We start from the raw sequence: 57,763 nt of genomic DNA, 5'->3' as shown, positions 1-57,763 counted from the left end.
GTTCTCTGGCAGACATCAGTGCTGTTTGCTGCTTAGCCATCAGGTGAGAGTGATTCTAAGCTCAAATCACGCCATCTGTCATTTTGACACAAGCACCACTTGTTTAAAAATTACCTGGATTTTGTTCTCTGCAGTACTTAGCTACTCTGACTCTCTGATCTCATACTTGTTTTGCTGAACAAACAGGAAGGCTGCAAAAAGCAAGCACTTTAAAAAACATGAATGGGTGTAGAAAGTGCATCTGTATCCTGCTAAATAAGTAACAGAGATATCGTTGTATTTTCAGCAAATCAATGCAACAACAGATAGATAAGAAACCTTTGACCTAGATGTATTTTGAGATGTATAGACATGGTTGCTATCATGAATAGACATCAAACAAATAGACAAAACTAAAACAATGTGATTTTTTTTTATAGAGAAGAGTCACTTTAGCTCGATTAATAGTTAAGTGACTTAACTAATGTACAGTCGTGTGGAAAAAGTACCTTTTTATTTTAAAGGTTTTATGTATCAGGAATAAAATAAAAACATCTGGTCATCTCACCCTTTTGAAATTAGTACAATTTAACATCAGATGAGTGAAACATTAACAAACTAAGCCTAAATGCAGAAAAGTAAGCACATCCCATGACCCAGCTTGTAGAATCACCTTTAGCAGCAATAACTTGAAGTAATTGTTTTCTGATTTTATCAGTGTCTCTATTTGATGTGGAGGAATTGCGGCCCACTCTTCTTTGTAATGTTGCTTCACTTCAGTCAGGTTAACGGCTGGACGTTGACTGGGCCATTCCAACGCTTTGATTCTTTTCTTTCTCAGCCATTCTGTTGTAGATCTGCTCCTTTGCTTTTTACCAAAGTCCTGTAGCATGATGGCTGATGGATTTAGCTGATACGTATCCTCGTCTCATAAGGAAGTAGTAAGGTTGTACTTTTTTTCTGCACGTTGGTTCAGTTTTTGTTAAATAACATTGTGTAATATGTTGTTTATCTGAGGTTGTATTTTCCTTATTTTAAAGTAGAAGTAAGAACTTCTACAATTATGTTTGATATGTAAAACTTTAGAACCAAAAGGTGTTTTTTAGAACATTTTTTAATCCTAGAATAATTTATTTGCAGAGGTTTGAGATTAAAACAAACAAACAGCCATCCTGATGTCAAAAGCACTGAGGGATCACATTCATAATTTCATGTAAATGCAGTGATCTTTACCTCATCCTAAGAACTGAGTAAGTCCTTTCCCAGTTGAAATGCCAGCCAGACTTGGTAATATGTGGATCAGCTCCTTTCAGATTTGCCTTGAGCATTTTTGATCCCCCACCAACAGATGAGATACAGATGGAAGCAAAACTGAATGCACATGATCTTCGAACAACCTTCACATTGCTTCCGCAGCGTTGCGCCTTCTATCCTCCAAATCCGATCAAACGACTCAGTTGGGGAAAAAAAATCCCTAGGGTCTCACAACAGCCGCTGACTGGGAAGTAAGGCCAGTTTTATTTATAAAGCCCCAAATCACAAACTTGCCTCAGAAGGCTTTTCACAGCAGCCGGCGTCCTCTATTCTTAACTCCATCAAAGAAAATAAATAACTATTGACCTTGCCTGGGATAATTTATGCTAATGTGGGGTAATCATTACACTTTTAGGTGATGGCTTTGTGAAATGCACATTAGTTGAGACTTCAGCTCTCATACGGAGAAAGTGAAATGACACTGACTTTGCCTGTGAATAATAAATGTTTATTTCAACCTAGCTGAAAAAAAAAAAATGTTGTGAAGTAGTATGTGGGGAGAGGCTGTCTCACTCCTCCACTGTTGGCCCAGAGTCTCACAGGATGTAACGCTTCAGCTTGAATCGCATCCAGGTGAGAGTGAAAGGTTGGTGACGAGTTGCTGGATATGCTAATGTATGCCAAGCTGCTTAGACACATCTTATCAAACTGTCACTTTAGAGACACATGGGGACACACAGTACACTGTAATAGTAATTAAATACCAAATATAAACAAAGACAATGTCTGCAGCTTTCTGCCACTATAGTACTTTTTTTCTTCTTAAAGAAAAGTTACTGGGCATTTCCATAAATCACATTTAATGCATAGTTAGAGAAATGTAAAAACATCTGCAAATTTGGAAATTTTCCTTCATTTAAAATGATACATTGTATCAGAACATTTTACCTTTCTCAACAAAGAGGAAACGTTATCATCTGTGGTCTTATAAAAACCTCATAACAGCAAATTGTTATGTGTGAGAAAGCATTGCAACTCCAAGAGCAGAGGCAAGGCAAGATACCTGGCAGAGCGTGCTAGTGTTTGTATGTATGTGGGCGTTTGAAGGAGATCAGGTTTGTTACAGGCAATCAAATACATCTGTGTTTTAAGAAGATGCACAATTGCATAACAGTTATAAGGATCCTATGTAACCAGATTAAGGTCTGACCATATTCATATTCATCTAGGTGAGATTGTGCCAGAACTACTAAATAATTATAGTCTACAGGGTGGGCCATTTATATGGATACACCGTAATAACATGGGAAAGTTACGTTGAAACCAAGCACACCATTGTTTTTCTTGTGACATTACCAATAAGTTTGATGTGTCACATGGCCCTCTTCCTATTGAAAAAACAAAAGTTGTATCCAAGAAGGCCGACTTCTAAATGACCACCATGGTCACCACCCATCTTGAGGAGTTTGCCCCCTCACATATACTAATGTGCCACAAACAGGACTTTAATATCACCAACCAGTCCCATGTTATTACGGTGCATCCATATAAATGGCCCACCCTGTATTTATATACTGTGTAAAAAAACAACAGAAAAAACCCAAAATGCTTTAATTATTTTATTGATCGACTGTTTTGATTTATTCCAGGTCTGCACTGGGGCGATTGTGGCTCAAGAGTTGGGAGTTCGCCTTGTAATCGGAAGGTTGCCGGTTCGAGCCCTGGACAGTCTCGGTCCTTGTGTCCTTACCTACTGCCACTGGTGGTGGTCAGAGGGCCCGGTGGCGCCAGCCGGCAGCCTCGCCTCTGTCAGTGCACCCCAGGGTGGCTGTGGCTACAATGCAGCTTACCATCACCAGTGTGTGAATGGGTGGATGTCTGTATATGTAAAGCGCTTTGGGGTCCTTAGGGACTAGAAAAGTGCTATACAAACACAGGCCATTTGCACTGGTGTATGCTGCCACTCGCTCTACTTCATAGTATAAAAGTTGGCAGTGCCACTGACTGACTGAATCTTGTTTTTCCTTCAGGGCTTATGTAGTCCTGCGAGCAACATTTAGCACTACAAACCTGAATACTCCACTCACTGCCCCCAGTGTTCTCATACATGCATAACTGTAGCTCATACACCGAAGAATCCTGAAAAACACGGGAGCCCCAAGGCTCGAAACATTCATTCATATACATTCTCAAATAGTAAGTACACCGTGCTTGTTAGTTGGTTAGCATCATGCAAACTAATACTTTACACTGTTGCTCATGTTTGGCAAGAAAACTGTTTGTGCATTACGTATTTTGTTTTGATTAGATTTGATTTATTTTCAGGGTATTATTTTCTGCTACTGCTATGATATAGCATACAGTAGTATTTCTGTTCCACTCCATCACCTGTCCACAGGCTTAATCATTTGGAAACATAATGAGGTTTTACTCCCCAGATTGAAAAAAAGTGTCTGTTGGTTACAGTGATGTTGTCAGCACCATGTCTTGAGTCATGGGCTTGGCTGTGCAGTAGGGAGTTCAAATGAATGAATTTGTTGTGGCACACCACAATAGAAGGAGCCTAATGGAGATGCATTGGTTTGCCGGAGGTTCATGTTAATGGGTTTTCTGACTTGAGATTAGGGTGTTACTGGAATCGATACTGGGATTTTGCTCACACGTTTCAACTTGCAGTCACTTTCAAAACAGGAAAAAAAAGTGCCTCTTTCTATCAGATCACCAGCCTGCTTTCGCTCCATATCACACTGTATTTGTTTAGCTCTGATGAAAAGAGACACTAATATGGTGCAAGTATCAGAGCATGACATGAGTTATGCTGTTTTTGCATCATCTGTAATTGACTCTAGCATGAGAATGATTTATGTCTTGAATAGGATATTTAGGATAATATTTTATGCCCTATCCAGTGGCTATGCAAGTAAATGAATGACAGCCGTCATCATTTTGAGATATTACAGAGATCTAATGTACTGGCATTGTGTGATTTCATGTTTCATATATTTCATAGCTTCCATATAGCAAGCTCGGTTCCATATGTGATCTACTCTGTGGAAGTATGGTTCAACTTATGCAACACCAACACTAATCCACTGTATATGCTACACACAAAAGGTCTAAGAATTATAAATGGAATGGATTATTATAAACCAACAAAGTGAATATTCAATAAACTACACGTCTTAAAATGTTACAATTTAGTTGAGCATGTTTGTTTTGATGACATCTAGTCAGAAAAATCTTTTATTTAAAATATGCAGTGTCTTAAGCTTCAGCCTACAGTTTTTAAGTCAATAATTTACATTCTTCCCATTGAATTTAATTCTTTATTGTCAACATTTATTTATTTAACTTCTTTTTTTGTTATTTTGAGAAAGAAAATTTAAATATTGCCCAAAGTAAAATATCATTTCAAATTTGATTGGTAACACGCAGACTGAACGGGCTATGGGCTTGTGCAGACAGATTCTTCCTTATTGGTCCTTGTCAAGTTTCAGACAGAAAAGTCAAGTGTAAGGCATAGCAACAAAAAAGCCCAGAGTAGTAACAAATTGACAGACTAAGGTAATCTAAAACGACCAATGTGGCAGCATCAAACTGGCAGAACAAACTGGAAAACAGAACTATTGTCATGGTTCTGAGTTTTGACCAAATGTTTTGAGTAGGACTAATGACTGACTTTGGGTTTATGAAGTTATTATGTTCCAGTTTGTTAGGGTTTCATCTTTGTATTCACTCTGCTGTTTGTATCCCCAGTTCTTAGTTTGATATCTAGCCTTCAGGTTTCTGTTATCATTCCTTCCTCTCTGTTCCCCATCCTCTTGTGTCTAGTTTCCTGTGTTAGTTATATGTGTCCCCCTGTGAAGTCAGTCTTGTCTCCATGTTTATTTTCCCCCATTGTGTCTCTGTGTGTCTATCTGGTCTCTCCCCCTCTCTCTGTATTTAGTCAGTATTACAGAGTGTTTAATGTACTTTCTGTTTTAATCTGATAGTCACTTGTTCTGTGTGCATCCTGTTCAGTTTTGGTTCCCTTGTCTCGTCAGTTAGATTATATCCAGCTGTGTTCCCAAGGTGTTTCCTCTCTGCCCTGATTCCCTCTTGTGTATATTGTCTGAGCCTCCTTCTGTCAGTAGAGGACAGTAGTGATCTCCCTCATTCCTTGTGTCGTATTTCCCCAGTTTAGAGTCCTAGTGCCTTACTAGCTTAGTTATGTAAATCTTTAAATACTGCAATAAAGCTGTTTGTGGGTTTAGTCCTGCTCGAGAGTCGTGCATTTTGGGCCCTAAACCTGTCTGCCTCACACAGCCACATGACAACTATGGAAACACTAATTACAGAACAGGACACAGATGAGGGCAGAGCACAGCAGGAAACAATTAAGAGCAAGTGAAAACAATCAGAGGAACATAAAGTAAAAGCACAAGAGGCACATTAAGATAGGTATTTACCAAGATAAAGGAGGGAGATGAAAGCAAAAAACATTTAGATAACAAACAAGACAAATGAAACAAAAGAAAAAACTGGGACAACAAAAATATCAAAATCAAAATGAGAACCAAAACTAAAAAACAACCAATCTTTGAGACCGTCAAATCGCCAAGTTTTAAGCTATTTCTGTTGTAAAATTTGTTCTTAAACATGGAAACTGTGGGATTTGCCTTTGGACCCATCGTTAAGTGGCTTTTTGAAGAACTGCAGTTTTTAGTACTTGGCTTTATTTTTTCAGTTCTGAAGGTTGTTACTTGTTTCTCACACACAAACACCCCACAAACATGCACTCTAATGATGCTGTTCATTACAGATGGTTATCAATCCAGCTAATATCCTCTGATGAGGAGCGCACAGTGCAGCTTGATTAAACAAGATGATAAGCCCTGTAAGCAGAATCGCTCTTAATGGAATAGTGTTAACAACCCTGCAAAAATTGACACATTGTAGATAACTGATGATGTGCACCATCAATAAAATTCCTTTTGGTAATTTAACATCAAGTCATAGTCATAATTGAAAGCTCTCTCACTGAGTCATTTAGTGTTCCTGCTGTTTGTTAAGACACAGAAGTAGAAAAAAATAATAATCCACTTCTGCATTAAGCTTTCCTTTTCCACCTCGAGTCACTTGGGATGGTAAATAGTGTTCCAAGTGTGACAGGGAACAGAGAGTCTTAATGCAATCCTGGGGGCTCCACCACCCCCTGACGCTGCCACAGCCTCAGTGAAAATGCTTCATTACTGCTACTCCATGATGGGAGCTCGGCATCACCAGTCACCCAAAAGGCAGAAGCCCTTTTCTTTTGATTTAACATTGCTATTGAGTGGATAGCTGGGTCTCTGCCTCTCTCACCCACTGTTCTATGACACAGGAGGACAGATAGAAAGAGAAATATCCGTCTCTGCCTGCCATTGGTCTCACAGAAAACATCATTCGAAAGAGACGAGGATTTATGAGGGAGTTGCCCTTTGAACAAGATTAATGCGGGCCTGCCCACCTGTGCCCTGAGTCAAATCTCTTTGACATATTAAGCTTATTACTGTTATTATGTTTTAGCACCACTTTCATTTTTTTGAGGAAAGTTGACAGAGAACAGACACATGCAGTATTAACACAGCCTACAATACCCCTTGTAGTTCTTGGTGGTAGAAAATGTAGTGAGGCTGTACTAAAACACAGCGTGTTGGATAGTGTTATAAAATAATGTTGCTTGCTTAAAGTAAACCTCCTACCAGACATATCTGGAACTATCATAGTGTCTATACTAAGTGTGTGTGTGTGTGTGTGTGTGTGTGTGATGTATTTGGTTCATTGTTGGTTCATTGTTGAACCACACCAGTCCCACGTTCATATTTTGCATTTACGTGTCACAGAAAGGTGCGAAAGCTCCCACTTCATTATACCTTCCCAACTGTGGTAAATAATGGAAACACAGATGCAGACTATTTTCTTTTGTGTCTCACAAAAACTCAAGATGTCTGCCACTTAAATGCTTCGAGCTCTAATCTGAGGTACCATCGATTGCCAATGTCTGAGGCCAGGAACTCTAATGAACTTATCCATAACTCTAATGAAACTATCCTTTACAGCAGAGCTAATCCTTGGTCTTCTTTTTCTCCTCCCCATGAGGGATGGTTTAATCACAGTCTTTGATAGTTTTAGCAGGTGCACTTGAAGACGCTTTGAATTTATTGACATTTTCAAAACCAGCTGACCTTAAAGTGATGATCGGCATGCATCAAGGCAAGCTTAAAGTGCTTTTTAGACATTATAGATTAGCACAGGGGTGTCAAACTCAAATACACAGTGGGCCAAATTTCAAAACTGGAACAAAGTCGTGGGCTAACATTAATATTTATTGAAAAAAAAAAAATCTTCCTCCAGATATAAGAATGAATCTCTTCTTATGGACTCAAACACATTTTGCTGAAAAACTGAATATGGAACAAGCAAAGCTTAATACTAAACAATATATATATTAGCTATATAATACCAGTAGGCCAGCTCTAATAGTAATTTGGTATGGCTTCGCGGGCCAAATGTAATTAGGCTGCGGGCCAAATTTGGCCCGCGGGCCAGAGTTTGACACCTATGGATTAGCACATTTTTTAAGTCTGCTTTCTGTGTATCAGAATCACCTTGGTACATTGCAACTGATTGTCTCACTTTTCAATACATTTTAAATCATTCTAGGTGAGTAAAACGTCCAAGGTACATAAAAATAGACCCAATGCATGCCAGTGAAACCAAAAAACTGGATCCCCTTAGTGTATGAATGTATGAATTCAGGCTTCATGTGTCAACCACAGTAGTATATGCAATGAGATTTGCATTCACTTACATCTTTTACGCATAGTCATGTTTATAGACAGGGGGGTTGGACCCCCTTTTTGCTTTGTTGGTCCATATTGCCATCACAAAGTTGCAGCAAATGTGTTGTCCCATTACACCATTTCCCAAAGGTCTTGGACTGGGATCTTGTGACTGTGTACGCCATTTGAGTACAGTGAAATCACTGATATGTATGAGAAATATTTTTGACACGAATCATCATTGTGCTGGAAGCAGCCATCATAAAATGGGTGCACTGGGGTCATAAAGAGATGGACATAGTCAGCAACATTACTCAAGTAGATATGTCTGTGTAGGTTCTCAGTCATTCAGGCCATGGTACTCTGAGGAGCTTGGAATAGAAAGCAACTGGATTTCTTTGAGTTTCACGAAAAACTTCATAAAACTCAAAGTCCAGCTTTCTTTCCAAGCTGGTCAGAATGGTTTGCTCAGTTGATAAGAGATTCAAAGTCTGCCAAGAAAATATCCCCCACACCATTACAACATCACCTCTACCAGCCTTTACTGTTACAAGGCAGGATTGATGATGCGTTTGTGTTGCTCTACCTAAATTATGACTCTACCATCTAAATGTTGTAGCAGAAACTGAGACTCATGGGACCAGGCAATGTTTTTTGCAATTTTCTATTGTCAGATGTGCAAACTGTATCCTTACTTTAACTGTATCATTGGTGTAGTCTCCAGCTGTTGCTTCAAGGTTTGATGTGTTTAGAGATACTCCTCTGCATACCTTGGTTGCAAGAAGTGGTTACTCAAGAAACTGTTGCTTTCCTTTCAGCTCAAAGCAATATGGCCATTCCTTCTGACCTCTGACCTCATCAACAAACCATTTTCACCCAGAGAGCTGCTGCTTGCTCGATATTTTTTCGTTTGTAAACCCCGGAGATGACTGTGCATGAAAATCCCAGAAGATCAGCAGTTTCTGAAATACTCAGACCAGTATGTTCAAAGTTACTTAGATAAACTTTCCTCCCCACTCTGATGCTCAGTTTGAACTTCAGCAGGTTTTGTCCAAATTTACATGTCTAAATGAGGTATACATATAACAAAATCACTGGTGTGTGTGTGTGTGTATGTGTGTGTGTGTGTGTGTGTGGTGGTGGAGACAGTCAAACATAGGTGAGATTTATGATATACCTAAATTAATGGAAGGAAAGAGACACAGACATGAATCCTGAAAACTAACAGCAAACAAAACAAGCCCAAGTGGAAGCAGAAAGCAAATGGATAAACTGGAAGCAAAGTGACACAATAAAACCAACAAAATACAGAATATAACTTAATTGAGATTAAATGTAAGTGTCAGATTTCTGTGCTCTGTCACTACACCATCGTGAGCGAGTATCAGCCTGCAGAACATAAGGCCTGTCACCATGGAGACTGACATGTTTTACTCCCGTCGCCTGATGTATCCATTGGCAGACACAGTTGAGTCTCACTGACATGGTTGCTGGCCAAAATAAAAGTTGAAAACACTCCAGGGGCTAATGCAGGATCCATTAAAAGGAGAGTGAGACACATAGAGAGACAGATGGGCAGGCTGACCGAAAATGACAAGATGACTGTGATGAGAAACAAAAAGGGCCAAAGTAAAGGAAGGAAAAGGATTAACACTGGATGTCCATTTCTCTGAGTTGTGATGAATTTCTGACGCGTGTTTGGAAATTGATCGATGCTGATATCTGTCATCTCAAGCTCACGCTGAAACTGACAAGTGACCCCGGGACACTGTTTTCTCTGTGTAGCAATTCCTACATGTGTCATCACAGTTATGATTCATGACACCTGTAAGGTCGTTTCAGTGATAGTGGTTTAATGACAAGTTTTCTTAGAGTAAACTTCCAATCAGTGGAAAGTGCCATTACAAATAAAGCTTGTGTATTTGCAACAAATACTCAGTAATGCAATCATTAATTATTTATAATTGTTATCTAATATACAGAATTATGAAATAGCTTAGATATCATAGTGAGCACTTTTATCTTTAACCTCTTAAGCCCCAACGCCCCCTGATACGGGGGCAAAAAGCAGGAGATCGGGTAGGCTTGGGGCTTAAGAGGTTAACACTAAGTGTAAAAAATAAAAAAAATCTAGTCTTTTTTTGTGTAAAATATTTCCTGCACAGCCTTTACTTACACAGTACTTTTATTTTGTTACTTTTTTCTTTTACATAATTATATTTTTAAAAAGCACCTCTTCTTTCTGTAACTGGTCAAGGAAGAGTTAATGTCACATCTGACAACAATCACGTCGATATTATGTGAATTATTTTCATGCATGTGCACCAAATTTGTTTAGTTTTAGGAATTCATTTGTTCATTTTGTCAAGGCACTGAACACTACATACTTTGCCCAGCAGATGGCTCCCTATTTATTTTTTTCAAACGCTGGTATCCAGGAAAATGAAGATTTGAAGTAGACACATTACATCCTGTATACAAAAGAGTCAGAGTAACAAGTGTTTCCAATAAATTCCCTTTGGTTTTCTGCAGTTCAAATATGAATATGACAAAGTGTAACAAACACAAGAATGATGTTTAAACTTTCAAAGAGGGTAAGTAGAATATTCTTATAATTATATTAATATTATTATTATTAGTATACCCATATACTGAGACTTAAGTTTGACACTAAATTAAACATTTTTGCATGAAAAAAGTCTAAAGTGAGATTCCCCCCTGTTCATTTCTCAAGATCCAGGCTTCTCCTCAAAGTACAGTCTTCAGTTAATGTTTGTGATTCTAAAATCTTTTTTTTTAGATTAATTATACATTAAGATTACTGTGTAAGTACAGCATAGCTATATAAAGTATATGTTATTTTCATCCCTGTTGCCTAAAGTGAGATTTTCCCTCTTCATTTCTCAAGATCCAGGCTTCTCCTCAAAGTGCAGTGTGTACTTTATGTTGTGAGGCCCACCCCTGTAGAAGCCAGGGTCACACCCTTCAAATAGAAGCAGCTTGGGGAGCAGCCAAGGAAGGATCATGTCACAAAGTCTTCTAATACTTGAAGAATCTTGTCTACACTTTTACAATGTAGCTTTCCTAGTTTTATCACAGGTTTCCAGTACTAAACTCTTTACAAACAAAGTAAACATAAACAAAAGGTGCTTTTTGCATTTTTAAAAGCTCTGAAAGCTTTTTTTTTCTTTTAAATAGAGGAACATTTTGACCGGTAAGAACACACAATAGCAATGCATAGTTGTGATTTCTTTTCTAAGTATCACCACTATTTAGTTTTTCTAAAGCTAATATTGACCTTTAAGTCTTTCAGACTGTCAGCAAATAAGAAACACTCCCATATCCTGTTATGAGCACCTTATGATGACTCATGTTTCACCCGATGCGCCAAAAAAAACATGTTTATGTTTAAGTGACAGAGTCCTCTTGCAGATGTGCAAAGGAGAACGCCAGGTGACATTCAAGAGCCACAAAGCAAGTAAGTGTGGAGAGCCTGTAGGGAGCAGAAGTCTAAAAAGTGACACCAGTGTTTGTTTGTTTGTTTGTTTGTTTTTATTTCAAAACAAGGCCAGATGATAGGCATGTCTGTTTTGAGGCTTGAACTATCAAAATAAGACGAGCATGTTTGAGTTATTGCATTTTAGTCTTCAGACATTCTTTTACAGGAAATTGAAAAACATGAAAAAAATGAAACAGCGTGTTTGTATGCTGCAGAAGCCTGAGTGCAACAGAAAACTAGCCTTTTCTCATAATTTGCACTGTGGTCTGTTCAAAGATAGCTGTTAAAAATAACTGTTCAAAAATCAAACGTAAGTCTAAATAACTGGCTAAGGTGGTCTGGCAGCAACATAGCTAGCGCCGAGAATAGCACAGACGGGAACTCCAAAAGTCTGTTTGCTCAAATCTTAACCATGAGTTATAGCTACGATTACGTACTTTGTAAGTCACTGGAAGATTAAATATTTTCCCTAATGAAGTGATTTTCTACCACAGTTTACTTCTCATTCTCTTTTTCTGTAAACTATGATCATACACAGCCCGGCATGCAAACTTTCGCCATAGTCAGTTGACGCAAACACATTTGAAGTACCATAAATGGTAGATTTCCTGGATTTTAAATGTTTAAATCTTCTTAATGGTTTTTTTTTTTCAAACAATCAAACCATGAGCTGAAAACAGAAGTAAATTTCAGACGGCAGACATTCAGACTGTGGCTGCCCACTTACTGCTGACTCAAGGTCTTGCAAAATAATTGTGATGGTTGGTTTGTGATTGTTTTTTTTTTATTGATTTCAACATTTTGCAATGCCTTTATTAAATCAAAATATTAAATGTAACAGGGACATGTGTGACCAACTTATTTCACAAGTTGTGGATTTCCAGCAGTATAAACAGCATTGTTCTGTGGTTTGTATATTATCTGCCAGGAACATTTGAGCAGCACTGGTTGAATTTTTGATGTTTGAAGAAATGGGTTTGTGTTCCAAGGTTTAGTGCTCATCAAAGTTGCATTAGTGGTTTCAGACAGGCCTGTGGCCACTCCTTCCACTTTTTGTAAGCGCTTACTCGCTCTCATGGCAAAAGCCCAGAGTGTACGAGGCAGCTGTGAAAACGATAAATACCCGGAGCTGCTCCCTGTTGTCTCGAATCTGTGTGGAGTTATGGAAGAGGAGATGGGGTTGGGACACTGAGTAATGGAGCTCATGGCCTGGAAAAATTTCTTTTGAGACAGGCAGAAGGAGACAGGAAATGAGCTGAGTATTTTCGAGGAGTAGCGTGAGCGTCGCCGCCCCCTCGTCCAGACATTCGTTATGTACTTCACTGCACACACTGAGACATAACTAACAACAGCAGACAGCAATGTAGCCTGTTACTCAAGGACCTTTAAGTTTGCAAGTCTATAAAACTTCAGTTAATAAACTGGGGGAGACAATTCATTGGGTTTATTTCTATACAGGTTTTTTTTTTTCTTAAAGGCTGTTAAAGTTAATAGACTTTATTTTATGTTGTGCTATTTAAAAGCATGGGATTTCTTAGGTCCTTAGGAGATTTCACGTTACTGGGAATAGTGGGTGCGTTAGTGGAAGATGCTTTGCATGAGGTACAAGGCCCCCGCTGTCAGTAGAGAAGGCTGATTCACCACAGCACTCCAAGGTCTATATGTGCAGTAAATGTACCATTTATGAGCTATATTCTGAGGTTTTGTCACTTCCTGAGTGCTTTTGCACTTGCTGTAGTCGGCGCAGGTGTGTTGTAGCAAAGCTAAACAGAAGTGTCTCTTTCAGGCTCGATGAGTTACCATTGTTGATTAACTGATAACTTGGGGCTGGATGTTTCCACAGAAGTGCAGCACGAAATTTAGCGTTAATGAAGAACCGGCTGATTTATTGTTTAATTTTTCTTGTACAGGGAAAACCTTTTCAGGACTCATAAACCTGTAGCTGCCTGATCACTGTTGATTAGAATATCTGAACTTAATAAGCACATATGCATGTGTATAAGACAAAGCTCCTTTTTAATACTTGTTATATGCGACTGTAATTATTTTATTTTATTTTTCTAATTACATTCAAGCACTGATCATTATCCACTAGTGTTTTACCTCTTTTGTAGTTAATTATATGGCTTCCTGGAGGCAGCCAGTGTGCCCACTTGGGAGTATAGTATATGGTGGCACCTTTCTATGTAATAGAAGAGAGCTGGACAAGTGGATGTTTTTATTTTATTAACTGATTTGCATTGCCCTTATATTTATCTAATTATTAAAATTGCTTGTAACAACACTTGTACAGGATGTGTTTGACTGCAGTGCTTATTTATTTCACAATATAGTAACCCCTCTTTTAACTAGTGGTAGAGAAATGGTTTAGAATCTCAAGAATCTTAGAGATATCAGAGCCAAACTTCACAGTTTATCCTTCCACCATCCCATAATATACTGTGGAAAGAAACCACAACAACATTCTCTACTTCAGATTTCGAGCATCAAAAGTCACGGTTACATCAGTATTTTCATTGGCAGCGCTTTACTATTGTTACAGAGTCATTGAGATAACCATTGAAAGCATGGCATGAGCTATTTCTAGATGAAAATAGAAGCGGTGCAATTCATCTTCTAAAATACAACTCTATAAACAAAGTCTGTTTTGGAGATTTTTCAGGAAGCAAGACACAACTTTGCAATGTGTGCAATTACTTTCACCTCCACTAACAATAATGGGAAGTCTCTGTAACTTTAGATCTCACAAACAAAGTTGTAGCAATATTTCCATCACTTAGTTTCCCTCTCTCTACAGCAGGAAACCTCACTTGCTTTTTTTTTTTTTTTTTAACTGCTCCTTTTATATTAAGCCCATACTTTAGAGGCAACAGAGCAGAATTTAGATTTACATCAAATGCTATTTACATTGCAGGGCTGTGAGTTTAAGACTTAAAAAAACCCACTTTTATTCAAACATGGAAACTCTGTTCATAAGGGCCCAGATTCTATTCTTAAGTAAATATTACAACCCAAATTCGGATAATTGGGGTATGCATTATTTGCAACAAATGTGTGAGCTAAGCCCTTTTGTTCTTTTGTGTCAGTGGAGCCTATACCCTCTTTAGTAGACACAGAAATGCATCATGCAAGTGCATAAAAAGGCATCAAATAAGATATCTGAAATTTAATAATATTTTTAGAAATGAGGAAATGGTGATTGAAGAAAGAAGGAAGCAACCTATTTACTGCAACACTGACACATCTTGGAGGAAAACCAGACAGCATCTGGGAATCTGCCTACAAATGAATGTTAACTGTGTTACTCTGCCTGCAGGGATCCCACCTGCCAGGGATCAAACTGAGGTCACTCTTCACCAATCTAATTACATACCTATATAACAATAACAGTTCTCTCAAAACAAAACAGAATAGTCCAACAGTTTGCCTGTATCAGCCCTATGACTGACATGATGTGGGGAAGTGAAACGTGTGATTATAGAATACCAGTCTATTCACTAACTTCCTTGTGATCATGCATCCGTTGCGCATTAAGAGCATGACCAAGACACACGAGCTTTGTTTCCACACAGCTTTTAAGCCATTTGTCTCTTCGAATCAGTGATAACTTGAAGATGGCCTTCGGTCTAGTATTCTGTGTTTAGCTAAAATCTTATTACATATCTCTAATTGCCATGATGTGCACCCATATGTTATCTGCAGGTCATATGAAAATCTCAGTCCACAGATAAGTGCTTGCTTAATGGGAGAGCTGTTTAGTCCATTTTGGTGCTTTTTAGTAATATGTCACATAGACACGAGCCTTTTTCGTTTACAGAAAATCTTATTAGTATGAAAGATAAGAGAGACTGTTTAGAGATTAGAAGATTAGTATGGACATCACCCTGAGGAAAAGCATCTGGTATCTGGTGGTAACACATCACGATGACCGCGTTGTTTAATTTGTTTATTTGGATTGTACAACAATTTAGGGCTTTACTGCCATTTGTTTAAAACACAACAACGAGAAGATCAAAGAACCCTGCATAGTGCTTTTCGGTTGATAAAGAGACCAGTCTAGTGGTTTTGTGTCTGCAAATTTTAGGAATTCGCCGAAACAGTGGACATTTAACATGCTGAAGGCTCTTCAGTAGGTAGGACAGAACTGAAAATACAGTCCTTATCAGAAGTTTAAGACAACTTGAAAAACGGCAAAAAGTCATATTTTGCATGATTGGATCTTATCAAGGTTCCAAGTAGAGCTTCAACATGCAAAAAGAAGAAATCGGAGTGAGACAAAACTTTTTTTTGAGCATGCATTTTATGCAAACAATGCTTAAGGCCCAACAGCAGCTGCACTTCCTGAGGGTCCTCAGGAAGTACAAGCTGAACTCCAACCTGCTGCGGACCTTCTACAACTCATCCATTGAGAGCCTGCTAACTTACTGCATCACGGTATGGTACGGCAGCTGCATTAAGGCGGATAGAGCGAGGCTTCAGAGTGTAGTCAAGACAGCACAAAAGATCATCGGCTGCCCTCTCCCCTCCCTGATGGACATTTATTTCTCCTGCTGCCTCAGCAGAGCAGCAAACATCATCAAGGACAGTTCCCACCCTGGTTTCAACATGTTCAGCCTGCTACAGCACAAAACCCCACAGACTCAAAAACAGTTTCTTCCCAAAGAATATACCCACCCTGAACTCACACATGCACCGGTAAGGCCCCCCCATTTCCTCTATGAACCACCACTGTGCAATACCAAATTCTATATGTTCTGTGCACTAACCCAATTGAATATACATAACATTATTTTTTAACACTGGCATGTATATTTGTACATTTTAAGTATTTTTTCTCTGTTAATAGTGCCAATATGTATATGGTGCTGCAGAACATCAACAGAGATTTAAGGCTTATTTCGTACCAAAATACTGTGAGTTGGGATAGAACAAATCTGCATTTTACAATACTCTCCGACTTGTTGAATTTTACCTGTTTTACCTGACTATTAAGTAACATAACATTTAATCTGACATCTTTGTGTAAAATTGCTTTTATCCACCAAATGGAAACCTACTACGCAAAGATAACCATCTGTTCAGGCGATGTTGATTATCCTAATGATATATTGCCATAATGCCCAGTGAAAATGCACTTCTAAAGAAAGTGGCAGCATTATTCACTGCAATAATTATCTTACGGGAAATATTACAAAGTGCCATAAATGGATTCTTTTGTCTCTGCACTTCAGTGGTGTAAGGAACTCTCTTCCCAACAATACTAATGGGACGTGTTTCCATATTATATTCCTCAGAGATATTGCTCCATATTGACATGATAACTCCAGTCCAACTACTGCCCTGCAGCTTTTAGATGCATCCATACTCCAACGCAGCTGAATCAAATGGTTGAATTACCTCTTCAGCATGCCATGAAGTTTGGCAAAGGGCTGGTAACAAACCATTCATTTGATTTAGGTGTGTTGGAACAAGGATGCATCTAAAAGCTGCAGGACAGTAGCTCTCGAGGACTGGAGTTGGACACTCCTGCTCTGTTGGATTGACATCTGGTGACTATAGAGGAAGCAGCAATCTTAAGCTGGGAAAATTGCAGTCATAAAGGCATGGACATGGTCAACAATGAAATTTCGGTAGGCTGTGATGGATTGCAGCAGATGGCCGCCCCTCCCTGAGCCTGGTTCTGCTGGAGCTTTCTTCCTGTTAAAAGGGAGTTTTTCCGTCCTATTGTCGCCAAAGTGTTTGCTCATAGGGGTCATTTGACTGTTGGGTTTTTCTCTGTATGTATTATTGTAGGGTCTACCTTATGCCTTGAGGCGACTGTTGTTGTGATTTGGAGCTATATAAATAAAACTGAATTGAATTGAGTTGAACAGTTTAACTTTTTTCCAGTCTTCTGTGGTATAGTTTACAAAATGTAACTTCAGTTTGCCTGTTTGGAGAAGTCGCAGTTGGTGTGGTTTAGCCCATCTGCTTCAAGTTTTGATGTGTTGTGCCTTCAGAGATGCTCTTCTGCATACACTATTTTGTATAAGAAGTGTTGACTTGAGTTAACTTTGCTTTTTTAACAGCTTAAAGCAGTTAATACGTTCTTATCCTTTCACATCTGGCATCAAAAAAGCATTTTTGCCTGGAAAACTGTAGTTCACTGCATATTTTCTTTTTCTTTTTCAGAGCGTTCTCTGTAAACCCTAGACATGGCTGTGTGGGAAAATCCCAGCAGATCAGCAGTTTCTGAAATATATCAGAACTGCACATCTGGCACCAACAACCATGCCACATTTAAAGTTACTTGAAAGACCCTTTTTCCTCATTCTGATGCTTACTTTGAACTTCAGCAGATTGACTTGACCATTAAATTGCCAAGATGTCACTGGCTGCGTTAAGAACCAGAATTAGCTAGCTAGTGAGTATATACATCAGGTCAGAAAGTATTTAACATGTAAACATGAACTATGTCAAGCCACAACTGTTTAGTTTTGTAAGAACTTACTAAGAGGCGTACATGGGACAAAAAGTGCCTGGTTTTATTCAAATCCATATCACGGAAAACTGCGTAACAGACACACCCGTCCGCCATGTCCATTTCCCGGTTTACCTCTCGAAAGCGTGAAATGGAAACACATGCAGAAGTTACAGTATATGCAGAAGCTGCAGTACCAGCATGAGGAGATAACATATTTAAAGCCTTTTGCGCCCTTTTTGTCTGTTTGCTTCATAGACTTTTGTCCCCTGCAGCCCCTTTTTTCTCTCTTTCTTTCAGTCCCTTTTCTTTTTCTGTTTCTCCACCACCTTCTCCTGTTTTTCACCAAAAACAGGCCTTCAACCCTGTGTCCGCTCTGGTATAATACCCACTCTGACAATAATGTGAATAATGTAATAAACAAAAGAAACAAGATGAACAAGATGAGCCTACAGAGAGTCTACAGTGCTCCTCTTTTTGTTTTTGTCTAATTTTGATATTAGTATGGCTTGTTGCATGTTATTAGTGCATCTTTGAATAAGGTGCAACCCAGACCCAACAGACAGGGAGCATTCAGACTGAATGTGAAATGAGAGAAGTGAGGTTTTTTTTGCCATGCCTTCTTTTTTTTTTTGGTGACATCACTTTAATTACAGTTTCCTTTAGGAGCGTGAGGCAGAGACAGGCAGACTAGAGTGGGGGAGTTAACTGTTAACAGTGCAGCAGGACATCTGAACACACTTAGGAAAATGACTCTTAGACCTACAAGGTATGTATGAATCAAATATACTCTCTATATTTTTAAATCTTTCATGTGAGATATAACCAAAAAAATCCCCTAAGAATGGAGAACAATTTTCCAATTGTTTTATTTTTTAGAATTATTTTGTCAGTAACCATGTGCTCAAGCAGGTTAAATATACTCTGATGTGTGTAAAGCAGGTAATACAACTACTGATAGCTGACAGCTGCTGTTAAAATGAACTTCTTGCCTTTGTTACAGTGAGTGCAAAAAAAACATGTCTTTTTGGGTGTAATGTAGAGTATAGAAGTATAGAGTTACAAATCGATGATGACCAGAAGAAGCATCTTTTTCTCTTTATTTTGTTATTCATTTATTCTTTTTTGTCAAACATTTGATTATTTTAACCAACAGAAGCTTCTGCCCTCCATTGTGCCGTCTGCCACATTGCTGCCAACTGCTCCTTACACCAAAAGAAACAAACTTTGGAGCAACTTTCAGTGATCTTAATTGCTCTTAAACATTCAAACACATGGATGTAAGCATAGGGTACATACAGTATGATTTGAAAGAACAGATTGCCAATTAGGTAACATGATAGGGGAATTAAGCAGAAGCATAAACGACATCATGCTATGCCTGATGCTCATTAGTGGAACAAGGAGGTTCAGTCTCAGACAAGCTTATATAATTTTTGAGTGAAACCTACAGCTGTAATGGGGACATTACTCATTTCAATCACATGCATTTAGAGATGGAAAACGTCTGTTTTAATCTTTTTTTATTGGGGTTTTCATTAGCACCTTAAAACTCTACTGCTGATCAGCTTGCTGCAGATGTGCAAACACCCTTATTGTTCAACAATGTCTTTTATGTTTTAAGCTTATCCTTTGGTTCAATACAAAGGTCATAGCTGCAAAGTACCTTGCTCCACAACCAGAAATGTATTCATCACATTTATTAAAGGCTTTCGTGTTCAGCTCTGTTCTTGTTGAAACAAGAGGCTAAGTCAGTAGGTGGAGATTTCTTCAGCAATCAACTAGTTTGAAAACTGAACCTGGTCGACAGAGAAAGAATGGCAAACAGCACACAATGGATGTACAGTTAGGACATCTGTTCATTAATATACTTATTTACTTCTTTTCTTAGAATAAGATAAGAAGAATGACATCAGTCTCATATCTGTATGGTAAATATTGTATGTAGCAGGGCAACTGTTGGGTTTGCAGAGACGATAGCCAGCTAAGTGCTGGCTAAAGCTCCATATTTATCGCATACTATTTTACATAAACTCAAGGTAAGAACCTAATGTACTGTTGATGTTTAACTGCCTATTTACTTCATGTCTCATTTTGTCTTTACAGCATCCCAGACTACAGCACCACTATATCATATGGAAACAGTAACAACACCAATGAGACTCATTGTCCAGATCACGAACTATGGGAGTGGCTCACTGCACACCAACCAGTGTATATTCTGCTCATCGCCGTGCTGGGAATTATGCTTAACATGTTCATTCTGACTGTCTTCTGCTTCCACAAGAAGGCGTGCACCATAGCTGAAATCTATTTGAGCAACCTGGCTGCTGCTGACCTAGTCCTGGTGTCCTGTTTGCCCTTCTGGGCCGTCAACATGCTCAATGATTTTAAATGGCCTTTTGGTCATTTCATGTGCAAAGTTATCAATGTGGGAATTAACATGAATGCCTACTGCAGCATATACTTTCTTGTTCTGGTTAGCATCGATCGCTATGTGGCGCTGGTACATGCGATGTCACATGGAAGAATGCGTAGTCCAAAATATGCTAAACTAGGGTGTCTGCTGACATGGGGTTTTGGCTTGTTTCTGAGTATACCCGTGTTCATCTTCAGGGAAGTGAGATATTTCCCTGAATATGGTACTGTGTGCTATCTAAACTATCCAAACCACAACGTACACGTTATCTGTGATGGAATATTGATCATTTTTAGCTTTGTTATTCCCATTTCAATTATCTCTTTTTGCACTTTTAATATTATTCAGGCTCTGAAATTGCAAGCAATTGAGAGGTTCAATGCTGAAAACACAGAACGAAAGGCCACCATTTTGGTCCTGGCAGTCCTTGTAGCCTTCCTAATTTGCTGGGTGCCATACCATGTAATCACCATAGTGGATGTGCTTTTACGAGGTGGGATACTGGAAGGATGTCACTTTGAACATGCTGTGGACATCAGCATCCAGATCTTCACCTACTTAGCCTTCTCTAACAGCATTCTTAACCCGATCCTATACGTTATTGTAGGAAAGAACTTCCGGAAAAAAGTCAGAGAACTCTTCCAGCAGTGGGGCCACCAGAGGAAAACCTTATCTGACTCCACACGTTCAAACCTGTCCTCCACATTGAAAACTTCTGTATAAAATGCTGTCTGCAAATTGCTTTTTGCACACAAAAGCACAGAAGGATAGTGGGCAGTCATTTAATGATATTGTCTTAAACTAAATGGTTCAAATGAAATCTAAAATCAAATGAAGTTCGTGAAATCGCAATGGATGTAGCTTTGTAATAATCAGACTTAATCATACATTGTTAAGAAACCTTTTAACGAACTCTTTCTTTAGTATGTTAGCTGATGCACAACGTCTCACTGTTCCGTTTAGAAAAGGTGGTTGTATTACAGATTACTACCAAATGCAAAACCCTGTTGTTTAGCTTGAACTGGAAAAAAAATGAAGACATATTTTATATATTGCAACAACTCACCAGTGTGTGATATTGTTGGATCTTGGCTGTACTGGTTCTGTGATGTAAATATGTGTAAATATGTGTACTGTAAAATAATTTATGTAAATACAACTTTTTTGTTATATAGTTTATTGCTGAAGATGCAAATGATGCCACTATTTGTTTCACTCAGAGCATAACAATGAATAAAATCAACATGTGGTCTTTCGCTTTATGAATCTTTATGATGCATTTGAATGTTAAGTTGAACATCCAAAGGTTCATGTGGAAACAGCGTCTTGCTAAGTGTTTCTGGTGTTTCTGACTCAGAGTTTCCAGACTTAAAAATGTGACTCCTCAACAAGTTTCCAGTTGTGACGCACAAACATGCTTCTTTTTGTTGGCTGTATAGACATAACTTTTTTAAAATTGTATATCTGTCCCCCAAACCACCTTTTAATTGCCAAGTGTTTACTCAAAATGGGTTGTGGGCAAGGGTACACCCATAGGTGTCCTCAAAAAAATCTTGCCAAGCAGGATATCAGGCTTCACCACAATTGCTAGTGCTGAAAATTGTTGTGGAACAAAAGGCATGCAGAAAAAGTTACCTCAAATTGTAGAATGTCTGCCAGAAAATACACAGTTCAACCTCGTTTTATGTGTTTTTGTCTGCTTTTTAAAATGGTTTTAATTTTGTGATTTTTAGTCTTGTCCTTCAAATCTGAAATGTATGTCACTCCCACATTCATGTTCAACGTTCATTTTATTCTGGTTTATGTTGTGCTACTAAATGGGAATATTAATTAAAATTTTGACTATTCTGTAAACATCACAGTGGGGGGTGACAGTCACTGAAGAGGTTTTAGTGCAGATGCCTCATTCATGTTTCCATAAGAGTTCACAGACTGTTTATTAAACATGGACACAGTCAGTATGACTTCACCCTGTTAGTGAAGTTCTGTTATGACACCTGAAATTGAACACTTTCGACACCGTTTTCTTGGTGATTTGAAACCATGCATCATAAACACTGGCTAAAGACTTGTGTCTGTCATGGTGCTGCGTCGTTGACCCAGCGTTTTGTGTTTTATGATTATTTTTCTATGTTCTAGTTATTGTGATTTTGGTATTCTGTGTCCTCCCCTTGTGCCCTGTTCGTGTTCTGGATTTCCTGTTTTATTTTGAGGTCTGTGTGTGTTGTCATTGTGTTCAGCTTGTATCCTCCAGTCGTCTTTGTGTATTAGGATCAGCTGTTCTTCCCTCCTGTGTGTGATTACCTGATTACCTTGTGTGTGTATATATAGTGGGTGTCGGTCTGTGCTCGTTGTCGGCTCGTTTGCGGTCCATGGTGTTCTGTTCCTTAGTCTGCGGCTCTCTGCCCCTCACCCCGTTTCGTATGATCTCAGGTTTGTTATTTAGTTTTCCCAGTTTAGGTTTCTTCAGTTATTTGTCATCCCTCATTGCCTGTTTTGCCACTCCGCCACTTGTAAATAAACGTCACTCGTATCATCAGTCACTGCCTGCATTTTGGGTCCTTTTTCCTTCAACACCACACGGCTCGCCTCGGCAGCCGTGACAATGTCAGTGAGCAACTTTACTGACTCTACTGAGGACTCCCTTTTTTTAAATTCACTTTGACAGAAAACTGAGGTGAAAACATTTTTTGAGGTCACACAGCAATGGTACTAACTGGAAGTTACAATGCAGCTAAGGGAGTTGCCCCCTGCTTTCCAATAAAAAGAATGCAATCATATTTGGCTCAACTTTCAAATCACAAAGCTCATTTTGGCTTTTAAGTGACAGTGTGTAAAATCTCGTCAGTAGATGCCAGTAGATTGCAGATTGTAGTCAAATGAATTCAATTTCCTTAACCCTTCCAAGTAACATACATAATCCTAGAAGTGGTGGTCATTGTAGGACAAACATGTTTTAGTCAGACAAGAGAAATATTAAAGCAACCATGGTTGCTTGAAGTGTTTCTAACACTGTTTATGTAAAAAGACATTGTTGTACCCACTATATTTTACCGTATTTGAATAATATCAGCACGTAGCAATGAATCAGGAATAATACTGTATGACTCAATTAAATATTTTGCGGTATTTTGCATTTTTACCACCGAGTGATCAGAGACTAGCTGCTGTTCATTTGTGGTAAGTGTAGTAAGATAGCAACATGACTCCGTCTGCCCCAGAGTCTTTCGCTGTTTTGGTAGGCTGTCAGTCTACTGTTAACCTAGCTATCAATATGTAGCTTTAAGAACTCTAGAAATGTAAAACTTTGAGACTGATATGAGTCAATGACTCAGAGAAATTAACCTCTCTCTGATGAGCGAATATTGAGGTGGGTTGTTTAGGACAGCGGTCTCCAACCTTTTTTGCGCCACGGACCGGTTTATGCCCGACAATATTTTCATGGACCGGCCTTTAAGTTGTCACGGATAAATACAACAAAATAAAACTAGTACCGGTATCGAAAAAAAGAAAATTTATTCATAACACATGTGAAAAGACCAAGGAAAACCGAGTAAACGATAAAAACTATAACAAAATAACGCTGAAAACCGATAAAAACCCTGAAAACTATACATTTCACACCAGAGCCTCAACTCTCGCAGCCTGGTACCAAGCGACTCACGGACCCGGTCCGAGGCTTGGGTTGGGGACCGCTGGTTTAGGACATTACTGTTGGCTGCTATTGGCTGCTGTTAGCCTCTGTTAGCCATGGCTAACTGCTTTTAGATGGCAAAAGTGAAACTTTCATTAAAGTGGATATAACATTGTTGGACTTTGATACTTAGTTAACCCTCTGGTTTCTATATGGCCATTTTTGGCCACTTCACTTTTCGGTTTTCAACCATTTTTGTTCTGTTAATGCAAATGGAATGAAACTTTCCAAAGGTGTGTATTTTATTAAAATTTTTTATTTTTCAACATCAGCTCCTTAATAATGTCAATAATATTCACTATACACCAAATTGTTCCCATTTTACTGATTGTGGCCATTTTTGGCCAATTGAAACCCATTATAACCACCTTTTTTGATTCCTTGTTACTGGCAGTACTATATCATGCGATTTAGGTAAAATTGCTTTCATTCTAAACTCAACACATGAAAATTGTAGTTTTTAATGTTTTTCACCATATGAGATCCTTGGCCCATTTTGTGCCAAGCAAGCAATTTCATGTAATATTCTTGGTTTCCACTAGGGGCGTTTGATGGGTTACCACATTCCAATGGACCAATATAATGAAACAATTTTGACATAGGTTTGGTCTTAAGGATCTGATAGTTTGTGTTTGTGCATGACATTGCAGCACAAACATGTATTTGCAAGATAGACTGGAATAAATAATGACGCATCAAACATTACATAGGCTGCAGTGAATTCCTGTGGATGCAGGATATTGAGCTTTGAGGTTCCCAGTCAAACTTAGCTTTGAAGCACATGTGAAAAGCACTTTTACTCTTGTATTTTTCATAAAAAGAGACCATACCCAAAATATTAACTCTAGAAACAAAAACAAAAACAAAAAAAACCCCAATCACAGGACATTTTGCACAGTTCAAACCTGCAGCTGCAGCGCAAACAACAACAAACACTGTTTGTAAACGTGTCCTGGAGTTTATGCAGGTGCAGACGTTGCTACTGCTGTAAGTAAACCTAACAGCTTCCAGACCATTTATTCTGGCAATATGGCAAGAAGGTGGGAGTGTCCCCCCCCCCCAGAGGGACAAAGGGACCCCCTGATGATCCTCTAATCGCCTGAGCCAAGGTGTGAAACTGGGTGTGAACTCTGGCTGATTGGGAACCACATCCAGTTCAAAGCGTATAATATCTAAATTTGAATTATATTTTGGTTTTCATGACTAGGACTGGTGCTAATTTAAAAAATCAAGTCAATGAAAGTAGAAAAATGTTTTAATATATATGAATTTTATAGTATTTTGAAAACGTAAACAGGGGTGGCCATTTTTGGCCACGAACAAAATGAGAGGGATTTTTTTTGGTTTTTCTGTCACTGCACAAAAAACCAAAGATACATAAAACTCATTGAGACTTTTAATTATTGCTATGCATCTAACCTCCATCATGGTTAGAAAATAAATCAGTTTGCATGTATTATTTAGAAAAAAAATGGGGATTTTATGCTTTTATCCCTTTATCCCTTTATCCCTTTGTAAATCATTAAAAAGTATGTAATTTAACTGGTATTTAAAGGGTTAAAAGTCCTGGATTTGAATTAAATTTTGGTCTTGATGAACAGCACTGATACTAATCTAAAAAATCAAGTCAATGAAAGTAGAAAAATGTTTTAATATATATGAATTTTATAGTATTTTGAAAACGTAAACAGGGGTGGCCATTTTTGGCCACGAACAAAATGAGAGGGATTTTTTTTGTTTTTCTGTCACTGCACAAAAAACCAAAGATACATAAAACTCATTGATACTTTTAATTATTGCTATGCATCTAACCTCCATCATGGTTAGAAAATAAATCAGTTTGCATGTATTATTTAGAAAAAAAATGGGGATTTTATGCTTTTATCCCTTTGTAAATCATTAAAATTATGTAATTTAACTGTGATTTAAAGGGTTAAAAGTCTGGATTTGAATTAAATTTTGGTCTTGATGAACAGCGCTGATACTAATCTAAAAAAATCATGTCAAAAAAAGTGGAAATTTTTCTTAATATATATGAATTTTATAGCATTTTGTAAATGTAAACAGGGGGTGGCCATTTTTGGAAGTTTTTATGTTTTTCTGTCACTGCACAAAAAAACAAAGATGTATAAAAGTCATTGATACTTTTAATTATTGTTATACATCTAACCTCCATCATGGTTAGAAAGTAAATCAGATGGCATGTTTTATTTGGAAAAAAATTGGGGTTTTGTGATTTTTTCCATTTATGAGTTCCTAGGATTATGTGATCTAACTGGTATTTAAAGGGTTAAAATTATGAATTTGAATGAAATTTTGATTTTCATGAACAGCACTGGTACTAATCTAAAAAATCATGTAAAAAAAAGTGGGAATTTTTCTTAATATATATGAATTTTATAGTATTTTGTAAACGTAAACAAGGGGTGGCCATTTTTGGCCACAAACAAGCTGAGAGGAAGTTTTTATGTTTTTCTGTCACTGCACAAAAAAACAAAGATGTATAAAAGTCATTGATACTTTTAATTATTGTTATACATCTAACCTCCATCATGGTTAGAAAGTAAATCAGATGGCATGTTTTATTTGGAAAAAAATTGGGGTTTTTGTGATTTTTTCCATTTATGAGTTCCTAGGATTATGTGATCTAACTGGTATTTAAAGGGTTAAAATTATGAATTTGAATGAAATTTTGATTTTCATGAACAGCACTGGTACTAATCTAAAAAATCATGTAAAAAAAAGTGGGAATTTTTCTTAATATATATGAATTTTATAGCATTTTGTAAACGTAAACAAGGGGTGGCCATTTTTGGCCACAAACAAGCTGAGAGGAAGTTTTTATGTTTTTCTGTCACTGCACAAAAAAACAAAGATGTATAAAAGTCATTGATACTTTTAATTATTGTTATACATCTAACCTCCATCATGGTTAGAAAGTAAATCAGATGGCATGTTTTATTTGGAAAAAAATTGGGGTTTTGTGATTTTTTCCATTTATGAGTTCCTAGGATTATGTGATCTAACTGGTATTTAAAGGGTTAAAATTATGAATTTGAATGAAATTTTGATTTTCATGAACAGCACTGGTACTAATCTAAAAAATCATGTAAAAAAAAATTGGGAATTTTTCTTAATATATATGAATTTTATAGCATTTTGTAAACGTAAACAAGGGGTGGCCATTTTTGGCCACAAACAAGCTGAGAGGGTAGTGATTTTGCTGGAATCCAGAGGGTTAATAAACTCTCATATGATGTAAAATATAGTCAAGCTATTTAGCAGAAGTAAAGGACGCTCAAGCCTAACATTAACTGGCATAATGTTAGCTAATAACCAGTGACTGCGCTGGTCACCACGTTGTCACCTATACGGAGACATCTAATCTGCTGACAATAATTAACTGTGAAAATATTGGGAATAAATAAGTATTACTATGTATGTTTTTTAAGTGTTGTAGCTCTAACTTCAGTTCAGGAGATAAGGCTCAAGGTGAAGTGGAATGAAGCTTTTATTCTTAATTGATGAATGCTTAGTACAAGAGAATGTTTCAGTTTGGTGGGAGATGTAATTACACACTAATCATTGTATATTTATACAATATTCTTTTTTATTTTACTAAATAATCCCACAAAAATGACTGACTGTACTTTTAACATGCAACATATTTTTGTGGCCTTCCTTTTGCAACACTAGAAATGCTCATTACTGAATTGGTTGCTGAGATGGTCTACTTTGAAGATGGCATGTGTGTAGTGTGTGTTTTGGCTGATAAACCATCCATTAGCCACACTCCATTTAATCAATTATCCCCTCTCCCTAAGAACTGAAATCATGGGACAAAGGTAATGACACGTGCATCAAACCGACGCTGATACACTAAAAGGTTTGACTAGAGTATATATTTGTTGTGAACATGCATTTTTTTTCTTTTCTACTTTTTGAATCACTGTCACCATCCAACAGCTTTACCAGTTTGCTCAGACCCTCCAGCTGAGTTACTTATGGAGAACAACACAACAGCTGAGTTTGTCTGCAACCACACAGATGCATGGGAGTGGGTTTACACCATGCAGCCTGCCTATATGTCAATCATCTGTCTTCTGGGAGTAATCGGCAACTCCTTCGTGCTTTGCGTCCTCTGTCTTCAGAAGCGGAGAAGTTCTGTTGCTGACATCTACCTGAGCAATCTGGCAGCAGCTGATCTCCTCATGGTTTCCTGTCTGCCGTTCTGGGTATCAACTATAATCAACAAGTTCCACTGGAGATTTGGGGAGTTCATGTGCCAGCTTGTCAATATTGTCATTGGGATGAATTATTATTGTAGTGTGTTGTTCCTTACTGTTGTGAGTATGGACAGATATATGGCTCTCACTAAACCATTGTCCCAAGGAAGGCAGAGGCAGGCTTTCTGGGCACATGGAATTTGTGTAACCATTTGGATTGTTGGTATCTTCCTCAGTTTTCCTGCTGTTCTTTTCCGCTCTGTGCAGTTCTTCCCCCATCTGGGCATTGATGCATGCTACCTAGACTACCCTCATGAAGGGTGGCGATTGCGGTACAACATAACTGTGAACATAGTCTGCTTTCTCATTCCTGTCCCAATTGCATTGTTCTGTAGCTACCACATTATTAAAGTCATTCTAAAGAGACAGAAGATGAGAAGAAGCAACCGCGGGAGTGCGGAGAGGAAGGCAGCGTACCTTGTGCTTATTGTTTTGGCTGTGTTCATTCTCTGCTGGCTGCCTTACCAGATTCTGATCTTCTTTGACACCTTGGATCACTATGAGGTCATCTCTGGATGCACGTGGGCATATGTGCTGGACATTGGCAACCAGTTAGCTACGTACCTTGGCTACAGCAACAGTGCATTGAATCCTTTCTTGTATGTGATTGTTGGGAAGAACTTTAGGGAGCGGGCAAGGGAAGTGTTTAAACCCCTTCAATGCAGGAGGAAAGACCAGCGTGATGCATCTGGTCATGGTAATGCCAATCTCATCTCAAGTAAACAAACAGAGAGCACAAAAATCTAAATGAATTTACACATAAAGAGTAAACGCTTTTTTAAAAATATTTGTGACTGAATTGAATTTCATGTATTAATATATTTTATGTTGTTGGATTAGGGTCTAATAAGAGGGCCTGCCCTGGCCTTTGAAGCTTAGCTTTACTTTTTAATTTTTGTTTTTAAATTAGTGTTTTATTTTCCAATCAATTAAAGCTTCTCTTGTGTGTCTTACACCCACACAAATGACGGTAAACTCAAAAGGTTAAAAGTTACTTGTGTTACGGTAATCCTTTGCATGCTAAAAGCAAAAAATAAATCTCTATGACAACATCTGTAAAACTAAATGCTAAATTCAAGCATGTCGAAAACTGATCTTCTCACATTCTTGGCATGTTTGTCCACAACCACTTGTTTCCAGACAGTATGAATTTCTCTTAGCAGCAAGCTAAAACAAGTCCTTCTGGCATGTACCCTTACTACAAGCTTAGTTTGGTTCTTATTCTTGGGAGGACCGATGTGCAACCTGTAATTTAGGAACCTTTTTTGAACTGTAACCAGCTTAGTAAAACTTTAATAAAGTTGTCCTTGAACTGCACTGAATCAGTCATCTTTACGTTTTTATTGGTCAAACCCTTGATTAAAGCAGATGATAACTTTTGAGGTTATAAAGAGTGTTGACACCTTGTAAGAGAATGTGATATGGGGGCAACTGGCTGAACTTGAACTAAACAAATCAAAAGTTACCCCAGTGAGAAGCATGAATTACAGGAAAGGCTGTGACAGGGTAATGGTTGCATCTATATTATTTCCAAAGTATACACCCTCCCTGTGACAACTCCAAACTACAATATTTTACCTCTATATATGTTTTAACATTCTAAACTGAACAAACAAGTAAAAACAACTTTAACAGAGGATGTTAGAGATGATGAGAAGTTTAATAATTGTTGTGCAGAGACAGACGAAATCTTTCCCACTATTTCTAAATAGTGGGAAACCAAATATCACTAATTTCTAAAATGTTGAAACTGAGGGAAACAGTTGACTAATGTTTGCCATAATTCTGTATTGTTTAAAGAGAGGCAGTGTGGCTAGATTTAAAAAAAAAAAAAAAAAAAAAGCCTACTTCTGGAAGCAAACTGGTGTTTATCCATTTTGTCTATAAAAACACTGGGCTTTGCTTTTTTGAACGGTCCCATGTGTTAAATTTGGCATTTACAAGTACTCAAAGTCACAAATGTAGGACAGATACATAAAACTGACTAAGCGAGGAATGTTTGGCAAAGAGCTGATCTTCATCTTCATTTCGGTATGCTGCTGTCATTTTTACCATAAAAGGGATTACACAATCTCGGGCATACTGATTATTAGATAACCCTTCATCTAAGTCTTCCAAGTTACAAAAGAAAAATACTGATTATAGTTTACATTAACTCCAGTTTGATTGGAAGTTGGCTTAATATTTGTTATTGTTGCCATTACCATAACTTTAAATTTAGAACATATCAGAACTGGATGATGTACAAGCTGAGGATAAAACTGATAAATCAGTTTTTATAGCATTTGGAAATCATTACCGGTCTAAAGATTTCACTGTTTACACAGTTAATGCAATCACAAATGAAAAAAGATGAAAAAAACTAAAGGTTTTATTAATGATATCTCAACATCATAGCAAACAGAGAGGTCGCAGACAGTATAAACAGGGAGTAATGCTGCAATTTCCTGAATCAGTCATATCTTTACAGGACTGTTCGTAAGCTTTGAGCTACTCTGTCATTTCTTTATATTTTGCTTCCAAGGAGCAAGACTTTCTTGGAATTAAAAAAAAAATCTCTGACCTCCCCTGTATCATTAATGAAGAGATATGACACCTCAATATTTATCAATAAATATGTGGATTGGCACCTGTTTAGCTTAGTGGGTGAGCAGACAACCATATGCCATATAGCCGGCCCTTGGCTGCATGTCTTGCCCCCTCTCTTTCCTGTCTTTCCTATTTCTTGTTGAATAGTTTTCTTTATCCAATAGCAGCCTAGGGAAGCCATATAGACAGATAACCCTAACTAACTGATGTACACCCGGTCATTTTGCTTTGAAATATGACAGGAACCACATAGTGCAGGGAATAGAGTAGACTAGGGTACCCAGTGATGTACAGCTGATTACACAAGAACTGAACTGAAGCAGTGTGGGATCATGCTGACAAACAACAGAAAAATTAACATCCCAAGAAGAGCGTTGAGTGTCTTTCAACAAGACTAGAGAACTATTCCTGCAGACTAGTTAAAGAAATTAAAAAGTAAGCTCGTCTGAAAGATTTCAGGCTGTGTTATAGATTATAAGTGGTCATACCAAATACAAGACATTCAAGTTCATTACAATTGTACAACAAAGAGTTTTATTTAAATACTGTCATTTGATTAATGCTTGCACATGTTTCAGTGAATCAGTGCACTTCCAATTTTCCTAGAAGATGGAAAGTTACAAGGAGTGGCTCGACCCTTTTCCATAAGTACATTTTTCCATAGACCATGACGAAAGATGTTAGGTAAACGTTGTGTATTTACCGAGTTTTTTGTGCTTTTTTGGGTTGTTCTGTTATTGTTTATTACCTTCAGCCTGTTTTTCTTTTTTCTTTTTTTTAGTTATAGTTTAGATTTTCACCTTTGTATCTTTCTGCTTAGTTTGTTCTTAGTTCTGGCCATTTTGAGCTTTATATGCTAGCTTATTTCTCTTCATGATTTTATTCTCAGTCTGTCTCCTTTTTGTCATTTGCAACCAAAGCTAATTCCCTGAGTTTGTTTTTGCTGCCCTCCTATGTTCTCTGTGTCAAATCTGCATTCCTGTTTCCTGTTTATAGCATAACTAAAGTTGGTTCGGTTGACAAACTATTAAGTGTAAAAGTTGGTTGTGCTGTTACTGGTGAGAGCTGCTCTACATGATTTTAAAAGTGCCTCATTTTCCTTGATGTCAAATGCAAAATGTGTCTATATGTCTACTGTTGTCTTCCTCCCCAGTGTTGATAATTTGTAGTGTTTTCATGAGAAATAGAAAGCATGGGAGCTAGCTAAACCCCACCTACCATAGTTCCAGGTGGCAGATCAAGCGTGTGCATCTAACCTTATTGCCCAAGGAAATTACTTCTGATTGGATCACTCACCAACTGGCCCCCCCTTTCTCCACTACTTAATTAGTTCTGATTGGATCTCGTCTCTCCAGAACATATTTATGACAGTTTTAATCCCCATGCATTATTTTTATTTAGTTATTGTCTTGTTTTCATCAGAAAAAAAATGTTCTTTGGTAAAAACTGTGATGAAAATTATTGGTAAATAACATTAAGACTGGTCCTGCACTGTGTTTCTCTAGGTTTGGGCCTCCTTTGTTTTGTATTATAGTGTGAGTGCAGGATTAAAGCAGTTTTTTTTCTTATTTATTCCTGTCTTTTGTGTTCAGCATTTTGGTCCAAATCCAACAGTATCATGACATAAATAATTGTTAAAGTTTAAATAAAATCATGCTTTCTTTGGTATATTTCATTAGTTTCTAACTATCTGTGATAATAATAGTAGTATTTTCACACACTATGAACTGGAATGTCAAAGGCTGCATTTCCTCTCCAAGACATGCTCCATTACTCCACCGTACTCCACTGCAGTTTCAGCTGCTGCTCATAAATGAGCACCGTCCAAATTTTGACTCTTTGATAAACAACTTGATATATTCAACTCCTGGACTAGTGGTGTGGAAGAATGCAACTATATACAAAACGCCCATAGCAGCCTCGTTGTGTATTTTACCAGGAGCCCGTGAGCACAGTTAAGCCCTGTCTCAGACGTGTTATCTGTTATTACTTTGACCATCGGAGGAACATTTTGGTGAAACATACGGTAAGAACTTTTCTATTCCTTTTCAGTATTTGATGCTTAAAAGAAAAACAAAATAAAATGTGGCAATCAGCCTTTTCAAAGTAGCCATCCACTGATTAAATTAGAAGAAAAGATGCAATACACAACACAGAAGATCTACCTGTGATTTTTTTCCAGGCTCTTCAGTGTTTTTTAACACAGAAAAATAATCATCTTGCTTTTCTGGGGCTGTTTGCTTCCTCCCCAGAGCTGAACTTTTTTAACTGGATAAAATAAAGTCATAAAATTAGCCACCCGTTGATTGTTTATATAACCTGTTTTATGTTCAGTTCCTTGTTTAGCTCCAAATTTGAATTCCTACATAGCACATTTCTTTCATGATGGATTTTGAATGGTTAATTATAATAATAATGGATTGGATTTATATAGCGCTTTACAATGCCACTATTCATTCACTCTCACATTCACACACTGGTGGAGGCAAGCTACGGTTGTAGCCACAGCTGCCCTGGGGCAGACTGACAGAGGCGAGGCTGCCATATCGTGCCATTGGCCCCTCTGGCCAACACCAGTAGGTGGTAGGGTAAAGTGTCTTGCCCAAGGACACAACAACCAGGACAGAGAGCAACCGGGTATCAAACCGGTGACCTTCCGGTTACAGATGTGCTTCCCAGCCCCCTGAGCCACGGTAGCCCCCCAAGCTTTTAGCTTTAATCTATAATGATAACATTGTACTGAAGGTTTATGTACTGAAGGTTTATGAATATTAATTTTTTCCTACTCAGTGGAGCCAATGGAACTCACAACTGTGCCGACAGTGTTGACTGAAAATAGCAGCTTGTCTCCAGTCACTGCAGAATGGGAGCTTATCCACACCATCGTCCCCCCGTACATCTTCACCATATCCCTGGCAGGTCTACTCTTTAACAGCTTTGTGCTGGTGGTGTTTTTTGCCCACAAAGATCGACTGACTGTAGCAGAGATCTATCTGAGCAACATGGCGCTGGCTGACTTTATTCTATTGTGTAGCCTTCCTTTCTGGGCAATGAATGTCCTCAATGAGTTCAACTGGCCATATGGAGAGGCCTTGTGCAAAATCGTTAACGCCCTAATCATCATCAATTTCTACACCAGCATCTTCACTCTGGTCATGATTAGCATTGACCGCTATATAGCATTTGTGAAGCCCATGAAGGCCAGCTGGCTGAGACGGACGCTCTACGCCAAGGTGATCTGCTTCATCCTGTGGATATTAGGGGTCTTACTGAGCGCACCGACAATAGCTCACAGAAAGGTGAAGTTCTTTGAGGACTATGAGACCACAGCCTGCGTTCTGGATTACACCCATGACAGCTATTGGAAGCTGGCCCATCAGATTGTGATAAATGTGGTGGGCTTTGTTCTTCCTGTTTTGGTCATTGTTTTCAGCAGTGGAAATATAATCAAGGTTTTATCTGAGAGGAGGGAAAGTGTTGGTTTTTATCACACCAGTGATAAAAAGGCCTCTGTGCTAGTGTATGCTGTGACACTGGTATTTTTACTATGCTGGGGTCCCTTCCAGGTAATTACCTTTCTTGACATTCTCTGTGATGTCAGTGTGCTGGATGAGAAGCTGTGGTCTGACTCTCTGGATATAGGAAGGCAGCTCTCAGCATATCTAGCCTTTCTCAACAGTGTATTAAACCCTTTCTTGTATGTCTTCTCAGGGCAGTACTTTAGAAAGAAGGTTAGCGCCATCTACAGAAAGACTAGATATCAACGCAGAGGATCAGACATGACCACATATCAACGCTCTGCTGTGTCCACTTACATCAACAGAACAGAGCAAATTAAACCTGTGGTCATTGTTAATGCCAAAGAATAAAATGTGTCTCATACTGATGGCATCTACTTTTCTTTTGCTGCTTATGTATAAAATGACACAATAAAAAGGATGTTTCTAAAACTATTATGTCATTAGACACAATAATAATGCTGTTATGTGGCTAATCGGCACTATCAGATGATGTTTAATGCTGTGCTTGAGGAAATAATATAAGTAATGGACAGACACTGCAGGAGAAATAGACTGAAATGCATTTACAGTCTGCATAATGACATTTTTGTCTTGCATTGTGGACAAACAGCATCTGTTTCTTTGACATGTTATATGGATTTATAGCAACAGACTTCTCAGTTTAACTTTGTTTGTCTTTTACGTCTTTAAATTTAAATATTATGACATATTAGTCAGTATTCATTTATTAATTGTAAACCAAATATTTATATCTTATGGCTTTTGTCTTTCGGGTTATCAACATATGGTCATTTTATCAAAATTAAACAAATTTTATCTAAATCCAAGCAATGTCAGACCCTTTTTATTTAGACCAATGTACTGCTTTATTCATCCAATTTCCTTTGACTGCTACGCCTTCCTGGAAGATTCTTGGAAAAAAGTTTACTGTTAGGAGAAAAATCTTTTTTTCCTCACTCATGTTGTTAAAGAAACTGTGGACAATGCTCAGATAGTTTATGTGTTTCCATATGTTGTCAACACATTATAAGTAATTGACTTTAGCAGACTCCCAAACAGCCTACCTCACAATTTTCATTTCACAGGCATGATGCTACTTGCTTCTGGATGTTAATTCTGTCAACTCATTAAACTTTTAAGCTAAGAGGAAATACTGTGGGTGGGGCTAAATGTTGCTGTAGCTTTCTTGCCTTCACCTAACATTAGACCTTCCCAAAATGAAAATAATTAGCACCCACCACAGTGCACAACTGCCCCATGGCTATTTGTCCAGTGCAGTTAAATGTTCTAATGAAATACTCAAGTGGCTTTATTTTTGATTTTTTAAATGGTGTTATCTAGTAAACAATATATGGTATTGTATTTGTTATGTAATCTGATGTGCAGAGTGACAGTTTATCTGAAAGTGGCCTAGTCCATCTCTCTGTCCAGCTAAAGACAGGACTGTCACAGATGTTGCATTATGCATTTTGGGTGTTCAGTAATTTTCACTTTCAGAGCTGATGTTACAATATGGCCTGTAAATGGTGAATGGCCTGTATTTGTATAACGCTTTTACTAGTCCCACCTAGGGACCCCAAAGCGCTTTACACACCCAGTCATCCACCCATTCACACACTGGTGGAGGCAAGCTACAGTTGTAGCCACAGCTGCCCTGGGGCAGACATAAGTATTTAAAATCAGTTAATTACGTTTACTCAGTCAAACTATTTATTGGTGTTATTTGGTTATTTAGGCAACTGTATTCATTTAGATATAATAGTTTATCCCATTGTGTAATGCCTATCAGGTTATCACAATAATTATCAGAATATGTACATACCTGTTCCTATTTTTGTTGCTTTTTACATACTGTATATGACTGAGAATAAGTATGATAAAACCAGTACACTACTTTTTCTTAGCTATTTCTGTTCTGCTTTGAAGACAGTTGCACAATCCAGTGACAGTTATTTAGCATTGCAAGTTTTCAGCCATTCAGTAGGCATGTAGATATGTCAGAGCAGGAAAAGCAAAGCAGAACATTGTTCTTCTCAGGTATTTCAGTAGAGAAATCATGTCTGTGGAAAAACAGAAGACGTGTGCTAGTTTTTTTTTTACCTACTACCACAAGGGCCACGTGTTCCAGCGGACAACATAACGGCCTCCTCCTGACTCCAATTTTACTGTGAAAAACATGTTAGTAAATCAGCATGCACAAAACCAGAACCCAGAAGCATCTAAATGGACTTCAATCAGTTTTTTGTTTTGTCTCTGTACTTGTGTGTTTTTCTCTTGTGATGTCAATGTGACATCTGTGAATAAATCCTAGTTTTCCTGGTTGTCTGGCAAAAGCATTCTTTAAGCATATGGTCATAGAAACAGTTGAGCTGCAATACAAAGTGTCACAAATTTTTGGGACATTTGTCAGATCTTCACATTTTATATTAGTCAGAATTAATTTGGCAACGCCTATGCTGGTATCTTCACAATCCAAATTATGCTAGGGTATCCTGTAATTGAGTTTTAGGATATTTTAGAAGTTAGAAGTTTGGCTGCTAAATGCTCAAATATTGACTCTATCTCCACTTTTCTGCTGTTTGTTTCGGGCTTGTGCAGCATGCACTGAGTCTATAGTGCTAAGAAAATGTTGCTTTGCGAGAAGCCGCTGTGAAACAGCCTTAAAACAACTGTGAAATACAATTAAAAGATCCTTAAGATCCATCCTTTAAAAAATAGAAAAAAACAAAACAATACCTGGTGCTTCTCACTCATCATGTGCTCCTGCGTCTTCTTTTACTGTCAGCAGTGACTATCGTATCTATCAAGCTATGTTCTTCTGGTCGTTGTCAGGACCTGTTCCGAGTCTCCGCGCTCTTATTATACTCATCCATTTATAGAAAGAGATAGAGAGCATGCATTTGAGAGAGACAGACAGAGAGAGAGAGAGAGTTAACAAACATTACCATTATTCTGGTCCCACATGATGCTTGTAAATGCACGAGACAACATTTAGTAAGTTGTCAGGAGCACCTGACCTAATGCTATGATCGCTACAGACTTACAAACTGAATTTAAAAAGTACACACACACACACAGTTAAGTAAATTTAGTGCAATGATACACATAATGCTACTGAACGAGGAAAAGTAGAGGATTGGCTGAGTGAATGGAGGAGGGGGTGGCAAAACATCGACTCATCTCATATCATCAAAACATCTGACATCACTTTAATGTCAGTTTATTTTCTCCTTCAAGTAAGCAAGTGGGGCAAAGTCAGAAAACAACTGCAACTGGAGTTACTGGGAGGGTGTAGCTGGCTCGATTGATGTGTTCTTTTTTCCATCTAGAGAACAGACTCTTTCCCCTACAAGGTATGCATGAGCCTTATTTGGCTTGGTTTATACTTGTCTGTGTTTTTCTCTGTGGTTAAAATATTTATCAACAGCACAGATTTAGAAACATGATGTCTGACAGTGTAAACATGTCACGATATAGACTGGAGATCATTAACTGGAATTGTCTCTGCATGTTTAGTGTTATAGTCATTATCTTAAGCCAAATGCACTAAGAAGATTTACGCTGAAACAAACTCCAAACACATGTAAAAAGGAGGGTTTGTATTTTGTCATGTTTTTGTTTTAATCTTTATGCGTTTAGAATTAATTTAGGAAGAATGTGGCTGCAACTGATAGGGAGGATATGCAGAAAATGAGGTTGCTATAAATATCAGTGACTCAGTTGACTTAAATGCTAAAAAGCAAAGTACAAGTAAAAGTTCTGCAGAGATATGTCTGTTGGGTCAGTCCTGATAAACAGTAATCAGTTATTAGAAACGTAGATGCGCTTGTATTGTACTGTTGGAACTTTAAGTGACTGATAATGGCAAGGGCTCTGCATGTAAAATAGAAATGTATTCTCTTTTTTGTCATTACATGTTTATATGCAAAGAAAAAGACACACAAATAAGTACTTAATAGAGGTAGACTGGTATTATCAGTTGGAATAATAGCTATAATTATATAATATAATAGCTGGTTATTTTTCTTAATAGAAAAATTACATTATTACAGATGTTTCTTGGGGGAAAAAGGAAAAATTCAAAAATATCTTGTTGCAATGGTTGTGGCACTCATGGTTCGATGATAGATTAAGCAAAAGCACCTCATCAAAATTCAACTAACACACAAGAACGCTTGTTATTCAAAACTCTTTTCCTGGTGTCCTTCGAAAGCTCTTTGGTCTTGGCCATGGCGGAGTTTGGAGTCTGACTGGTTGAGGCTGTGGACAGGTGTCTTTTATACAGATGATGAGGTCAAACAGGTGCCATTCATACAGGTAACGAGTGGGGGACAGAAAAGCTTCTTACAGAAGACGTTACAGGTCTGTGAGAGCCAGGGATTTTCCTTGTTTGAGGTGACCAAATACTTATTTTCCACCCTGATTTACGAATAAATTCTTTACAAATCCTACCATGTGAATTCATGGATTTTTTTTTTCACATTCTGTCTCTCACAGTTGAAGTGTACCTCTGGTGCAAATTACTGACCTCTGTCATCATTTTAAGTGGGGGAACTTGCACAATCGGTGGCTGACTAAATACTTTTTTGCCCCACTGTAATTGGTGACTTTAAATAGGCTGTGATTTTAAATGTGACTGTAAGTGTGAATTAATGGTCTCTCTCAGCCACAGTTTTTGTGCTTTTGAGTCAAATTCTTTGCAAAATAAATGAAAATGTAGCAGCAGTATTTTGCATTATATATCAGTGTTACTCATAATTATGTGTATCTCTGTACTGTGTGCCATCAAAATAACATAATGTTCTCACATCAAACTGTTTTTAGAATAATATTTTATATTTTATTTGCTGTCCTCTGTTTTTCTGCAGCATCCATTCCAACTTTTACTCTGTCAAGATGTCTGGAAACCAAAGCAACACAAGTGAAAACCATTGTATTCCTGAAGACAACAGCTTGGTCTTCACTCTGGTTCCACCCTACATCCTGGTCATCAGCGTGCTTGGAATCATCTTTAATGTGTTTGTGCTGATGGTTTTCTGCCTCCACAAGAAGGCCTGCACTGTGGCTGAGATATACCTCAGCAACTTGGCTGGAGCTGACCTTGCTCTGGTGTGCTGTTTGCCCTTCTGGGCTGAAAATGCAAGAAAGAGATACGACTGGCCTTTCAGTGAAAGCCTGTGCAAAGTGTCATCAGCTGTTATCTACATGAATGCATTCTGCAGTATTTACTTCCTTGTTCTGGTTAGCATAGATCGTTATGTGGCACTGGTGCACCCGCTTTCCCATGAGAGGATACGCCGGCCGTTTTATGCCAAACTGGGATGTCTGTTTGTGTGGGGTCTTGGCTTGGTCTTTGCTCTCCCCATATTCATCTACAGGAAGTTAGAATTCAACCCTCAGTTAAATCTTACTCAATGTTCACTTGACTTACCTTCACAAAATCAATATCTGGCATATGAGGTGATAACCATAATTTTCAGCTTCATCATCCCTATTATCGTTATTTCCGTCTGCACTGTCAGAATTTGTCAGTCACTGAATAACAGGCTAATGGAGGGTTTAAACTCTAAGAAAATGGAGCAGAAGGCTACCACTCTCATCCTGGCAGTTCTCCTGGCATTCCTGATCTGCTGGGTGCCATTCCATATGACAAAGATACTAGATGTGCTCCGAAACACTGGCATTCTGAAATGTCACATCGCACTGATCATCGTCCAACAGATCTCTGTGTACTTTGCCTTCTTCAACAGTGTCCTTAACCCCATTCTCTACGTCATTGCTGGAAAAAACTTCAGAAGAAGAGCTAAGGAACTCTCCAAGCAGTGGAACAATAAGACTACAGAAAGATTCAGCCTCATGTCAACTCGCATAACGACTCTGAGGCTGACAAAGTCTCAAGCTGCTCTCTGATCTTTTGAGTTTTGATGTGTGCTTTGGTTATTTTAAATTAACTGGGTGATTATTCACCCAAGCATGAGAAAAAAAATTATTTAGGCAATCTGAATATATAGGATTTATTTAACATTGTTTATTACACCGTTTCTTCAGAAAGTAGTAGTAAGGTTTGAGTGCCTTGAGGGGTGCTGCTATTTTATTTCCTAATTCCATGCACATACAATACCAGGAATTTGGTGGATATCCATATTAAAGAAGCATATTTGAAAGTAACGCACAGTCTCTTGAGCATTTAGAGTCTTGGCTCTGCATAATGTCAGTGAGAGTGATATCCTTGATATTATCATCTCAGGTATACAGCTCTGGCTGTGAGCACAGCAGTCCCAACCACCTACTATTTAAGTCATGCTCAGAATAAAGTTGGCTCAGAGAGAAGAAGCTGCAACAGCAAGAATGAACTACGAGGCTTCACTAAAAGCCAAGATGGATACGGATTAACTAGAACTGTTAATCAGGCAAAGTTAGAAGGAAATTGAAAACATCTTTATTATTTTGGGCAGTGTTCCACGTTTCTGGAGAATGTGATGTAGAAGTGACTAATGGAAGATACATGTACTGTGAAGAAATTTTTTTTAAATTGTAGATTTTTTCTAATCAACAGTGCCCTGAACACACACACACACACACACACACACACACGCACACACACACACACACACAAATATAATCCACATCTCTTGTTTTACATCAAAAGTTCAAGCAACAAGGGTGGGGTTGCTTTCAAAGCCAAGGATCCGGTATAGCTTCGGTATAACAGGATCTGAGACGCGAATCTGAATCTGCCATTCTACTGCTTTATCTTTTTTTATTCAGTTATATTTTATTAGATATGCTTTCAGATCTAATGCAATAATAACACTGCTACATAATTGAATCGCATTAGCACATTTATTCTCTATTACATAAGTAATGGACACAAGCTAATATAATGGAACGACTATACAAAGGAGATGAAAGAAGGTTAACAGCGTTAAAAGCATTAACACAAGATTTTAATGGTTAGATGTTCCACACTGTACATGTGAGTGGTTGTGTATTCATATTTCTCTGTGCTGCAACATTATGCGGTTTTACTGCTACTGATTGGAATACTTTAGTGATGAACTGTAAACCACCAAACCTGTTGTGCTGTGCAGTATTACTTACTGTTGTGTATTACATTGTAAAGAATTCCTTTCCTACTCCTGTGACTCCAAAGAGACATTTAACCTACCAATACAGAAGAACTACCTGCACACTGTATTAATCTCTGCATGTATGTAACAGTATATGAAAAACAGCAAATTGTATGCCTCGTACTCAAACTTCACTTTTAGTGGCAGCTTCTGTGTATGTATTGTGAAACATTTATACAGTGAACTTGCAATATATCACCTTGCTAGATCAGTGTAAATGCAAAAACTCAATAATCCTTATTTATTGGCATCTTCTGTAGTCCGCTGTGGTAAATAAATGTCTACACATCAGGGAACTTTAAGTTCTAAATCAAAAATAATGTTTTAAATTAAACGCACATCCCATTTTAAGTTACATTATGTGAGTTATTAGATATTTTATACTTTGGATTAGTTGGTGATTTCAGTTTGGCAGTTGTGGTGAATGTGGGTGTTAATGTAAATCTGTGTTGGCCCAGTCCAGTGTGGATTCCCTGTATGACAGCTGGGATAGACTCCAGTCCTCATACGTCCCAGAACTAGATGAATGGTTAAAAGAAAAGATGGATGGCTATGGTTCTCAGCACCTCTGATAAGCCTTTATTTGGTAAGCTGTGATTAAACTACAAAGGATTAACAAACTCCAGGCGTACCTGTCCACTCAGTGGCAGGCTTTGAACTGTCAACAGGCAGCTGTTCAATGTAACAGCTGCCTGTTGACAGTTGTAGAGAGTGTAGAGATCTGTATTTGGAGGCAGATCTCTACACTAGTTTTGTGGTTAGCGGGCTGTCAGTATCGGATTTATCTCGGATGGACATATTGGCACATCCCAGTAAACTTAACAGAATACACTGAACAACACGGGGACTATTGAAATAACATGATATAAATATTAATTTTCTTAAAAGTTCTGTCCATGTAAATGTTACTTTGTTGGGGATTAAACATGAACATAAAATAATGGTTTAATTTGAGAGAAAATTGCATGTGTCAAAGTGGAGTATTTTCTGTTTGTTTAGTGTAAATGTTTTCATATCGCTATGATACAGAATAAAGGAAGCGATTTCGGGTTGAGCTCTAATACTCTATTAATGTCAGGGATCCTGGGTCTGAGCGACCCAGGATCCCTGAGCAGTTATGGATTAATATTATAATATATATTTTGTATTGCTGTCCCTCGTTCTCCCTGCTTGTATGTGTGTGTATGTGTTTCTGCGGGCGCCTTCAGGCCTGGTGGGTGTGGCCCTGCTGGCGGACTGGCCACACCCGAAGCCACACACCTGCTGCTGATCAGGCCTCGTCGGGGGAGCTACTTAAGAGAGTCTTGGAGCTCCCACCGACGCGGGATCATTTCGTGAGACTTCCTGTCAGTTCTCCAGCTGGTCTGTTTGTGAGTGTGAGCTTACCAAGTGAACTGAGGGTACTAACTACTGCCTCTATTTTCCCAGGAAGGATTGCTGGACGAGAGGGCAGCAGACACAGAGTGCACTGGCACGAGGGAGCAGACACATGAGCACAAACACTGGGAGAAGACATGGAGTGGAAGTCGGGAGCACACGGGGATGTATTATTGTTGTGTATCAGTTCCATCACTGTAAATAAACGCACTGCTTGTACATAGAGCACCGCGCCTGGGTCCTCCTTCCCCACACCCCCCACAGTCTGCCAGCCAGACCGTGACAATTAATCTATTAATCTCTATTAATCTAATACTATTTTCCTTGTCCTCGTCTGTCACTGGAGTCTCCCTTTCCGGCCAGCTTCCCCTGCTGCAACTGTGTCCTACAAAAACCCATTCATTCTTGTTTTCTCTCCCCCTTTATATAGATGGGCTCAAATCATCACCAATCAACCACTCTGTGCAGTAATCTCCAAATAGCTGACTGCTGGACTAGAGGGGAATCTCCACTCCCACATAGGTGTGGCCTATAGCTCACACGAAAACACAAAATTATGCAATAACTGAAATGGAAAATAATGCCAACCCAATGTTTAGTGAGAGATTCTCTCAATTATTCCACCAACTGATAACAATAGTATTTGCATTCTGAGCTTAATCGAGCAGTTCAAACTTCTTTTTCAGATGTTATGTTCACAGAAGGCCCGAGTCTATAAAGGTCCATAAAACAATACCTGAACCAACACCATAAAAATGAACCATGCAAAGAGACAAAGTGCTACTTGAAGTGGAAAAAACAAAGGCTGCATTGACTGAAAAGCAGAAGAGCTGGCTAAAGAGTGAGTCATTATATATTCCTTTAAATTCAGTTTACTTTCTCTTTTAAGTATGAAAAACAGAGACAGCTATTGGCCTTTTTTCCACCTGGAGAACAGATTATTTTGCCTGCAAGCCAAACTTAATTTTGGTTGTTTTTTAATCCTTCATGTTTCTGCCTTTCTCCTCTATAGTAATATTTGCAAAGGGGATTAACAAGTCAACAGTAACAGGGTTTTCAGCTTTTTGCTATTACTTGTTAATGATACAACGCACAAAACTTTAAAAACACCCTTCAATTAACTTACACGCTGTGCATGTTAAGAAACTTGCACAGCGCGATGGGTGTGGCCCTGCCAGCTGCTGGTCACGCATAGGTTCTCACACACCTGCTTCTGATCAAGCTCGTCTGGGAAGCTACTTAACAGAGCGATGGAGCCTCCTCCGGCGCAGGATGTGTTAGTCCAGGAAGTACAGATCATGTTTGCCCACAGGGGTCAGTGTCTAACGGCTGCTTCCATTGTTTTCCCTGATGGAGGAGCGTGGAGAGGAAGGACAGCACAGCACGCACAGGGTGTGCAGAGTCACGACAGCGGGGAGCACGAACACGGGAGTCTTGGGGAGCGCGGGGATTAGTTGTGCATCAGTATTTACCACACTGTAAATAAACGCACTGTACACACAGAGCTCCGCCCCTGGGTCCTCCTTTCCCTCACATCCCCAGACCGTGACAATAATGTGCATAAAAGCACTCATCTGAGGTTTGTTTTTAAATGCTTGGTATCTATTGAAGCAAGTATTACATATTGAATCAGAATCTGGCATTAATTCATGACACTAAGACATTTCAGTGTTCGGACGGGTCTGAGGAAAGACGAGAAACGCTTTTAAAGCTGAAGCGCTGCGGTCGGGATTTAGTGAGGAGGTGCAGTGCCAGTTTGATGGAAGGTGTGGGCACAGCAGGTATTTTGGTGGCTTACCTTATTGGTGAAGTATTTGTAGGAGTGTTTTCTTTACGGGTTAAAAAAAAAACTTTGGGAGGAGAGTATTTAAAAGAAGCATGTAAACCCGATTTGTTAGATTTCCTGGACGCTAAATGTAACTTAAAAAACAACAACACACCTCTTAATGTTGATTATGGAGGTGAAGTGTTCATTTATTTGGAATAAGATGAGGAAATATTATCAGCGTGCGTAACTGTGACGGATGGATCCCTCTAAGCTGTGAGCGCCGGGACAAAACTCTCCACGGAATCCCAACCTTGCGTTTTTAGAGGTGGGCACTTCCTGCTCCTAAGTAGTGATACTAGAATTTTTATTAAAACCGGCTCTGCGTTTTTTTCTCAGCAGTACCACACAGGGATTTTTACGTTGTTTTGTTTTGTTTTTGTTTTTTGTTTTTTTTTCTGGCTATGAGAGACAAGCATATCATATTTATAACTCTAGCTGTGATGTCATTATGTTAGCGCGTCGGGTTACTGTCTGAATAATATGGGTAATTTAGACTATAATAGGTTTCTGCAGCCTCACAGCTCGTAGAATAGGCAGTGGAATAATATGGACTACAATAATATGCTCATGTTCAGATGATGGAGTAGTTTGGAATAAACTCACCGCTCGATAAATCTGCGCTGCACCTGAGTCTCAGTCCTCAGAATCTCACACTGTCTCATAAGTTTCTAAGAAGAGTTCATCCTTACACAAAACCATATTTCTTCTTCTTGCTCTCATTTACCTTAACTGCTAGACTGTTTTCATAGAGAAACAGGTTTAAAACCTGCACTTACACTGTAATATTTCTTTCAGGACTTCATTGACACCTCTACTTTAACTCATCGGGCGTGCTCGTTTTTGAGTCTCTGCTCTTGGTAGGTAATTACTGAAATGAACTGACAACATCTTTGTATATAAATTAAGGCACTGTTATGAGAGATCACCCCAACAACCTTTCACTCACATGGGTACATTTTTGCAACTGTACCATCATCATGTCACTTGCCCCTGCGGATTTTAGTCTTAAAGTCGACACTGTTCCTTTTTAGTAAACGCCCACAGTATCTTTTAATGCCAAAAGACGGTTTTATACCGGTGTAGATTAGATCTACCCCTAAATATAACGATGACAGCTTTGACCACTCACTTTGTCTTTATTAACTTCCCTGCATGGAATACTTTAAGTGTGGATATTTTTTTCCCTCTTTTGAAAGAAAAAAGGAAAAGAAAAATAATTGTGAAAGTTAGCCTACAATAATGTTTTATCTGTACTCTGTTCTCTATTTTTCTGCAGTATCCCTGTCAACCTCATCCCTGTAACGATGTCTGGAAACCAAAACAATACAAATTGTACTAATCTAGAGCCAAATAGTTTGATCTTCACTCTGGGTTCATCCTACATCCTGGCCATCAGTGTGCTTGGAATCATCTTTAATGCGCTTGTGCTCATGGTTTTCTGCTTCCACAAGAAAGCCTGCACAGTAGCTGAGATCTACTTGAGCAACTTGGCTGGAGCTGACTTTGTTCTGGTGTGCTGTTTGCCCTTCTGGGCTGACTATGTAGGAAAGGGCTTTAATTGGGCTTTCAGTGAGAGCCTGTGCAAAGTGATACCTGCCATAATAAAAATGAATGCATTCTGCAGCATTTACTTCCTTGTTCTGGTTAGCATAGATCGTTATGTGGGGCTGGTGCACCCACTTTCCCATCACAGCATGTGTAGGCCATTTTATGCCAAGCTGGCATGTGTAGTTGTGTGGATTCTTGGCGTTATCTTTGCACTCCCCGTATTAATCTACAGGAAGTTAATCCCCAGGACATCAAATATTACTGCATGTGGCATTCTCTTCACTAAAGACCAACATCTAGTATATGAGACAATAACCATAATCTTCAGCTTCGTAATCCCTGTTTCCATTATTTCCCTCTGCGCTCTCAAGATTATTCAAGCACTGAGAAACAGGCCAAAGGGGCATGGGACAGAGCAGAAAGCCACCACTCTCATCCTGGTAGTTCTTCTGGCATTCCAAATTTGTTGGGGTCCATTCCAGTTGAGCAGGATACTAGATGTGCTTGAACGTGTTGGTATTGTGAGGTGTCACACCGTACTTGACATCTACAAACAAATTACTGTGTACTTAGCTTTTTTCAACAGTGTCCTTAACCCCATTCTCTATGTTGCCATTGGGAGAAACTTCCAGAAAAGAGCAAAGGAATTCTTAATGCCGCAGACATATAAGAAAACAAGAAGCACACGTTCCTCATGAGCACACCCCACAAGTGTTAAATCTAACAATGGCTTAAGATAAGCAGGATTGTGACCTTTTGAGTTTTGAGGTGTGCTGCTGTGATTGGTGATTTTATACAATGACAATTATTATCCAGGGATAAGAACTTTTTTCTTTTTTTTTAGCATTTATGTAATGTGAATATATGGTTTAATTGAATCAATGAAACATTGCTTCTTCAAAAAGTGATATACACGCATAACATATTTGTTACTTAAATGTGATATATATTTCTGTTTTATAGCGATTTTTGTTCCAATGCAATATGAATAACTTTTACACTGGCGGATGCTCATATTAAATAAGAACAAAAAATATAATATAACAATACAAACTCATATGAAGGACTTGAACAAGGCCAAGTATAAGAGCAGAGAGATGGTAGTGAACTGGTTTTGAATAAGGCAAAAGTTACACATGTTAATGCAGTTTTTCTTGCAGGTACCACATTATGTGTTTTTCTTATTTTCTGTCATGTATTTATATTCTTACAGTTGCAGAATATATGCAAGTCTTTTCTTATGTTTATCCATTTTTTCTAATTTCAGTTCAGGATTATTATGTTGAAGCTATTCATTGACATCATCCAAATATTCAGTTCGGAGTACCGCTGCTCTCTCTCTCTCTCTCTCTCTATAGAGAGAGAATGGTTGTCTGTCTCTATGTGTTAGCCCTGTGACAGACTGGCGACCTGTCCAGGGTGTACCCTGCTTCTTGCCCTAAGACAACTGGGATAGGCTCCAGCCCCCTGCGGCCCTGAAAAGGGTAAGAGGAAGAGAATGGATGGATGTTTATTTGTCACGATTCAGGGACATTTTGACCCAGCATTTTCAGAGTTTAGAGTTTTGTTCTTAGGTTTTGTGTCTTGTGCCCTCATGTTTAGTGGAGGTTTAGTTCAGTGTCAAGTCTGTGTCTTTGTGAATTGTTTCTTGTTTCCTGTTTTACTTTGAAGGTCCATGTCTTATGTAAGTGTATTCAGCTTTGCTTCCTCCCATCTCAGGCTCATCAGGTCCAGCTGTGTTCCCCACCTGTATGTAATCTCCCTGTTTTCTTCAGTGTGTATTTAAGTTGTGTCAACTCATGTACTGCTCGCTGGTCGGTCTGTGTATAAACCATGTGTTCTCCCTGCTGTCCTTCTTTCATGTTCAGGTTTGCTGTTTAGTTTTCCCTATTATAGATTGTCGTTAGTTCCGTTTCACCATTTTCACCTTGTGTTTTCTTTTGCAATAAACCTTCTTCGCATCTCAACGAGTGCCTATTCTTGTGTCCTCATTTATTCCCCCACATGGCTCACCCTGGTTAGCCATGACTAGGGATGGGTATCGTTTAGGTTTTATCCGATACCGGTGCCAAACCGGTACTTTTGAAACGGTGCCGGTGCTTAAACAGTGCTTAAACTGGTGCTTAAAGAATGGAGAACACAAAATTGGTCCAAAAACCTCTCATGTTCAGCTGTTTTTTTTGTAAAAAGATAACAATTTTAGCCTTTTCTGCAGCTATGGGGCATATATGGTATCATTCTTGGCTGGAAGCAGTGCTTAAACAATGGAAAAAACACAAACTTTGACCAAAAACCTCTCATGTTTAACTGTTTCCCACTATTTCTTTGGTCATTTTAGCCTTTTTGGCCAGGGTGAAGGGAGTATCTGCCATCAAACAAGAAGACAGCCACATGTAGCTATGATGATGTTTGCTAGTTCACCTTACATGCATTAATGTAATAATGTGGTTAGCCTACTCAATGTAAATTACACACAAACAACATTAAGCTACTCACGCAGAGAAGAACGGCTGCTGCTGCCATCATCATCCGTTATCATTTCTGCTACACTGGCAGGGCTAGGGACCAGGACTGTACTCTTCGGGTCTTTGGGGGATGTTGCTAACTCCGGGTCCGATAACAGGCACCACACCCGCAGTATGTGCTCGGTGTGAGGTCTCGCAGCAAGCTATCAAGTACGGCGCATTTCTCGGCTTTTAAAAAAAAACACTATGCGTTGCCAGGTGTTTCATCGGATTTGAGGTGTTACCTCCTTTGACAGTATCAGCTTGAAGCACTTGTTGCAGGCTGCTGAGTTTGCATCTTTTGCTGTGAAGTACAGCCAGATTTTTGACCGCTTCGCCTTGGGCATTTTAAACCTGTAGCTCTGCTCTAAAAGAACGTATGTACCTGGACCCGCCTACTATCCTTGGAAACGTAAAATGATTGGCTAGAATCTAAAGTGTATCACAGCTCAGGAAAAAAAAAGCACCGAAATAAAGCACCGAAATGTGCGCTGCTTTTCGGTCTGGTTACTACCGTTTATGTCAGATCCGGTGCCATCATGGCACCGGATACCGGTACCCATCCCTAGCCGTGACAGTATTGTTATTATTATTATTATTGTTATCAACAGTAGTTAGTTGTACTAATAAAAATAGTAGTGTTGTAGTTACTATTTATCGTTTTATCAATGTATCTATTTTTCTTCATCATTCACAATTCTTGACCCTGGAGGGATCTAAATTAAATGCACTCATACAGCAAATCCCCTCAAATACGACACATCACACATGTCCTATTGTTTTTCATCAAATAAGGCAAAGGAAGATGTTGTAAATATAAACATCATTTACAGAAAATATAAACACTTACCACATTATTTTTTCATTCTTTATCATAAATCAGCTAAATTATATTGCATTTTTCTCTCTCTCTCTCTCTCTCTCTCTCTCTCTCTCTCTCTCTCTCTCTCACGCCCTTGTGGTCTCTTCCAAAGAAAAACTTGCCAAAATGTTGGATTCTTGCTTAATGTATTTACAAGCATCCTCGGCAAATAGGATGTTGTTTTAGTTAGAACGTACGACTGACAACAGCTGTCAGTCGTAGGATAAATATTTACGTATTTCTGAACACATTTTTTTAGAAAAATAGAGGAATTAACTACACAGAGGAAGCGATGACGCAGAGAAGATCCGTATTTTGTCTAAAATTATGTTGTCTTTTTCTAGAGACAGAATCTTTTGCCAGCAAAGTATGCACATGTTTAATTTGGCTTGGTTTTCTTTTTTTTTTACTTTTCTGTTTTAACTTTGTTCTGCTCCTTTTGTTTCTGTTTTTCCACATTATTTGTGACTGAATTGTTGAATAATTCTAAAAACATAAAGGGAAAATTTTGAAAACCAGCATATAAACTGGAGGTCATTAATTAAACTATTTATGTTTTGATAAACTGTTTTAGAACATTTATGCTAAAGCAAACACATAATTAAAACAAAATTCAAAAAAGTTGCATTAGGATACAAGTGGCTGTGAAAATGATGATATGCAGTGTTTGTGCTGTGAACATCAGTGACTCAAGAGACTTTTTTGGTGAATGTGATACTCAAGAAAAACCTTTATTTGACAAACATTTTCACAAAATTGCTAAATAAAAATATAAACCTATATGCACCAAAACAAATTACTATGCTAATAAGAACACAAATACAGTCTCTTAGTTTTTTGAGTTTACAACACAATGCAAAGATGAAAACCAGCCCGAAGAGACTAAAGAAATCGCCACGGTGATTCTATTTTAGAAACATGAACAAGTAGAAATGGAGTCTTCAAATCTGACCGCTAAAAACTGCTTTTGTTGCCTGATGAAGATCAGGCTTTGCCTGCTGGGATTGCGTCTGCATACATTCAGCTATAAAATCCCTCTGGGTGCATGCTGTCCCTGCAGATGCTTAAAGTTCTGTCAGCAGTGTAATCAGAATCCTTCCCTAAGGAAATTATGTGTTTACAGTGAGACAATAGACAATAAGAACAGTAACAGACTAAACTAAATTAAATAATGCAATATATTACAAAGTTTACAAAATATATGAATTAGCTCTAATATATACAAAGAGCTCAATCATAAATATAAAAAATATGACAGAGATGAAATATATGACTGACATTTTACTCCAAACTTTGTTATTTTCACTGTAAGATGTGAAAAAGGGTGTAACTATTGCATTGTGTACTGTGCATTAGATGGATGAGTTGTACAGGCAGGAGTGATTTCCTGTGTTGTTCAGTAATGCATTTGAGTAATCTCAATCTCTCAGTGTGTGCTCCTGTGACTGGCCAGCAGGTCATTGAGTGGGTGGGAGGTATTGTTGCTATTGTCCTTATCTTGTACAGCATCCACCTCTCCGACACGACCTTAATGGATGATTGAAACCGGGGTAACAGTTTTCCACAGGTTTCCACAACAATGCGACTGTTTCTGTCTCGGTGCAGCGTCTACTTTACCATCGAGCTCTTGTGCTTTTGTGCAATAAAAATAAAACTGATGCACGTATCTCCACTCCTCAAACTGAATCCACCATTTTCCTCTTCACACACACAAATTGAAATCATCTGTAGTACAAGTGCGCAGGTAGAAAAAAAATTATGTTTGGCACGCAGATAACTGAAGAACCTCTATAACATGAGTAAAGGCATAATTATAACAGGAATGTAATTACTGAATTTCATAGCGTAACGCATTACAGTATGACATTCCTGAACAATGTAATATGATTAGAGTAATGCGTTATACCCAGCACAAGCAATTGGGCAGTGAGCAAAAAAGGAGCCCATAGAGACACGAGGACAAAACAGACTTATGGGAAAAAGTAGGCAAAAGTTAATGACATACAGTTTGGTATTAAAACCCATGGCGAGTGAAAAGACTGAAAAAGAGTGAATTCTCAAGGATATTATGTATGCTGGTGTAGGGAAGCTGCAAAAGGTTTTAGGTCTTGTGATTTCAATACCAAGAATACAAATATGTAGTTGGAAAGACACCATAATTGTTCCCTTTTACTGCGCTGGGCACTCTACTACTGTAAGTTTCTAGAGAACCTCATGTAGAAGGAATCTATGACTCATATTGACTGATAATTGATTTCTGACAAATGGTTTTAGATTTAATCAAACAATAACAGTGCTACAAAAGTGATTATTATTGACAGAATATCAATCATTCAAACAACCTTGTGGAACAAGCCTGTTCCACAGATGTGAACCGTACTAACAGAAGTCAGTGCTATATCTCCTGTTGGCATTTCTGCTGGCTAGCATATAAAGATTAAATCATGTTGGACCCAAAACTGAACCTTGAAGGGCACCAGAATTAATCTGGTAGCTTTTGGATGATTGATCCTCCATACTGACATTAACAAGATATGACTGGGATCCTTTTTAAACTTATTCAGAAAGGCCAGTAAAGTTGTGAAGTCTATTCTAAAGAATGGAGTTGTCTACCATATTAAAGGTTGTGGTTAAATGAATAAAATTAATACAACTGAGGGCTTGTAATGAACAATTTAAACCCTCAGTTCAAACTCTATCCCCTACCATCTTGTTATATCAATATATGCTATATCTCTAAGTGTTCGCATGTGCTTTTGCTGTGAAAATTATCATTGAGTGGACTTTATATTTTGTGGAGATGTTTTACCTCTCATCTCAGAGGCTTCTTCAGTATCATTAGTGGTCTCATGCTAATATTGAGCATCTCATATGCATCCACAAAACAATTTGCCTACTACTCTGTTGTTCTTCTAATAACAGTTATTAATTTAATGATCATTCATGTTATTGTTAATCTTATTTCCAATCTCTTATTTAGACTAAATGTTTCATGTTATAATGATGTGAATGATTATATGATTATATGAATGATTTTTCATGATAGGTATGGGTATGACACAGAGTAACAATCCATATAATCATCACTAATGTCTGAAACTTTATAAATAAACACTTCCCCTGCAGATGATGACTTAGTTGCTTTATAGCTACTCTTTCAAGAATTTGAGATATAGACAGCTGGGTCAAGTGATGACTTTTAAGTAATGGCTCATTTAATGCCACATTAAATATGTTTATATTAAAGATTGAAGGATTAATTTCAGGACTTTTTTTTATTTATTAAACTTTTATAAATAACAATCACTTTGTGTGAGATAAATGGTGCCAAGTAAATCATCATATGAAGGAAAGGACAAAGAGATAATATATATAAATATTTACATCAAATATTTTCTGTTTTGTTTACATCGGTCAACTCAGTTATGTTTATCTCTAGACCACCAGAATTGATGAGAGAAGATAGATAGATGGACCCATTTGGGTTCATTTGAGTTCAAGTAAACTGAGAAAACTAAGAGCAAAACACAAAAGTCAAATAGCTACCAAAATAAATCAGGAAACAGTAAGTTATAACCACACAAGTGGAACACTAAGGGAAGAAATAAACAGACTACTAAGAGAATACCAGGAACCATACAGGAACCATACAGGAACCATACCAGACCATACGAAGAACAGAATACTGATAAAACAAAAATAAGCATGAAACCAGATTTATACAATAAAAAGATAAGACCAGTGGTCCAAAACCCAAGACTATGACAAAATACAACCACATTCCAGATCCCACAGGATGCTTGTAAATACACTAAGCAATATTTCTGTGAATTATCATGAGATTCTGACATTTTGGCTTGATGTTTAAAAACAGACAAATTCTCTGTAAGTGTCCCAAAGGTGGTGTACTATATTGATAAACTGAATGCTGAGATCTTTGGAAGTAGATATAGCAAACAGACAGAAGACTATTCGAAGATGGGAAAGAGTTGGAACACAGAGAAATCAGAAGGCGTGGGGACACAACGATCCCAAAGGGGAACATAAGTCAAGGAACAAAGCTAGAAAGAACTATAACAAAATTCTGAAGTAATGGGAAATAATATTAATATAATATACAAAACTAGAACTTACCCCCCTTTATAACCCCCATAAACAAATCATGAACCAACAAACTCAAAACTGTGTTACTGATCCAGGAACCATGACAACTGTTATCTTTTTTCTGTGGTATTAGCATTAAAACCCATGATGAATAAAAAGATATAGGTGAAGAAATGCGCAGTGAACTGTAGCAACGCCCTTAACTGCATAAGCCTAGAGCAGCATAAATAAGGGATGGTTAAGGTTCACATGATTTAGGCCCAACTCTAAGCTTTATGAAAAGTGTCGCGCTGACCTAGTAGGTGTGGCTGTTACTCTTCTCTTCCTCCTCCTGCCCACTACCTGCTCTGTGCTGCTGCTTGTGCATGGCCGCTGATTAGACCTTGTGCAATCTACAGCTAAGCGCGGCCTGGTGTGCGCCGCTCCGCCAGGTGAGCTGAATTAGAGCAATCAAGGGCTGGCGTGCCCAGCAGACCTCAAAATGCATGCAGCAGTCATTTGACCCGAGTGCGACATACTGAGAGGACAGCAAACAAGCACAATCCACTTTCCACTGTGAGGAAAACTTGAGCTAGACGGGCTATCGGTAAGCTCTTGGACTCATATTTGCTGCTTATATGTTTGGGAACTATGGAAGCTCAATTGTGGAAATGTATTATTGTTTGGGAAGTAGTTACTGCATTTAAGTTTAAAAAAATATATTGATATTAAAATGAATGTTTAAGTTTGAATAAATTGTTTATGTAGATAGTGTTTTCAACATTTATGTTAATTAATAGTTACCCCAAATCCTTGGTTAAATCTTAAAACTAGTGTAAATATGTTTGGTTTAATTTAAGGAAAATAATTCTTTGTAAAATAAAATCCTTGGTTAAGGTCTCTATTAAAATATTTGCAAACTCTAAAATGTGTACTTTGAAAATTTAATTGTTTATAAAAAGTGTAAAATGCATGGTAGACACATTTTGTGTATTTAAGAACCACAGTTTATTCCATCTTGTTTAAAATTACTCAGCTCTGTAATTAAAAACTAATGAATGTAAAACTAACTTAAACTGGGTTAAATGATAGTCTAGACAAAAGTATTTAGCTTTAGCTATGTTAAATGGCTTTACTGAAGTGTATATATTTTTGTTATTTCATTTGTATTCTGTATAATGCATTTAATTTATCTGAATGATTAATGAAATGTTCTTTATTTTTTGTGTTGAAATGTTTTTTCACCTACCTATCCATCTACCTATCAGCTATCAAACTAGCTGGTCAAAATAAATTTGAGTGAAATTCAAAGTCTGGTCTTTTTCAAGTGTGGGCACCTCACAGACAGAACACTTGACAAAAAGAGAGGATTTAAGTTTAATCTAAAGTTTAGAAATGGTCACGAGCATTAACGTTTTGAGGAGCAAAATGCGACAGTCAAACAGGAACTAAACTCAAATCAGCATTCAATACAAAAGAATTCAGTGAAATAAAAAAAGTCCACTACAGTTTACAGAACAAAGCCAGTAAAACTAAATTCCAGATCTCTCAGTACACCAAGCAAGGAAAGAGGCCCACGGGTGATGCAACAAAGAGGAGACTCAGCCAAAATATATACAAGATAATGAGGGGAGGGGTAGTGTATGGGGAACACGGCTGAAAGTGATTTGGGAGGTAAAATTTTATACAAAGCACCAGAGACGCATGACCATCAAAATGAAACGGGAAGCAACTACACAGGTTAAGGAGACTTGATATACAATGAAACACTAGGGGAGGAGGATTAAAATGAAAGGTACAAGGAAGTAAAAACAAATACTCAAAATGTAAATGGAACCTATAGTATAAAAGTAATCAGAACAAAAGACTAAAAGTAAAACAAACATACAAAACTCACAAAGTTAAAGACTCAGGATGATCTGTCGCAGTTGGATTTTTGCAGGATCTAAAAAGCAGACTCAATATACTGTATATTTGTCGTTTTTACTGGTCTAGTGATCACTTGACCCAGTGGCACAGAGCAGCAACATGCAGGCTGCAGTGCGTGAGAAAGTATGGTATAGAGCTACTTCATAACCTCTTTTGTATATGGAAAAACTACAAACCGTGATGCATGTTGGAAGGAAACTTTCCATGAACTTAGAGATATGAAAGAACACACAGCCCTTCCTGAGAGGCAAAGAACAACTACATAGCTCATATACACTACAAAAACGGCTCTACTCCATCCATCCATCCTCCCAGTCTCTTCTGCTTATTCTTTTCAGGGTCGTTGGGAATCTGAAAAACTAGCAAATGAATCTAACTGTTGTATGCCTGAGATTTTCACACAAACAAAACAAAAGCTTTCTATAGGACAAACTTTAGTGTCATTAAATTTTTTTCTTCCTATATTTTAGGCCTTTATTGATCGTGACAGTGAAGAATTGACAGGAAAGCTGAGGGAGAGAGGGGAAGACATGCAGCACAGGGCTCTTTTCTCAAACTGAAAAGTTTATGTGGCCTTACGCTTGAAATAAGAAAAATTATGTTATTCTTGTGGAATTTCAAACAAACCATTGCCATACCCTGTAACCGGTTAAAGCTCAAGATGAGCTGAAATATCTTAAGAAAAAGTCAGACATATTTTCCTAAAATGTGCAAAACTTGTTAAGAATATTTTATCTTAGACAGAAAAATAAGAAAAAATGTGCATAAACAAGGTTTTGGTTTTTGGTTTGTTTTTTTTGTTTTTTTTACTTGAAAATCATTTTATGCAGTGCAGGTGTGTAAATGTCTCAGTCATGTCTGATGCTGCATTAGGTCAAGTATTATTGTTCATCATAGTTACTTCAGCAGACTGATTAACTACATAAATATATGGAGTGGACCCAAAAGGTTTATTTAACTCAGGAGTCTTAACCATGAAAGCATGGCAGGAGCAAGCGTCTCAGGAGTGGAGTCACTATAATCAAAGGGAGAGGAGGGTTATTTCTGGAATACCGGCAGTAATTTAATCTTGACACAATGCTTACTTGAAAAGCAGGAAAACAAAGAGCTCTGGGGGAAGCAACCTAGCAAGTGCCTTGGTGAGGCGTGAGATGAGTGAAACAAGATGTTTGACCTTTTCACTTGTGACCAGTGATCCAGGAGGGGAGGCAGGCAAGATGTCCGAGCTTTAGTTATTTCCAGAGCAATAAAAGGAATCATCAAGCTGAAAACGCAGAGGGGTGAGTTTGCAGCAGTTATGGGATGGCGAAGTAGACCACATTTAGTCAAACCAGAAGAGCGACAAGTATGCTGGTCCTGAGCAAAGGAAAACTGGAGATGCAAAGCTAACACAAGGAGTAACACGATATATGCTGAAAATACTGGCTGGTCGTAAATGCAAATCCAATGATTGCTTCTTCAATTGCTCACAGGTGGGGAGAGGCAGGCACAGTATTCAGAATCTGGACATAGGAGCCGTAGTAGAAAAACACGCGACACACCAGACGCTCAACCCGAATCATGACAGGCTGCCCATTTTAGCTACATAGCACACTTAAACAACACAAGCTGACACAGAGATGAACATTTATATTTCAGGTCTCCATTTTTTATATGCTCATGCACTGTCATCCTTTTGCAGATCACAAACAGCCATAGCAATGTTTTAAACTTTTGGTTTTTTTTTTATATCTTCAAGACTCAGCTGTTCTTTTAAGAGTGACTAAAACAGTCCGTGCATCTGACTGTCCCCATATGACCCAGCGCTTTGTGTTTTCTTGTATTTTGATATTCATTGTTTATAGTTAGTCCTTTTGCCATTAGATCCTAGGTTCCTTAGTTGTAGTTATTGTTCATTGTTTAGTAGGTCTCCTTTGGGTCATCTTCCCATGTGTTAAAGTTCCCCTTGTTGTTTACTGTGTCTTATCTGTCATGTTTCTGGTCTGCCTGGTTAATGCT

At 38.2% G+C, this 57,763-nt stretch overlaps 2 protein-coding genes and 3 pseudogenes across 6 annotated transcripts; all 5 read left to right on the top strand.

Annotated features, from left to right (window-relative positions):
• Window positions 1-17,380: 17,380 nt before the first annotated feature.
• On the top strand, window positions 17,381-21,669 carry LOC146496231 (B2 bradykinin receptor-like). Of its 2 annotated transcripts, XM_085143342.1 has the most exons (3): window positions 17,381-18,764; window positions 19,887-19,926; window positions 20,102-21,669. In XM_085143342.1, exon 3 carries the CDS (start codon window positions 20,241-20,243, stop codon window positions 21,135-21,137), a length of 897 nt encoding a protein of 298 aa, XP_084999468.1. In that variant the 5' UTR covers window positions 17,381-18,764; window positions 19,887-19,926; window positions 20,102-20,240; the 3' UTR covers window positions 21,138-21,669. The 2 variants fall into 2 exon arrangements, with proteins under 2 accessions (XP_084999468.1, XP_084999467.1); XM_085143341.1 differs by lacking the exon at window positions 19,887-19,926.
• Window positions 21,670-27,621: 5,952 nt separating this feature from the next.
• On the top strand, window positions 27,622-30,485 carry LOC146496230 (B2 bradykinin receptor pseudogene; annotated as a pseudogene).
• Window positions 30,486-30,570: 85 nt separating this feature from the next.
• Window positions 30,571-37,016, top strand: bdkrb1 (bradykinin receptor B1). The gene is made up of 2 exons (XM_085143800.1): window positions 30,571-33,009; window positions 33,774-37,016. The coding sequence occupies exon 2, from the start codon at window positions 33,782-33,784 to the stop codon at window positions 34,850-34,852; it is 1,071 nt and encodes a 356-aa protein (XP_084999926.1). The 5' UTR covers window positions 30,571-33,009; window positions 33,774-33,781; the 3' UTR covers window positions 34,853-37,016.
• Window positions 37,017-37,749: 733 nt separating this feature from the next.
• Window positions 37,750-43,917, top strand: LOC146496228 (B2 bradykinin receptor pseudogene; annotated as a pseudogene). Of its 2 annotated transcripts, XR_014871241.1 has the most exons (3): window positions 37,750-37,857; window positions 39,373-42,980; window positions 43,063-43,917. The product of XR_014871241.1 is annotated as a B2 bradykinin receptor pseudogene, transcript variant X2 (transcript). The 2 variants fall into 2 exon arrangements; XR_014871240.1 differs by having other exon boundaries at window positions 39,373-43,917.
• A 296-nt stretch (window positions 43,918-44,213) lies between these two features.
• LOC146496227 (B2 bradykinin receptor pseudogene) lies at window positions 44,214-48,922 on the top strand (annotated as a pseudogene). Its single transcript, XR_014871242.1, has 3 exons — window positions 44,214-45,104; window positions 45,635-45,696; window positions 46,116-48,922. The product of XR_014871242.1 is annotated as a B2 bradykinin receptor pseudogene (transcript).
• The last annotated feature ends 8,841 nt before the right edge of the window (window positions 48,923-57,763 follow it).

Source organism: Neolamprologus multifasciatus, chromosome 19, assembly GCF_963576455.1.
Source record: "Neolamprologus multifasciatus chromosome 19, fNeoMul1.2, whole genome shotgun sequence".
NCBI classification, from domain to species: domain Eukaryota; kingdom Metazoa; phylum Chordata; class Actinopteri; order Cichliformes; family Cichlidae; genus Neolamprologus; species Neolamprologus multifasciatus.
The sequence above is the reverse complement of the archived record's forward strand: the minus strand, read 5'-3'. Positions and strand labels throughout refer to the sequence as shown.

Bases quoted from the DNA above. Each gene is read 5' to 3' on its own strand.
- LOC146496231 (XM_085143341.1), top strand. From the start codon at position 18,745: ATGACTCTTAGACCTACAAG. The intron at 18,765-20,101 runs GTATGTATGAAT...TTGTCTTTACAG, and splicing joins ATGACTCTTAGACCTACAAG to CATCCCAGACTACAGCACCA.
- bdkrb1 (XM_085143800.1), top strand. From the start codon at position 33,782: ATGGAACTCACAACTGTGCCGACAGTGTTGACTGAAAATAGCAGCTTG.